Source organism: Schistocerca americana, chromosome 4 (assembly GCF_021461395.2).
Source record: "Schistocerca americana isolate TAMUIC-IGC-003095 chromosome 4, iqSchAmer2.1, whole genome shotgun sequence".
NCBI classification, from domain to species: Eukaryota; Metazoa; Arthropoda; class Insecta; order Orthoptera; family Acrididae; genus Schistocerca; species Schistocerca americana.
The window spans coordinates 121,433,845-121,505,933 of NC_060122.1; positions in this window are offsets into that span (position 1 = coordinate 121,433,845).

The following is a 72,089-nucleotide window of genomic DNA, read 5'->3' on the forward strand; positions in this document are numbered from 1 at the left end:
GCTTGCCTTCTTGCTATCGCGGATGACGCGACGGCATCGCGCACGGAACTACTTATAGCGGATACAGTTGGTCAAAGTAGGATGGTGGCGGAAAACGCGAAGAGCACGTCGCCGCTCACGTATTGCGTCACGGCATGCCTCGTTCCACCAAGGAACTGGGGGGCGCCGGAGCAACTCGTAAGTGTGTGGTATTGAACGTTCCGCAGCTGTAAGAATAACGTCTGTAATATGTGTGGCCTCATCGTCGACGCTAGGAAAGTTACGGTCATCGAATGTCACTAGAGACGAAAAGAGTGTTCAATCGGCTTGGGCAAACTTCCAGCGTCGCGGGCGCATATGTGGCAGTTGAGGCTGCAGTCTAAGGACACATGGAAAGTGATCGCTCGAGTGTGTATCATCAAGGGCGAACCATTCGAAGCGCCGAGCTAGCGGAACATTACCGACCGAAAGGTCCAAATGAGAGAAATTTGTCGTGGAGGCAGACAAAAATGTAGGGTCCCCAGTGTTGAGGCAAACTAGATCCGCTTGGTGGAAGACGTCTAGCAATAGTGAGCCACGCGGACAAGGTTGTGGAGATCCCCAAAGTGGGTGGTGGGCATTGAAGTCCCCAACCAGCAAATAGGGGGGTGGATGCTGACCAAGAAGATGAAGGAGATCAGCTCGTGCCATTGGTGTGGACGATGGAATGTATACAGTACAAAGAGAAAAAGTATATCCAGAAAGGGAAAGACGGACAGCGACAGCTTGGATGGAAGTGTTTAAGGGGATTGGGTCATAATGATCATAGGGAAGAATCATGAGTCCTTCATGTGCTGGAGTGCCTTCAACAGAGGGGAGATCAAATTGGATGGACTGAAAATGGGGGAGAACAAAGCGGTCATGGGGACGCAGCTTTGTTTCCTGAAGACAGAAGATGACCGGCGAGTAGGATCGTAAGAGGATTGACAATTCGTCCCGATTGGCTCGAGTGCCGCGGATGTTCCAGTGGATAATAGACATAGGGTGAACAGAAAATGGAGGAATGTGACCAAGGTTGCCGTCAACTGAACGACTCCTCAGAGCCTGCGACCGACAGCATGGAATGGCATTCAGCTGAAGGCAGAAGATCCTGATCCTAAGGTTGTTCAGGAGCAGCTCCTGCCACCAGCGATCGGCCGGTTGATCGGCCGCCAGCAGTGCGCCTCGGCGACACAGAAGACGGCCGAGGGCGATTACCGCCAGGTGGCGCTGTAGATAAGACACGCCTTGGAGGAGAAGGAGATGAACTGGGTTTCTTATTAGCCTTCTTGGAAACATGATGTTTAGATGAAGGAGGAACCGATGGTTGTGAAGTTGGGGTACGTAAAAATCGTCATGAGTATGGTCTTTTTTGGAAGCCTTGGTGTCTGACTTTTGGGCTCGAGATTTAGCAGAACACGATGAAGGGAGAGCCATAGAGTGGGCAGGCGAAAGTGATGGGGTTGAATGGGCGATCTTTGCGCTGGCCGATCTGACGACCGTGGCACTAAAGGTGAGGTCACAAGTCTGCGTGGCCGCCTCCGTTGTTGGCCGAGGAGAGGCAAGGACAGTGCTGTATTTTCCTGTCTGAGGCACAGTGGGCTGTCGACTGGCGAATAATTTTCGAGCAGCAAAGGTCGACACCTTTTCCTTCACTCTGATTTCCTGAATGAGCTTTTCGTCTTTAAAAATGGGGCAATCTCTAGAGGAAGCAGCGTGGTCACCCATACAGTTGATGCAACGAGGGGATGGAGGTGGACAAGCACCCTCATGGGCATCCTTGCCACACGTAACACGTTTGTCCGGATTGGAACAGGACTGGCTGGTGTGATTGAACCGCTGACACTGATAGCAACGCGTAGGGTTTGGGATGTAAGGGCGAACGGAAATTATCTCATAGCCTACTCTAAGTTTCGATGGGAGTTGAACTTTGTCAAATGTCAAGAAGACAGTGTGGGTTGGAATGATGTTCGTGTCAACCCTTTTCATGACTCTATGGACAGCCGTTACGCCCTGGTCAGACAGGTAGAGTTGAATTTCCTCGTCGGACAATCCGTCGAGGGAGCGTGTATAAACGACCCCACGTGATGAATTTAAAGTACGGTGCGGTTCCACCCGGACAGGGAAGGTGTGTAGCGGTGAAGAACGCAGCAATTTTTGTGCCTGGAGGGCACTGACTGTTTCTAACAACAAGGTGCCATTTCATAATCTGGAACAAGACTTTACAGGACCTGCAATTGCTTCGACACCTTTCTGAATAATGAAAGGGTTGACCGTGGAGAAGTCGTGACCTTCGTCAGACCGAGAAACAACAAGGAACTGTGGCAACGATGGAAGGACTGTGTGTGGCTGAGACTCACAGAACTTATGCTTGTGAGCAGACATAGTAGAAGAAGAGAAAACCATTGCGAAAGTATCCCCCATGATTACCGGCGTCTCTGATGGTGCGCTCTTTCCTTCTGGGGGCCCTCTCTGAGGGCACTCCTGCCTTACGTGATTGTTCACACCTCTCAAGAAACGGACGGAGGGACCAATCGGCACTTTCAGCTCGGGTAATCACCCCTCCCTCGGCCTGGCTGTTACCAGGGGGTACGTACGTGTCCTACCTGTCTACCTGGGGTGGGGAATTACACGTTACCCCGTCACCGGCTATGCATGGAAATGAGTGGGTCGGCCTTCAGACATGCACAGGGAGGAAAAAAAAGAAAGGGAAAAAACAAAGGGAAAGGAAGGAAGAGAGGTCTCAAACGCCGCAGCGGAGAAAAGGGCAAAGAGAAGAGGTAAGGAAAAGAGAAGGACAAAGGAAGGAAGAAGACTTGGAAGCGGAAAAAGCAAAGAATGTGTTACAGTTCCGAGCGTCCGTCTCCGGACGCAGGCACAAAACATACTCCCAGAGGGGGAGAAAGGGAAGAAAAGAGGCGGAGGTGGGGGGGGGGACGAAGATGGGGATGGGGAAGGATGCGGAATGGGAAGGTATGCAGCCCGGAAAGGAAGGAAGGCCACATTAGCTTGGGGTCCCGTGCTCGCTACGCACGTATCCACAAAAGAGTTGTGGACCCCCTGGGGGTCTTCTGGGTCTAATGAAGCATTATAGCTATGCAGTGTCCTTTATATTTTGTTGTTACTGTTCACTGTGCATGCCATTACGCCGTAATTTTAAAAACGTAGTCAGTTTCATTGGTCACTTCAGGAAGAAGGAGAGAGAACTATATTTTAATAGGTTATTGCAGTGGAGGGAGAACGTAACCTCTGTTGTCTATTGGCTCTTGTGTTATGTGCCATGACTGGCGGTCACCGTCTGCTGTTTACCAGCTGCTGGACGTCGGCCGCGCGGCGGAAGTTAAGGCCGGTTCCCACTAGGGCTGCCGCGCGTCAAAACCGCGCGTCAGCGGCGTGGTTGCCATGGAAACGGCGTCAGCGGCACGGCGCGGCGGGCTCTGCATCACGGTTTGACCATGTCGAACCGCTTCCGCTGCCGCGTGCCGCGCTCCAGGTGCGCTCCGCCAATCACAGAACGCGCTGAGCGTGACGTCAGGTACGGAACCCCGGGCCACGTGAACTTTCGCTGAACCACTGGCGCGGACGCGGCGGCAGTTATGAAATTCTTATCATCCGATTTCAAGGAAACTATTCGGTAGAAAAATTTGATTATTGGGCATGTTACAGCCTGATATCTTCTCTCGATAAAGAACCGAATTTTTTTTTGTTATTCGTGGTGGTTACTTGCTGTATCGCATTTACATAAACCTTTACACGAAAATTTAATGAGTGTGCAGAGGTAAAAACGCATTGCGTGGACTTTGCGTACGGTTAATTTTAGGTAATACATTACTGCGTATGAAATTTAGTCAACATATCGAAATTGTTTTTAAAGCTGAGAGCAGATCGATAGCTATCACCATTCTCGAGATAATGAATGATATGTCGGCGGACGGGCTGTGCCGTGACCGCGCGCAGGTTGCTCGTGACGCAACCGGTACTTCGTCCTGCTTGTCGTAAACCATGTGGTTGTATCAACCGAAAATTTCGTAAACGGTTCAAGAAATCGAAACGTGTTTTTTTGCAAACGATAACTTGTGAAAAGTCATGTATTTCGTCGCATGATAAATATCCTAAATCTGTTTATCTACCGAGATATGAGAGTAACTACAGTTTTTCAGAAGGGATAGATGAATCTTTTTTTAGGTGAATGACTGATTACTTACAGTGAATCGAGTTTTTGGCGGACATGTACGTTTCCCCTCACCTGGTCACATGCTGGAGGTTGAACTAAAACTTAGATTATGGAACATAAGCACATTTTCATGTTCGCTCTTTATTCTTCTGTCACTAGCAGTAGACGTTTTACCGAAAACTCTGATTTGAAGTCGTAACTACAGTGTGTTCACCTCATGTCCCTTCCTGTCTGGTTTGTTTATGTACATGTTGCCAAACTGCAGAATTATGTGCTGAAAACTAATGTTTGTTTATTTTTGTTCTCCTTATATCTGTATGTGTGTGTGGCTAGCCAGTGGTAGTTATAGAAAGTTGAAAGTGAATCCAGTAGTTGTCAGACAGTGGTTGAAAGATTTGGTGTTCAGCTGATTTCAGTTTTGGTTTAAATGTTTTGTGGAGGAGTGCATGGAAGAGTAAATTCACTGCTTACATTAATAGATAAAATAGGAGAATAGTATTTCAACAGATGATTATTATCAAAATAGTATCACCCAACCCCTTTGTCCTCACTCTTTGACGCCCCATAATACGTCCTGTCAACTAACCCCTATTGTGGTCAAAGTTGTGCCGTAATTTCCTCTTCCTCCTCTATTTAATTCCATACCTCTTCTTTAGTCACACGATCCTCGTATCTAATGTTCAGCATTCTTATGGATCACCACGTTTTGAAAGTGTCCATTGTCTTCTTCACAGAACTGTTCATCGTCGACGTTTCACTTACATACAAGGCTGCACTCCACACAAATACCTTTGTAAAATAGTATCCAACCATTAGAATTTATATTCGGCGTGAACAAATTTTCGTTTTCAGAACGCTTTTCTTGCTATTGACAGTCTTCAGTCAGGTTTGCGTCTGCACCAGGAAACGCCTCACAATTTAAAATCTGGTTTCGAAAACTGTTCCAAATATATATTATTCTTTCGTGATTCTTAAGCAAGGTGCTGGCGATGATTACATTATGCTCTGTGGGAAATTCTATCAGGTGGCTTCCACTTTCAACGCTTCCACCTAGCCTTTGTGTTCTTACTGTTTTTGTGTACCTGCTACCGTATCACATTTTAATTTTGTGTCTCGCTTAACTATCTGAATAATCTCCTTTGTCGTACATTGTTTCATTGTGTTAGGAGATAGTGAACAATTGTGAACAGTAGTCATGAAATTAGTTTATGGTGAAATGAGAAAACATGAATAATGAAATATGTGAAAGAGTATATTGTACAGAAAATGAAAAATTGGTATGTCTTCACCCAACTTCGTCTTTCCTTCATGTAGGTGTAAGATATAGTTAACCAAACGCACCGCGCGTTTCAGTGGGTCCTGCCCCGTACCTCAGTGGCTGTCCGTCATTGGCTACCGCTAACGTCTGCCGCTTCCAGATGGGAACGCCAATTCCGCGAGCCGCCGCGTCAACGCGGAAAACGCTTGCCGCTGCCGTTGCCGCACGCCGCGCTGCTGCGCTCTAGTGGGAACCGGCCTTTACTCGCCGGTAGTGCTCGTGCCTTGTGTTGACAGTGCGGTCTGTTGGGCTCTGATTGCTGGCAGCCAAGATGTGCAAGCCTCAGTCCATCCTCCCTGTTCATGTTGTTAGGGTGTTTGAGTATTTCTATGGCCTCTCTGATTTCGCGTTTCGTCATAACTGGTTGCTTGGCCAACACACAAGCTTCGATGAATTTTATTTCTTTTCCGGAGTCTTGCTGACGTTCTGCCTCTGCGGATTTGTTGTGTTGTCCTAGACGAATAAAGCGCTCGTGTTCCGTAATGCGCGTTGCTATTGGCCTACCAGTCTCGCCGATGTATGCCTCTCCACATCCGCATTCCACATTGTAAACGCCTGCAGTGTGTAATGCATCCACCTTGTCCTTAGTGGAGCCTAGCAAGTCCTCGATCTTACGACCACTATAGAAGACAGGCTGCACCCCAACGCGGCGAAGGTGTTTGCCTATTCGGTCAGTAACGTTTTTCACATAGGGTAAGCGCACTGTTGGGTGCAGTTTGTTTATTTCCTGCTTATCTTTCTCGCTTGTGTTCGTCGACAAGGCTGTGTTTATCGACTTATGGCTGTAGACATTGGCTAGAAACGTTGTGCGTAGCCTTTTGAGCTCAGGTGTGATGTTTTGAGCATCACTTGGGCGCTGCGCACGGATTGGCAAAGAAAGGATGACAGATTTCTCATGAGCTGCGCTATTAAAATGAAGTTCCCTCTCTTTCTTCCTTAAGTGACCAATTAAACGAACTATATTTTTAAAATGGCAGTGACCAGTAACAACAAGGTATAAAGGACACTGCATAGCTAGAACGCACCGTTAGACCCAGAAGAAGGCCGCTGAAACCGTGACCGAAACGTTGGTTTTTCTCCAAAACTTTTTACCCTGAAAACTTTTATGTCGACTGACTCTGGCCGCGGAAACCTACGCAGTTATAAAGAGAGTTCACACTCGCAACATCTATGTTGATTATACATCCAGGTGAACATACGGTGGATTAATTACATCTAACTAACGAAAAAAGTGAGGTCATCCACATGAGTGCTAAAAGCAATCCGTTAAACTTCGGTTACCCGATAAACCAGACTAATCTAAAGCCCGTAAATTCAACAAGTAGAAAATGTTGTGGGGAAGATTAATCAAAGACTACGTTTTATTGGTAGGACACTTACAAAATGTAACAGATCTCCAAAAGAGAACTGCCTACACTTTGCTTGTCCGTCATGTTTGTCCGGCCTCTCTTAGAGTACTGCTGCACTGTGTGGGGTCCTTATGAGCTAGGATTGTCGGAGTATATAAAAAAATTTCAAAGAGGGCCAGCACTTTTTGTATTACCGCGAAATAGGGGAGAGAATGTCACTGAACTGATACAGGATTTGGGATGAACATCATTAAAACAAAGGCGTTTTTCGTTGCGGCGGGATCTTCTCACGAAATTTCAAATACCAACTTTCTCTTCCGAATGCGAAAATATTTTGTTGGCGCCGACCTACATAGGGAGAAACGATCACCATGATAAAATCGGGGAAATCTGAACTCGTACGGAAGGTGTTCGTTCTTTCCGCGCTCTACGAGATTGGAATAATAGAGAATTAATTGTGAAGGTGGTTAAAAAAAATGGCTCTGAGCACTATGGGACTTAACATCTATGGTCATCAGTCCCCTAGAACTTAGAACTACTTAAACCTAACTAACCTAAGGACATCACACAACACCCAGTCATCACAAAGCAGAGAATAATCCCTGACCCCGCCGGGAATCGAACCCGGGAACCCGTGGGAAGCGAGAACGCTAACGCACGACCACGAGCTGCGGACGTGAAGGTGGTTCGATGAACCATCTGCCAGGCACTTAAATGAGATTTGCAGAGTATCCACGTAGATGCAGATGTACATCTACATCTACGTCTACATCTACATGATTACTCGGCAATTTACAGTTAAGTGCCGGGCAGAGGGTTCATCTGACCATCTATAAGCTACTTCTCTACCGTGCCACTCTCGAACAGCGCGTCGGGGAAACGAGAGCTTAAATCTTTCCGTGCGAGCTCTGATTTCCCTTATTTTATTTCGATGGTCATTTCGTCCTATATAGGTGAGTGCCAAAAAAATATTTTCACACTTTGAGTATACAGCTGATGAACGAAACTTCACGAGAAGATCCTGCCGCAACGAAAACTGCCTTTGTCTTAACGACTGCCACTCAAATTCACGTTTCACTCCCGTGAGCACTCTCTCCCCTATTTCACGAACATGCAAAACTAGCTGGTCTTCATTGAACTTTCTCGATGTCCTCCGTCAATGCTATCTGATGCGGATCCCACACCAAACATCAGTACTCCAGAAGAGGGCGGACATGAGTAGTGTTAGCAGTCGCTTTAGCATATCTCTTACATCTTGTGAGTGACTCTACCAGTAAATTGCAGTTTTTAGTTTGCTTTCCCCACGACATTATCTTTTTGATCATTGTAATTTAACTGGTTCGCAATTGTAATTCCTAAAGGCTTAGTTGAATTTACAACCTTTAGATATCTGTGATTTATCGTGTAACCGAAATTTAGCGGGTTCCTTTTGGTACTCACGTGTATGAATTCAAATTTTTAATTATTTAATGTCAGCTGCCACTTTTCGCATCATATAGATATCGTCTCTAAGTAATTAAGCAATTGCTTCTTGTCTTTTAATTACTTTCCTAAATGGAAAATGACAGCATCACCTGCAAAAAATCTAAGAGAGCTGCGAAGATCGTCTCCCAAATCGTTTGTAAGGATTCGAAAGAGCAGTGTACCTATAACATGCCAGATATCACTTCTGATATACTCAATGACTTCCTTTAATTATTGCAAACTGTGACCTTTGTGGCAGGAGATCAGGATTGTAGTCGCACAGCTGAGACGGTACTCCATAGGCACGCAATATGACTGGAAATCACTTCTGAGGAAGGGTCTCAAAAACCTTCCGGAAATCTAGAAATACGGAATAAATTTGAGAGCGCCTAAATTTAGCACCCATTACATTGTAGTTTTAAAGACTGTTTTTCACAGGAATGTTATTTTATGAATCCGTGCTGCTTTGTGTCAGTCGGAATTAAGCTGTAGTATCAGAGGTAACTCATAACGTTTGAAAAAAGTCGTTAGTGATATGGGTTTGTAATTCAGCGGATTACTCGTATTTCCTTTCATGTGTTATGGTGTGGATGGAGGTATTGCGTATGGAGCTATTGTATCAGCATACTCTTAAAGATACCTTAATGGTATACAATCTGAACCGGATACCTTCAATTTATTAAGTAATTTAAGCTGCTTCGCTACACCGAAGGTAACTGATTATATTTTATTTGTATCGGCAGGTGTTCTTGATTAGAATTATGGAATACTTACTTCATCCCCTTTGGTGAAGGAATTTCGGAAAACTCTGCTATGCCACTGTCGTCAGTAATACACTACTGGCCATTAAAATTGCTACACCAAGAAGGTGACGTGCTACAGACGCGAAATTTAACCGACAGGAAGAAAATGTTGTGATATGCAAATGATTAGCTTTACATAGCATTCTCACAAGGTTGGCGCCGGTGGCGACACCTACAACGTGCTGACAAGAGGAAAATTTCCAACCGATTTCTCATACACAAACGGCATTTGACCGGCGTTGCCTGCTGAAACGTTGTTGTGATGCCTCGTGTAAGGAGGGGAAATGCGTACCATCACGTTTCCGACTTTGATTAAGGTCGGAATGTAGCCCATCGCGATTGCGGTTTATCGTATAGCAACATTGCTGCTCGCATTGGTCGAGATACGTTGACTGTTAGCAGAATATGGAATCGGTGGGTTCAGGAGGGTAGTTCGGGAAGCTGTGCTGGATCCCAACGGCCTTGTATCACTAGCAGTCGAGATGACAGGCATCTTATCCGCATGGGTGTAACGGATCATGCAGCCAAGTCTCGATCTCTGAGTGAACAGATGGCGACGATTGCAAGACAACAACCATCTGCACGAACAGTTCGACGACGTTTGCAGCAGCATGGACTATCAGCTCGGAGACCATGGCTGCGGTTACCCTTGACGCTGCATCACAGTCAGGAGCGCCTGCGATGGTGTACTCAACGACGAACCTGGATGCACGAATGGCGAAACGTCATTTTTTCGGATGAATCCAGGTTCAGTTTACAACATCATGATGGTTGCATCCGTGTTTGGCAACATCGCGGTGAACGCACATTGGAAGCGTGTATTCGACATCGCCATACTGGTGTATCTACCGACGTGGTGATATGGGGTGCCATTGGTTACACGTCTCGGTCACCTCTTGTTCGCATTGACGGCACTTTGAACAGTGGACGTTACATTTCAGATTCGTTACGACCCGTAACTCTACCCTTCTTTCGATCTCTGCGAAACCCTACATTTCAGCAGAATAAGACACGACCGCATGTTGCAGGTCCTGTATGGGCCTTTCTGGATACAGAAAATATTCGACTGCTGCCCTGACCAGCGCATTCTCCAGATCGCTCACCGATTGAAAAAATCTGGTCAATGGTGGCCGGACAACTGGCTTGTCACAATACGCCAGTCACTACTCTTGGTGAACTGTGGTATCGTGTTGGAGCTGCATGGGTAGCTGTACCTGTACACGACATCCAAGCTCTGTTTGACTCAATGCCCAGGCGTATCAAGGCCGTTATTACGGCCAGAGGTCGTTGTTCTGGGTACTGATTTCTCAGGATCTATGCACCCAAACTGCGTGAAAATGTAATCACGTGTCATTTCTAGTATAATATATTTGTCCAATGAATACCCGTTTGTCATCAGCATTTCTTCTTGGTGTAGCAATTTTAATGGCCAGCAGTGTATAATCATCGTTACCGCGGAGTGAAAGTATTGATTGCATCTTGCCGCTGGTGTACTTTACATATCACCAGAAACTCTTTGGGTTTTTGGAAAAATTTCGAAACAGAGTTTCATTGTGGAAACCTTTAAAAGAATCTCGCATTGATGTTCGTACTAAATTTCCAAGTTCTGTAAAACTTCTCCAATCTTGGGGATTTTGCATTGTTTTAAATTTTTCATGCTTTTCTCGTTGCTTCTTAAAAGTTTCTTGTGTACCATGAGGGATCAGTACCATTTCTTATTCATTTACGTGGTATGTGTCTCTCAATTACTACGAATTAGCATAGAAGGGTCATTAACTGAGTTGGTTTTTTGAGTTCATCTGTATCACAATCACGTTGTCTGTATTCGGTTTCCTTCGCAGCATAATTTCTCTGTATTTGTTTTTACTTGGCAGTGGTGATATGAAGTACCTTGACGTCAGTCTTTACAGATTTCTAACGATCGAAGGTTGCTGGTATATAGTGCATCCATTGCAATTTTTATGTCCATGGCTGATGTGAAGTCATAGTCAGTAAAAGAAAAAAGTCAAATTCATCGTGAGCAAAACACAGAAAGAATGATAATAACGATAACTAGAATATTCAAATCCCCAGCGGCTGGGCGAGAGTCAGAGCAGCTCATGGAATGTACTGCAACTTCTCAGCCGTGGCAGATTGCTTACAAGGGTAAGGTCTGGCATGTGGGTCACCGATTGTGATCAAGCTCTGTAAGGTCGTTCTATACTGAAAATAAAGAGACATGTACTTCGGTTTTTGCTACACACTCCCTAGTTTTTGGAAAGAAATCGAGATCAAATTTTTTGACGGCAAATCGCATTTTCAATGCTGTGCATCGAAAGACAGTCTAAAAACAAACATTTTTATTAATAAATTATAGGGGTCCAAACGTAATAATATTTGAGTTATCGTTTCCGGTTTCATGCTATAGCTTGGGTACCCGTCATTCGACTCGTCCGGCAGAGCGAGGTCAGTGGTCGATACAGGGATCATCCATAAACGTCATATTATAAAAAAGCTGTAGTAAAAGATTTTAGATTCTATCTACAGCATGTCACAGTAAAATGGGAGTTAGAGACGTATTGTAAATGATTCGGAAAATACTTGTTACACACACATTGCTCTACTCGGTGACTGCGTATTCTTTTCAAGGAAAGTGGGATGTGCAAAGTGGAGAGGGCTAATTGATTAGGGGGCTGTATGAATAAATGTAAACTTTTGCACATACGCCAAGCCATTAATAGCGATTTAACTCCATTTTGTGAGTGGCTGTGGCTGTCATAAGACTTGTCTGCCCAGTGAAGAAGTCTGTTTAGTTTTATGACTTCAGATATTTAGTCAAGGTTGATTTGAAGTGAAGAAGGTAAGTAACTCACAACTGATCATTGTAAGGTTTGTATAACTGACCTGGTATCCGCTAGAGATTTCCCGTAATTTGTTAGAAATGAAAGACGTGAAGTAAGTTGAGGCATAATACTTGATCCTTCCTAAGCTACAGTGGTGATTGGTGCTGCCACCTGTTAGTGTATTGGCAAACTAAGCTACGATAGCATTTAAATGTACTTCGGGATTATATGAATAACTGAAAACAGGTCTTTAAGAATTGCCAGTGGAAAACTAATTGAATACGAGGAAAAGGAAGTAAAGTGCATTTACAAAATATTTTATGTCTTTTAACACTATTATAATTATTACTTCATCTGCCTCCAATGGAGAGAACCGATAAAAGGAAAGGAGGCAGAATAGAATGTGACGAGGCGTTCAGTGAAGCAGGCTGTTGAATCAGTGATGAAAGGGACATCAGTATTAGAAGCCACTAAAACTTGTGGAGGGCCATTTACGAATTAGTACTGACGTTAACAAAAAAAAAAGGACATAACGTTATGGGAATTAGTAGCGTTTTACCATTACATATAACAGTCTTCAGACTTAATGTCCAGAGTAACATCAAACACACATCGAAAGACAGAGCTGGAAAAGACTGGTGTGTTTTATTCTTCAACAGAAACCATCTTTCTTGAGAAAACTTGAGCAACTCTCGAAAGCAGCAGCAGCCGCTCTAAGCAGAGAAACTCTTAAACGCAGTTCGAACTTTTGAACCAGCTTCTTAAAAACGTCTCCCTCCTTGACAGATCAACTCATATGTATATATGTGGACGAAACAGGATTGCCTATCTGAAGGTTATTGCCGACAAGTGGAACAAAAGAGATCCTTTCTTTGACCAGCGATGAAAGAGATGAGAACGTTGCGGCTACCGCTTGTTGTAACACACTAGGCACATATCTACCACCACTTGTCTTGAAGGGCCAAAGACACAAGTCGGATGTGACTGTGAACTTGCCCAATGGATCTATTTCATGCATTAGTGAAAAATGGTTCAAATGGCTCTGAGCACTATGGGACTCAACTGCTGAGGTCATTAGTCCCCTAGAACTTAGAACTAGCTAAACCTAACTAACCTAAGGACATCACAAACATCCGTGCCCGAGGCAGGATTCGAACCTGCGACCGTAGCGGTCTTGCTGTTCCAGACTGCAGCGCCTTTAACCGCACGGCTACTTCGGCCGGCCGCATTAGTGAAACTGAATGGATGAATGAGTAAATATTTCTGAAATGGCTTAGGTGTCTTCAAGAAAATACAGCGTCGAGAAAAGTATTACTTATTTTGAATGGGCATATGTCTCATTTTTCACTTGCAGGATTGGAATTTTGCCAGGATAATGTGATCGAAACTGCACTATGCATGTACTACAGCCATTGTGGAGATGTCTCTTTAGGACTCTCAAGACACAGTACTTTGAGATGGCAACGAAATGGAAGCAAAGAAATCCCAACGCCGAAATGGGCAAATTTCATTTCAACGACAGTTTCAGAGAAGCGTGGATGTCAACTGCGTCAGTCCGCTAGGTCCGCTTAGCTGTAAGTGGATTTTCGTTTACGGGGAATTACCCATTTAACCCAGATGCGATTGAGGATTGGCGGTTTGCTCCTTGTGAAGCCCTACGGGTTTTACCACTGAAACTGTTGTGGTTGGTAGGAGAGCCGACACCGTGTTACTAGAGCAAGCCGAAAGGCACGCGTTTTAGCTCACGCAGGCTGGCGTGAGGTCTGGAACAGGACGAGGAAATTAGAATTTAGAAAAACGGACGTAGCTGGTGGAATACTTAACTTTAATCCGTTATTGGTGAACGTCGGCCTTGCCGGTACATGAATCACAATATCAGTGGTAACTGATAATGGCGCCTTGCTAGGTCGTAGTAAATGACGTAGCTGAAGGCTATGCTAACTATCGTCTCGGCAAATGAGAGCGTATTTTGTCAGTGAACCATCGCTAGCAAAGTCGGTTGTACAACTGGGGCGAGTGTTAGGAAGTCTCTCTAGACCTGCCGTGTGGCGGCGCTCGGTCTGCGATCACTGATAGTGGCGACACGCGGGTCCGACGTATACTAACGGACCGCGGCCGATTAAAAAGGCTACCACCTAGCAAGTGTGGTGTCTGGCGGTGACACCACAGAAACAACCACAGAAAATTGTGTAACAAGCTGTAATCCGTCAAAAGCTCCCCAAGAAGTCTTCACTAGTGATGCCCTACCGTCTCCGCAGAAGCAATTTGAAAGAAAAACCTCCAAAGTTTTACCGAAAACTCGTCACACTACGTGTCCAGGACACATTGCTGTAATAAGGGCAAAGAAAGGTTACTGATGCTGAAAGAAGCAAAAAGATGAGCGTCTGAGCTTAACTGTGACGAAAGAAACAGCAGCGATGGCACAAGGAGTGCCAATGTAGGCCTCTTCAAGAAGACTGCTACCAAAGTTAAGAGAAAAGGACACCGATTCAGAATGTTGTTTCGTCGATGATGGGCCTCTACATGATTCTGAAGAAGAGGGGATAGAATACAAATGTGGATATTCCAGGGAAAATGGTGAAGTTTTGGTGATGAAGATAATAGTGAGTGGACACAACGCAAAAAGTTTACCTTCTGGTGTCACAATTAATGTGTCGGTGCAAGAGGTAGCAAACAATTTCTCTGTGGACGCAGCAAGTGATTTGTACGAGAACACGAACTTTTCGCGAAGGTTAATTTTTATTGATGTGAAATTATAATTGTGTCATTAGACCTAACCAGTTGTTGTTGTTGTGGTCTTCAGTCCATAGACTGGTCTGATGTAGCTCTCCATGCTATTCTATCATGTGCAAGCTTCTTCATTTCCGATTAACTGCTGCAGCCTACCTCCTTCTGAATCTGTTTCGTGTATTCGTCTCCTGGTTTAATTTTACGATTTTTACCCTCTGCACTTCCCTCCAATACTAAACTGATGATCCATTAATGCCTCAGAACATGTCATACCAACCGATCCCTTCTTGTGGTCAAGTTGTGCCACAAATTCCTCTTCTCCCCAATTCTATTCAGTACCTCCTCATTAGTTATGTGATCTATCCATCTAATCTTCAGCAATCTTCTGTAGCACCACATTTCGAAAGCTTCTATTCTATTCTTGTTTAAACTACGTATCGTCCATGTTTCACTTCCATTCGTGGCTATACTCCACACAAATACTTCCAGAAAAGACTTCTGACTCTTAAACCGATACTCGATGTTAACAAATTTCTCTTCATGAGATACTCTTTCCTTGCCATTGCCAGTCTACGTTTTATATCTTCTCTACTTCGACCATCATCAGTTGTATTGCTCCCCAAATAGCAAAACTCATCTCCAAGTGTCTCATTCCCTAATCTAATTCCCACAGAATAACCTGATTTAATTTTACTACATTCCAGTATACTCGTTTTGTTTTGTTGATGTTCATTTTACAACCTCCTTTCAAAACACAGTCCATTCCGTTCAATTGCTCTTCCATGTCCTTCGCTGTCTCTGACACAATTGCAATGTCCTCGGCAAACCTCAAAGTTTTTGTTTCTTCTCGATGGATTTTAATTCCTACTCAAATTTTTTTGTGTTTTCTTTACTGCTTGCTTAATATAGAGATTGAACCAGTATTATATGGAAATTAGCATTATTTCCAACTATATATCCATGTAATTTAATTGAATATTTGCCCACAATTAATCTTATTAATATAGCCCTGGTCACTATAAGACTAGCCCCTCTTAATTTACGCAATCGATAGGGTAAAACGAATAAGAGCGTACCACACATGTTTCATAATTTTGTACCACCACCTTCATAGACAGGACAGTTATACCCATAGAAGTATTACTAAACGCCTAAAAGAATAATTTACTTAACAATTTCCCGTAAAAATTTCATGTACGTTAAAATTATTCATATAGTCCCTCTGTATCCTATATATACTGCAGTTTTAAGCCGGCCAGTGTGGCCGAGCGGTTCTAGGCGCTTCAGTCTGGAACCGCGCCACCGCTACGGTCGCAGGTTCGAATCCTGCCTCGGGCATGGATGTGTGTGATGTCCTTAGGTTAGTTAGGTTTAAGTAGTTCTAAGTTCTAGGGGACTGATGACCTCAGATGTTAAGTCCCATAGTGCTCACAGCCAGTTTTTGGAGTTTTAACGGAACATTTGATAATGGTAAGGTGTAGTACCTAAACAGCAATAATAGTTGTAGTGTAGGCTATCTCTCGGTGGAATTCTGTGTTATGCATCAGATTCCATTGCCCTCCTCGGAGAGTAACCATTCTTTGTAGGCATATTAAATTTCAAAATCGGATGGGTGTGGACTGTGGCTTTAACAGAAAGTTTGGTAGCAGCGTTTTTTACGGTATATACGGCGTGATCCCTATTAACGTTTAAAAATATGCAAAATGACGTAGACGCCGCTGAGACAAGCAGACTAATATAAGATGCTCGGAGCCACAAATATCGGGAAATACGCCAGTAGTGGTTGACAAATATTGAGGATGTGACGTCATCAGATGACGTATCTCGCCGCATGTGCAGCGGTTGGGCTTGTCGATGCCTCCCCCAGTGGTAGGAGGCAGTTTTACACGTCACCTGCGTTCAAGTAGACGGTGCATTTTCCTAACACCTCTTGTAAATGTGAGCTGTTGTGAACATAGAAGTCACAAAATTATTTTCGTCGCTGTAGCAGAGCGAAAGCTGTTCTTATGTGGTGTTTCTTCCTTTACGTTCTGTCTTTTTTTATTTACAGACATCTTTTTTATTTACAGACATTGTTTAGTAAAGAAAACGTATGTCATTTACGGTTAACGACACCATTGGACATTTACTTGTGACGCAATACAGTGGTTTTCTATTACACTGTATTTTGCAGTGAACCAGTGGAGACCGCGATAGATCTTAACGTTCACACACAGTTGCCTAACGCAATGAGCAAAATACTGCCTGCCAGACACAGGACTCGAGCCGTGAGCTCCATATGCTGAAGTTGCGCACATAGGCCCGGAGCCACACCGACGTGAATACCTGACTGGGGTTCGGACGATGAGGCGCAACACGTCGACAGGCTCAGCCGCTGCACGTGCGGCGACGAGCGGGTGACATCAAATTCTGAACGTTTGTCGTCCACTTTTGGCGCATTTCCCGACCTTTGCGTCTCAGTGTGTCCTGTATTAAAGCACTTGTCTGAAAGTTATCTACGTCGCTTCAGAGGATTTTAAACGTTAATAAGAATCTGTCGCCCAGCTCAAAGTCCCAAGCGACTGCAAAAAAGCACAGGTGACTCCTGTATATAAGAAGGGCAAAAGAACGGAGACGCAAAATTCAAGAGAGTATCGTTGATTTCTGTTTGCTGCACAATCTTTGAACATAATCTAAGTTCGAATACAATAAACCTTCTTCAGACTTAGAAGCTTATCTCCACCAGTCAGAATGGTTTTAGAAAGCATCGCTCGTGTGGACCTCAGCTTGCCATTTTCTCACATGACATACTGAGAACTATGGATGACGGGCAACAGGCAGATGCCATACGTCTAGATTTCCTGGAAGCATTTGACACGGTGGCCTGCATATGGAAAAAGCTCACAGATATGTCAGTGGTTCGAAGACTTCGTCAATAACAGGAACCAGTATGCTGTACTCGACGGCGAGTGTTCAAATGGTTCAAATGGCTCTGAGCACTATGGGACTTAACATCTATGGTCATCAGTCCCCTAGAACTTAGAACTACTTAAACCTAACTAACCTAAGGACATCACACAACACCCAGCCATCACGAGGCAGAGAAAATCCCTGACCCCGCCGGGAATCGAACCCGGGAACCCGGGCGTGGGAAGCGAGAACGCTACCGCACGACCACGAGATGCGGGCGGGCGAGTGTTCATCAGAGACAAGGGTATCGTAAGGAGTGCCACAGGGAAGTGCAATAGGACCGCTTTTGTTCTCTGTACACACAAATGATTTAGCGGACAGGGTGGACATCAGTCTGCGCTTGTTTGCTAATGATGCCGTGGGGTACGGTAAGGTGCAGAAGTTGAGTGACTCTAGGAGGATACAAGACGACAACATCTCTAGTTGGTGTGATGAATGGCAGCTAGCCCTAAATGCGGAAAATTTTAAGTTAGTGCGGATAAGTAAGAAGAACAATACAGTATTACTAGTGTCCTGCTTCACACAGTCAAGTCGTTTAAATATCTGGGCGTGACGTTGCGAAGAGATATGAAATGGAACGAGCATCTGATAACTGTGGTAGGGAAGGCGAATGGCCGACTTCGGTTTATTGGGAGAATTTTAGGAAAGAGTGGTTCACCTGAGGAGATCGCATATAAGAAATACACTAGTTCGACCTATTCTTGAATAATGCTCGAATGTTTGGTATCCGTACCAGGTTGGATTGAAGGAAGACATCGAAGCAGTTCAGAGGCGGGATGCTAGGTTTGTTACCGCTAGGTTCGAACAACACGTGTTACGGAGATGCTTCGGTAACTCAGATGAGAATCCCTGTAGGGAAGGGGCAATGTTTTCGAGAAACACTATTGAGAAAATAGAACCGTCATTTGAAGCTGGCTGCCGAACGATTCTATTGCAGGCAACATAGTTGCGCGTAAGAATCTCGAACATAAGATACGACAAATTAGGGCTCATTCGGAGGCATATATACAATCGTTTTTCCCTCGCTCTGTTCAGAGGCGGGATGCTAGGTTTGTTACCGCTAGGTTCGACCAACACGTGTTACGGAGATGCTTCGGTAACTGAAATGAGAATCCCTGTAGGGAAGGGGACAATGTTTTCGAGAAACACTATTGAGAAAATAGAACCGTCATTTTAAGCTGGCTGCTCGCTCTGTTTGCGAATGGAACAGAAAAGGAAATGGCAAGTAGTGGTACAGAGTAACCTCTGTCACGCACTTTATGGTGGCTTGCTGAGTATGTATGTCGATGTAGATGTAGAATAACAATCTGTGTAGATCTAGATGTGGATGAAGATGTAGAATAGCAATCACCCTCTATATCCTAGGTTCATTCGTCATGGTGGAAAACACAATTAAACTGTAAGTAAAATCGCTAAGGTCCGATTCACAACATAAAGTAGAAAAACGGCCGGATAACAGTGGCTATTACTAGCTGAAATTTATTTCAGAACTCAATTAGTCTTTCTCCTCTCGCATTCCTACTACCACACCCGTATTCTCCCGCAACCCGTCTTGTACTCCTTTCTCTACAACCACATTCCAACGCCCGATGACTATTAGATTTTCATCTCCCTTTACTCACCGAATTACCTGTCCAATATCCTCAAACACTACCTGTCTCTCTGCATCCTCGCCTTGCGACGCTGGTACGTATACCTCAACTGTCGTTGTTGGTGTTGCTTTGCTGTCGATTCTGATGACAATAACCCTGTCACTGAACTGTTCACAGCAACTCATTATTTGTGTTACCTTCCTATTCATAATGAATTCTACCCCCGTTATACCATTTTCAGCTGCAGTTGATACTACCTGTTGCGGATTGGCAAGACAGCCAACCCACTATGAGAGGAAGCCGAAAGGCACGCGTTTAAGCTCACGCAGGCTGGCGTGAGGTCTAGAACAGGTCAAGGAAATTAAACTAGCAAAAAAAGGACGTAGCTGGGGAATACTTAACTTTAATCCATAAATGGTGAACATCGCTCTTGACGGTACATGTTTTACAGCATCAATAGTAACTGGTAATGACGCCTTGCTAGGTCGTAGCAAATGACGTAGCTGAAGGCTATGCTAACTATCGTCTCGGCAAATGAGAGCGTAATTTGTCAGTGAACCATCGCTAGCAAAGACGGCTGTACAACTGGGGCGAGTGCTAGGAAGTCTCTCTAGACCTGCCGTGTGGCGGCGCTCGGTCTGCAATCACTGACAGTGGCGACACGCGAGTCCGACGTATACTAACGGACCGCGGCCGATTTAAAGGCTACCACATAGCAAGTGTGGTGTCTGGCGGTGACACCACCCTACCCTATACCCTTCAGGTCAGAAATCCTTCTCTTCCTTCCATTTCAGTTCACTGGCCCCCACTATATCTAGATTGAGCCTCTGCCTTTCCATTTTCAGACTTTCTAACTTCCCTACGATGTTCAAACTTCCGACATTCGACACCCGACTCGTAGAACATTATCCTTTCGTTGGTTATTAAACCTTTTTCTCATGGTCACTTCCCCTTGACAGCCCCTTCCCGGAGATCTGAATGGGGGACTATTCTGGAATCTTTATCTAATGGAGAGATCATCACGATACTTTTTCAGTCACAGGCCATGTGTCCTGGGATGCACATTATCTGTCTGTAATGCAGTGTTTTCCACTGCCTTCTTCATCCTCATGCCATTGTTCATTGCTGGTTCTACCACCTTTAAAGGGCAAGGGAGTGCTCTTAGCCTCTGTCCTCTCCTTCGCCCTGTCTGACAAGGCCGTTGGCTTAATGTTGCCGACGAGTCTTCGGCCACCATTGCTGATGATTTTTGTTCAAACTTTAAACGGTGGCGGGGTTCGAACCCGGGACCGAGAACGTTTCTATTACTAATTAAATACGCTACCCCTAGAGAGATAGTAGTGCGTGTGACAGTGAGGACGCACCGTACGAAAAGCAGCGGCTTGAGGTGGGCACATCGCGCGTCAGCACTGGCCCTTGGTAAGCAGCATTAGTTTCATTTTCTGCAGTGTGTGTTGGTTACTCAGTCAAGTATTCAGTCGAGTCATGTATTCTTGAAAAGTGAACATAGTCGAAATAATGTAAATAGCGATTTGTGTTTGTACATTGAATTATTTGTGCCATTGTTTTTAACACTGTGACGTCGCATATTAACAGCGCAGGGATTATGAGGGCTTGGCACTTAAGAGGTGTGTAGCTGTCGTTAAGTAATGCATTGAGTAATTTATTGAACATTCAAGAGTCTTGTACGTATTCTGAAATTCTGGTTGGGGATCATGCGCTGTAGTGGGAGAGAAAACATCGTGATATCATTAAATTACTGTAATTCCGCCAGTAGGACTAGACTCTCGTTTTAACGCACATTTAGGTGTCACACATACATTAATGATATGGGGTGATATAGTTTTTTATGTAGCGAGAGTTTATTTGTTTAAATATCGTGTAGTGGTAGGTTAATTGTACTTACAAGTCTTCTTAGACTTTTTATTCTGCCTGAGGAATGCTCGATAATACCTGCTGTTGCTGGTCTTCCATGATGATCCACTCTTTATGGTGAACAGAACGAGAAAGATGTCACCCAAACAGTTCCTCAAGTAATAAAAGAAAGAGGGGGAGTTTGATTCTTACTGGTCCAGTGAGAGAGGGGCGAGGCGAGGTTTTTCTTGGGTCGTAGAATCCTGCAAGCATGTTTCAGGTCATAGCACTGTCTCAGCAACTTCCAAGATACCAGTTACGAGCAATGGAGAGATGTGATCATTCATCAGCGAGCTTGCGTAAGGTAAAAACAGGGATGCAATTGTCGTCAAATTTTTAGCCAATAAGCCTATGTCGGACAAAGTGTAGTCTACATTTAAGGGAATACAGTACTTTCGTCTCTAGAATAGTACTGCGCCTTTCCAGCCCACATTAGAAGGAAACTGCTAAGTGTGCCCTCCAGGCTAACCCCAGCGAGGTGAAATGACATGTGCATGGGGCTAGGCCTCCTGTCGGGTAGGCTAGTGGCTTGCTGCAAGTCTTCATAGTTGACGCCACTTGGCTGACTTGCATGTCAATGAAGGCGAAATGATGATGAAGAAAACAACACCCAGTCCCTGAGCGGAGAAAATCTCTGACCTGGCCGGGAAACAAACCTGGCTCCTTGCATGGCAGTACGCTACATTAACATTCATCTTTCGAGTGGACCCTACCGTGGTGATGGACAGACACAATTCGCCTCGAGGAATGTATACACTAATATTTTCTATAATTTTTACCAGAACATTTAATAACTTGCAGAATCATGTCATGCTTTTTAATGAATATGTTAGTGTCTTCCACCTTACTAGGCAAGTTTTTCAAAATTTTCCACCATTATCAGAATAATCTGCGATGTTGTAACATTATGTTATTCAGCTACATTATAATCACATACTGCGTTGTCAAATTGTCTTACATCAAAAACTACGTTGATACCTGCTTCCATTTTGCATAATATACAATGATCTCATATTGATGAAGTTGTAACACTAACTATCTTTTTCTTAAGCAGAATTTCTCTGCTGATGCTGAATACAGAGCACATACTTTGAACGGAGAGCAGCACCACGTAACTGACAAATACTTCAGATTTTTCGGATACTGCTGAAAGGGGGTGCAGTATGACCAGCTGAGAAGATCATGAAGTTGACGTAACATGTTATTGATGTGACACTGTTGACATGACGCCATGTTGACATGACGTGACATTGATGTGATGCGATGCTGTCATGATGCGATATACATATGACGTTGAATGCACTGAGACAAAACTAGGGTGATTAGAATAATAATAAAATTATTTTGTTACTGTTATTATTATTTGTAAAAAAAAAATTACACCATGATTCCATACAGATCGAACGGATTCCCTATGCTGCACAGAACTCGAATTATGTACCCCACCCATTTCGTCTAGTTGTAAAATATCAGAAGGGTCAAGATGGGCTTGAATCTAATTGGTACAGGGGATGGTGGTGGATTGAGGGGTGGGAGAGGGGTGCGTGAGCAGATGTGTAACCTGATACACAAGGACAAGGACATCAAGAACTGCCAGTGCCTCAGTGTGTGTAGACAGTCGTACTGATTATGGTTCGGAGGAGCCCTGACAGCGACGCCACCATGTTGAATAATGCTTTTCGTGCACCCACAGGACATGGTGTTATGACTCGAACTGTGCGCAGTAGGCTGCATGACGCGCAACTTCACTCCCGACGTCCATGGCGAGGTCTGTCTTTGAAACCACGACATGATGCAGCGTGGTACAGATGCTCCCACCAATATGCCGAATGGACCGCTCAAGATTGGCATGACGTTCTCTTCACCGATGAGTGTCGCATATGCCTTCAACCAGACAATCGTCGGAGACGCGTTTGGAGGCAACCCGGTCCGGCTGAACGCCTTAGACACACTGTCCAGCGAGTGCGGAAATGTGGAGGTCCCCTGCTGTTTTGGGGTGGAATTATGTGGGCCGACATACGCCGCTAGTGGTCATGGAAGGCACCGTAATGGCTGTACGATACGTGAATGCCATCCTCCGACCGACAGTGCAACCATATCGGCAGCATATTGGCGAGGCGTGTGTCTTCATGGACGTCAATTCACGCCCCCATCGTGCACATCTTTCCTTCAGGATAACGACATAGCTCGACTAGAGTGGCCAGTATGTTCTACCGACATGAACCCTCTCGAATACGTCTGGGATAGATTGAAAATGGCTGTTTATGGACGATGTGACCCACCAACCACTCTGAGGGATCTACGCCTAATCGCCCAAGCATGCAACAGAGTGCTTGGGTGGTCACTACGTAGAACTCGGGCCATCAGCACCCGTGAGTCGTGACGAAACCACCTATACCTGACACTCTGCTGTACACGCGTAAAAGCTACTTGAGTGCAAAAAATGGTTCAAGTGGCTCTGAGCAGTATGGGACTTAACTTCTGAGGTCATCAGTCCCCTAGAACTTAGAACTACTTAAACCTAACTAGCCTAAGGGCATCACACACATCCATGCCCGAGGCAGAATTCGAACCTGCCATCGGTCGCGCGGTTCCAGACTATAGCGCCTAGAACCGCTCAGGCACTCCAGCCGGCTACTCGAGTGCACAGTGGCGCTCTTTTCTGCTGCCACTCTGCTAGCCCAGCTGTCGTGCGACACTTTGGGAAAAAATGATGTGTTCATGCTGAAATGAAATGTCGTGTGACTAAAGCCTCCCGTCGGGTAGACCGGTCGCCTGGTGCAGGTCTTTTGAGTTGACGCCACTTCAGTGATGAGGTGTTGATGGGGATGAAGTGATGATGATTAGGACAACACAACACCCAGTCCCTGAGAGGAGGAAACCTCCAACCCAGCCGGGAATCGAAACTGAGCCCCTTAGCATGACAGTCCTTCGCGCTGACCACTCAGCTACCTGGGCGGATCAATACTGCTGGTTAATATATGTGTTATTGCCAAGGACATTTTCTTGACACTCTCGAGCCAAGCTAGGTCCTCATCATTGCATCCTGCCCGGCTCTCTCCTCAGAACCGTGGGAGTCTGGGACTGGACTCTTGTAAATAGTTACGTTTTGCTGTGATAATACTCACAAGGCGTAAATGTATCACGTTGGTTAAACGAGTTAATCACTTCTGGGAATGTAACTGCTACAATTACTCAGAGAAACAACTACAAGTAAAAGCAGAATTTAAAAGCTGTAGGATTTTAACTGTAGCGCATTACAGCCACAGATTCACACAATTTTATAAATGACAGAATACACTCTTTCAGATTCTAAATGTTGATAGAGAATATTTCTCAGTATTATCCATTTATATGCTGGAAGATGGTAGAATTCAGCAGAAAGATAAATTTTATTAAGAGTTTAAAGCAGGGATTTATTAATAAAATCCACCAGTTGCTTTTACTAGGCTATTCAAATGCGACGTCCAACCCCCCCCCCCCCCCCCCCCCCTTAACCAGAGATATCAGTTAAGTCCTGTGAGTAATAACTCAAATAAGGAGCCAGGTGGAATTAGAGAAATAACGACGCTAGGAGCTACTGTAGCATTGGGCTGTGAGACTAACAAATATTCCAATGGGAACTGAGTATCTCGTACGATCAATTTAAACCGCAGAAGACATATCTGAAGATGTAATCTTCACTGAATCAGATACGTTGCACAAAAGTTTATAAAAGGAAGTCGTTCTCTGAAAAGAAAGAATCAGGAGAGTTGGGACTAGTATGTCAGCAATATGGATCCTGATTCTCATGTAAGCCAAAAGAGAGTTTACTTAATGACGAGCTGTGCGACCAAACGAAATCGAGATACAGTACACCTGAACGTAATAACCGAGTCCGAATGTGTAAACTATTTTAAATCCTTGTGTATAAAACTGAAGAATTAAGTTAAATGGAAGTAAATAACAGTGACATCGGGGAATCCCACCTCAGTAGGGGAACTAAAGCAAACAATTAAAGACAAGAAAAATAAGAACCAACAAAGTACCGAAAATATCGATATCGAGCTAATAAAGCAGGCATCACACAGACTGTTACTGAGGTTTCTAAACCCTATGAAAACCTGTCAGCATACAGGGTATATACTGGGAAAGTGTAATTAATATTTACACTTTATACGAAATGTGATATGTTGCTGTGTACAAATTACAGACGAATAAATCTCCTTAACTGATTTTACAGAATATATACCAAAATCCATACGTATTATAAAAATGTGTGTACATATGTGTGTGTGTGTGTGTGTATTAGTGTATTGACCCATATCTCCTCCTAAAACGGCCGTACGATTTCAACCATACTCGGTAAACATCTATCTTAATGTGAGGGAACAATTACTGTGGGGCTAAGAACCACCTACCTATTATAAGTCAGGAGATACGACGTCATAAACAATGAAATAACTAAAATACTGCCGCATCATGCATGATGCTTATATTTATTACCGTTACGCTACTATATTCGCAATAAATTGAGCAGACAGTATCCACATATGCCGCTAAATGCACCTACAAAACTATATCAAGGTATCACACATAGCTCAGGAGATATGACGTCGTAAATATGGAGATTCATGAAAAACTCCCGCATTGTGCATGTCGTTTGAAATTATTACTTATTTGCTACTGTGTCTATGAGCAACATGTTTCGCAGACAGTATTCACATACGCCACTCAGTGTACCTACGTAAGTATATTGTTGTACGACGCATAATTCTAGAAATATGACGTCATAGACACTGAGATGCGTGAAAAAGTGCTGCATCATGCATAAAGATTTAATACATACAATACTCTAAGCTAATAAGACACTCCTACAGTAATGCTATCGTAAGGAAATCCTGGCGGCGCTTTTGACAGCTTTCAAATGCGAAAAACAAACGCCTGTAGGCGAAAACATTAGCCATCTTTCTAGTTATCAAGAGACATTGCCAAAGAGACGTTTACAAAATGGTGTAGCGGCTGCGCCCAGCGTAAGTCAACTGTCCGGGATATGTACTTATACATTTGCACATTACGCTTTATTTCTTAGTACGACTGTTTTATAATTTCAAAGGTATTTTCACGAACACATGGAAATGAAAATTTTCGGTATTACGTTACAAACACATTTCATTTCGTTTTTTGATTCAGTTTCTAATAGAAAATTGGCAAACTGAATACCCGGCCAGTGCCAGGATTGTCAGGTAGTTATTAATAAAAGATTATTTCCTATCATCGATGCACAGATTTGAGATGTCCAGTGCCAGAAAGAGAAGATCGTGGTCAGACAGTATATTTATTCTCACACAAATAACTGAAAAAAGAACTTGCTACATGCCCATTAACTACAGGAAGTCATTTCACAGGGTGAAATGCAATTTATTGTGGGATCACAGGAACCCAGCGTGCATAATCTCAGTTGTCCAAACACTAAGATAAAGTTTCAGCGAGTGAAACGTGAACCGTATGTCCTGGTGTTAGACCACGCTGTCATTTTTCACTTGCACTTTTTAAGTTTATATCGACGCATGTACAAATTTTGGCCCAAAACAGCAAACAACACTTTTATAATTAATAAAGTAAATTTTTGAAGTATCCTGTTGTCTGAAATCTGGTAATAATAGGTGACAATGAAAATGAAATGGAGACATTAGTTAAATAAACTAAGCGGGGCTGTGCTGCTATATATGTCATGACAAGTGAAACTTGTCTAGGAAATTATATTAAGTGTACAAAATCAGAAGTTGTGGAAATGAAGCCTAAAATATAAGCGAATTTCAGCAGAACAATCCGACTAATATGAAATTGCAACATTCGAAAGGAAGCGCTACCAAAACTACGCAGAGTTAGAGCTCTACCGTTACTGTTGTACGCACAGGACAGCTGGTCTCTGCCTTATGACGAAATAAGACAAAATGAATAATCGAAATGTAGTGGGACGCTCACTCCTGTGACATAAAAAGGACGCTGATATTAAACGCGTGTCAGTTACAGACGTTATCAGAAACAGAGAATAGAAGGATTATATTCAACGTATGGAATACAATAGAATCACTAAAACTGCACTGAAATGTAATCTCAGAGTCAATTAAAATATTGTACATCTTTTTAAACGGTATCGTGTGCAATCCTGAGCCTAAACAGGCCATTATTTCTGATCGTTGTTCTCGGTGATGGAGTGAAATAAAACATTTCTTGTCTGCGACCACAGTATTTGATTATTATTGAGACAGCTAGGTTTGTATTGTACAGATAACTAGGGGCCCATCCAGCCTCACTCAAGGAAGGACAGTGTTTCTTATGTATAAATTGTGTAAAAATTCATCTTAACACCATTCAGATCCCGCTAAAACCGATTTGTAACATGTTTCGGTTATTACCGGATATCACCGGCAGACTATATAACCATATTAGGTGCGTGCTCATGTAGTATGGATTTCACAAAATATTTTTTATTCAGCACACCCGGTTTCAACAGTCTCACCTGTCATCTTCAGTTCTTAAACATTTTTTTGCAGAACAATATGTTCATTTTGTGCTGACCTCATGCACAAGATGTCAACTGGATAAAACCCACCATATTATAAACTTTTGTCATCTCTAAAATATTTAAAAACACACGGCATCTTGTCCAACAGGCCATGTCCATATACAAATTGCTCACAGATGCTCGTTACATGATACAAATACGTACACAATAGCGCATCTGTTTACATATGCTGCACACATATTAAGCACGTTTACGTATATGGTCATGGCCCTTTGGACGAGATGCTGTGTGTTTTTAAATATTTTAGCGATGACAAACGTTTATAATGTGTTGAGGTTTATGCAGATGACGTCTCGTACATGAAGTAAGGGCAAAATGAACACGTTTTTCTACAAAAAAAAAAAAAAGTTTAAGGCCTGAAGATGGCAGTTAAGACTGTTGAAACCGGTTGTCTTGAATAAAACGTATTTTGTGCTATCTTGGCTTTTGAATGGTTTCGAACAACTGAAACAGATCGCCATTCAATATTCTCATAAAGAGAAAATTCAATAGTTTGGATCTATTTTTCTACATAGCCATAAAAGTAGCGTGTACACTGTATTCTTAGTCAGCGCGAAAAAATGACCCCCGCTGTGTCTGTTGACTGAGACAATCACACGTGTACCCTTCTTTATTGAAACATGAAAGTAATTCTATCTGTACACGTATGTAATCCGTTTAATGACAAGGAGAATATTCACTTGACCATCAGTTGGTCGTCTTTTGTGATAAGTCAAGAAAGTGAATGGAATCATCAGAACATACACCACACATACAGCAATTTACGAAATACATACGAGATTGAAAACAAATGCACCAAATATGTAGGAACTAAGGAGCTGTTAACATGTGTCAGATATTGGCTTTTCCTCCAACCGTTTATAGCGAAGTTATATTACATTACTGGTAAAAATGTTCCATCAGTTATCACAACTATGGATTTATCATCCCTTCAGCTGTCTCTGTAGAAATCAGTTCGCGTTAGTTTAAGTGCTTAAATCTAGCAATGTGTTTGTGTACCTGATCAAGTTCATGCCATATTGCCTCCTAACAGGACGAGAACTGGAGTTGAATTACTTGCTGTTAACTGTAGCTCTGCATCAGGAATGCTGTTCTAGTAACAGAGAAGAAACAAAAGCTGGCGTTGCAGTGGTTCACGCAAACTCCTGACAATGTAATATTTCACGCCCTGGAAGAGCCCGAGTAACATCACACAAAGAACATCAGTTTCTACGTGTTCAGAGTAATTGTGAGAGGTCTCGATCTGCTCATGAAATTCGTGAGGAAGTAAACAGTAACATCTCCAGTCTCTGTCTCAACTGTGCAACATCTCCCTGAACAAGGTTCAAAGGATGTATAGCGGCCAAAAAAACCTTCATTAAGCAAACAAAATAAGTGAAACAATTGCAATGGGCACAACAACCGAAAAACTGGGGCGTAAAGCAACAGTCCATTGTGTTATTCATGGACGAACTAAGTTTGAAGTACTTAGAAGTCATCGTCGAGTGTTTGTTCGTTGATTTCGTGGAGAGCGGATGAAGAGTGAATGTGTGACACCAACGGTGAAGCACGTGGAGTGTCGGTCTTGGTATGGAGTTGTTTTGCAGGTGATAAAGTTGGAAATCTAGGGAGAATTACTAAAGCATTAAAGAAACACTGATCAACAATGCAGTTCCGTCAGGCAAGACCTATCAGTTGTGGGTTTGTTCCGCAGTAGAACAATGATTGCAAACATACTTCTAAACTGTGCAAAGCTTGTGTCAATAGAAATGAGAAGTGTAGGGAACTGAAAAATATGATGTGGACAAGTCAGTCATATGACTTACAGGGTGTTTCAAAAATGACCGGTATATTTGAAACGGCAATAAAAACTAAACGAGCAGCGATAGAAATACACCGTTTGTTGCAATATGCTTGGGACAACAGTACATTTTCAGGCAGACAAACTTTCGAAATTACAGTAGTTACAATTTTCAACAACAGATGGCGCTGCGGTCTGGGAAACTCTATAGTACGATATTTTCCACATATCCACCAAGCGTAGCAATAATATGGCGTAGTCTCTGAATGAAATTACCCGAAACCTTTGACAACGTGTCTGGCGGAATGGCTTCACATGCAGATGAGATGTACTGCTTCAGCTGTTCAATTGTTTCTGGATTCTGGCGGTACACCTGGTGTTTCAAGTGTCCCCACAGAAAGAAGTCACAGGGGTTCATGTCTGGCGAATAGGGAGGCCAATCCACGCCGCCTCCTGTATGTTTCGGATAGCCCAAAGCAATCACACGATCATCGAAATATTCATTCAGGAAATTAAAGACGTCGGCCGTGCGATGTGGCCGGGCACCATCTTGCATAAACCACGAGGTGTTCGCAGTGTCGTCTAAGGCAGTTTGTACCGCCACAAATTCACGAAGAATGTCCAGATAGCGTGATGCAGTAATCGTTTCGGATCTGAAAAATGGGCCAATGATTCCTTTGGAAGAAATGGCGGCCCAGACCAGTACTTTTTGAGGATGCAGGGACGATGGGACTGCAACATGGGGCTTTTCGGTTCCCCATATGCGCCATTTCTGTTTATTGACGAAGCCGTCCAGGTAAAAATAAGCTTCGTCAGTAGACCAAATGCTGCCCACATGCATATCGTCGTCATCAATCCTGTGCACTATATCGTTAGCGAATGTCTCTCGTGCAGCAATGGTAGAGGTGCTGAGGGGTTGCCGCGTTTGAATTTTGTATGGATAGAGGTGTAAACTCTGGCGCATGAGACGATACGTGGACGTTGGCGTCATTTGGACCGCAGCTGCAACATGGCGAACGGAAACCCGAGGCCGCTGTTGGATCACCTGCTGCACTAGCTGCGCATTGCCCTCTGTGGTTGCCATACGCAGTCGCCCTACCTTTCCAGCACGTTCATCCGTCACGTTCCCAGTCCGATGAAATTTTTCAAACAGATCCTTTATTGTATCGCTTTTCGGTCCTTTGGTTACATTAAACCTCCGTTGAAAACTTCGTCTTGTTGCAACAACACTGTGTTCTAGGCGGTGGAATTCCAACGCCAGAAAAATCCTCTGTTCTAAGGAATAAACCATGTTATCCACAGTACACTTGCACGTTGTGAACAGCACACGCTTACAGCAGAAAGACGACGTACGGAATGGCGCACCCACAGACTGCGTTGTCGTCTATATCTTTCACATCACTTGCAGCGCCATCTGTTGTTGAAAATTGTAACTACTGTAATTTCGAAAGTTTGTCCACCTGAAAATGTACTGTTGTCCCAAGCATATTGCAACAAACGGTGTATTTCTATCGCTGCTCGTTTAGTTTTTATTGCCGTTTCAAATATACCGGTCATTTTTGAAACACCCTGTAAATTCCATTGAATAATGCGATTAACTTGACAGTGAGGTCGAAAAACTCAAGTCATCTAATGTTAAAGGGCTATAACGTAACGTCCTGGCAGATTAAAACCGTGTGCCGGACCGACACTCGAACTCGGGACCTTGGCTTTTCGCGGGCATGTGCTCTACCAACTGAGCTACCCAAGTACGACTAACGGCCCGTCCTCACAGCTTCATTTCGGCCAGTACCTCGTAGCTCAGTTGGTAGAGCACATGCCCACGAAAGGCCAAGGTCCCGAGTTCGAGTCTCGGTCCGGCACACAGTTTTAATCTGCCAGGAAGTTTCATATCAGCGCACACTCCGCTGCAGAGTGAAAATCTCATTCTGGCTATAAAGTAATTTACAGACATAAAAACACTACACAATCTTTTCTCTCAAATGTCAAGAATTTGTGCAGGTGTACTGAGGGCAAAAGGTGGATACCACGAAAAGGCCATTGGTAGTGAGAGAAAATATTTATTTAGTATGTACGGTGTGCTTGTACACCGAAATAAACTATATAGATTTTTCCATGGGAGACAGAAAACTTTTGACCGGTATTGTACACTACTGAGAATTAATTTCTTATATAGAGAAAAAAGAGTTTTGTTCCGCAGCTGCTAAGCTGGACGTCTCTTTGAGCTTTGTAATAAAAGATAGGTTTCCATGGCACAAACAGAAATTGGCCGAGAGCAAACTGAAAATCACCCCTCTCCCTCTCTTCTGCCAGGTTATCATTTACAGTCTCTGGCGCCTGTAAAGAAACATCGTCGAACCGTTTTCAACTGGACAAGCAGTTTCTAAAATTAAAAAAAAAAAAAAAGCACAAAGGACGCCTTTCGTCTCTTCAGAAGACAATGTGTCTAACAACCCCTTTGAAGTTCTGAACGGTTTTGTGCTCCGCGTTTCCGCACCACTTGCTACCGGGGTAGCTTTTCGAAAAATCGGGCGCAGGACCGGAAGATGAATACGCCGGGATTAATAACAGGGGCGGAGTGATTCATAGCGCGAACAGGTGTAGCGGCGGCAGCGCCGCCGGTGACAAACGACGGAAGGAGCGTGACGTCACAGGCACCTGTCGCAGCGGCCCGCCGGCCGCGTGGCATGGGCTGTGGGCTGTGGGGCCCTGCCTGCTACACTGCTCGCTGGAGAGCGCCGCTGCCCGCCGGTCGATGCGGAGGCGGACGAATAATTACGGAATAACGCCCCCCTCCCCGCGGGCTGCCGCCCCGTAATGCGCTACGTGACTGAATTAAGCGATGATGCAATCGTAATTAAGTTACAATGCACATGAATCGCTGCTGGAAACACTGCGCTGACGCGTTATTAACGGTGCGAATGAAGCTCCAGCCACCAAATTGACGTAATTTCTCCGTTTTTAGCGTCGGAAACGCTCTTCGAATGCACTCGGAGCAATCCCGGCACATTCGAATGGATGGATTTGTGTTTCCTGTACTACTGAAAACTTCCCATAGACTACTCGAATAAAATATTTAAATGTGTACCCATTCTTCCACAGTTGCTACTTCAAATATGTTTATTTTGTACGAGTAGATTATGGTCTAATGTTATTCCTATTTCGAAACAATATACACTAAGCGCCAAAAAAACTGGTATAGGCACGCCCATTCAAATACAGGAATATGTAAACAGGCAGAATAAGGCGCTGCGGTTGGCAACGCCTAAATATAAGACAAGTGTCTGACGCAGTTGTCAGATCGGTTACTGCTGCCACAATGGCAGATTACCAAGATTTGAGTTTGAACGTGGTGTAATAGTTGGCGCACGAGCGATGGGCCACAGTATCTCCGAGATAGCGACGATGTGGATATTTTCCCGTACGACCATTTCACGGGTGTAGCGTGAACATCAGGAATCCGGTAGAACATCAAATCTCCGACATCGCTGGGTGATTAATTTTCTGTGTCTGCCATATACCAGGTGATCAAAAAGTCAGTATAAATTTGAAAACTGAATAAATCACGGAATAATGTAGTTAGAGAGGTACACATTGACACACATGCCTGGAATGACATGGGGTTTTATTAGAAACAAAAAAAAAAAAAAAAAAGCGACAGATGGCGCTTCATCTGACAGAATAGCAATAATTAGCATAACAAAGTAAGACAAAGCAAGGATGATGTTCTTTACAGGAAATGCTCAATATGTCCACCATCATTCCTCAACAATAGCTGTAGTCGAATAATAATGTTGTGAACAGCACTGTAAAGCATGTCCAGAGTTATGGTGAGGCATTGGTGTCGGATGTTGTCTTTCAGCATCCCTAGAGATGTCGGTCAATCACGATACACTTGCGACTTCAGGTAACCCCAAAGCCAATAATCGCACGGACTGATGTCTGGGGACCTGGGCGGCCAAGCATGACGAAAGTGGCGGCTGAGCACAAGATCATCACCAAACGACGCGCGCAAGAGATCTTTCACGCGTCTAGTAACATGGGGTGAACTTTGTTTTTTTTTTTTTTTTTTTTGTTCTAATAAAACCCCACGTCATTCCAAGCATTGTGTCAAGTTTTACCTCTCTATCTACATTATTCCGTGGTTTATTAAGTTTTCAAATTTATACTGACATTTTGATCACCCGATACACACATATATTGTGTATCTTGAATGAATGTAGTAAATGAGAGGGCTGGTATAGTGGGTAATAACAAGCACATTTCACATAGCAACCCATGTCCGCACAACATGCCACCCGAGGCGTCGTGCTAGCAGGTCTGCAGGGCAACGTTTTCAAGTTTCATTGTATTTGTGGCATCAAGGTAAAGGAGAAGTTGGTGTGACGTTTCATAACCTTTATTTGAAAACAATTACAAAAAGCGTTCGACATTACGCCCTCCTCCTTGAGTGTAAGTCGTGCAACAACGCTGGATCGACTGACGCACTGTTCCAAGCATTCCTGGCAAAGTGTAAATTGCACCGGAGGCTATCATAATGCACGCTATCAGCTGTTCATCAGTCTCAATGAGTCTTTCATAGGTAACAGATTTCAGTTCTTGAGTGTATTTCGTTCAGTCGTTGCAGCTACAAAAAATACGCGTTTCTTCACCAGACGCGTCTCGCCTTATTGAGGTAAAGCATCAACAGTGATCTGTAGCTAAGTTTACATTTTGATTTGCTTTAAGATCGAAAAACATTCCTTTAAAAATATGCTGGTTTTTTCTTACGGTGATTTCCGCTTAACTTCTCGCCTATATCGCATACCGTCTGCTAGCACGTCGTTGATGTTTTTATTTCTTTAGCCACTGATAGTTGTGGTCTAGTTTTTAGTTTCTCTGCAGCGCTAAGCATTTTTTATATTTTACACTTTTTCGCATACTACTGTGTTCTGTTTTCTTTCGTACTTCTAAGTATGTATTGTAGTTTGTGTTTTGTAGTGTTGCCAGATAACTTTGTCACCTATTTGTCTTTCACCTATACTCGATGTTTTAGTTTATTATATGTTTGTAATTCTGTTTAATTATGTTACAGTGTATTTATACACTGTGTAAGAGTAGAGAAGGATTAGTGATGGAGGGCTTTTTTTCTTTCTTTTTTTTTTATGGTGGGGAGGGAGAAGCCATAATGAGTGGACAAAGTGCATAATAGTGTGAGGGAGTGTGAGTAGGAGGAAAAGGAGAGGAGCAAGAGTGAAATGAAATTGGGAGTGTGGTTTGGTGGGAGAATGGGAAAGGGTGAAGAATGGAAAATGCCCTTTTTTCATGTGATTTCATCAATTGTTTTATAGAGTGTCTAGTTTCCCATATTTACTTGGTCATTGAGCAACTATTTATTCTGTGTTAATGCTTTGTGTATGTGGAAATTTTCTTCGAGAGGAAGGAGATGTCTGTCTTTACAGATTCTTATAATGTTCACATCTGTTTTCAGTGTTGCTTGGACTATGGTGTTCTTGGCCTTTCCTTACTCTTACACAGTATATAAATACACATATAGAATTACACATATAGACTAAACTAAAAAGAAAACGAGAATAGGCAAAAGCCAAACTAGTGGCAAGGTTATGTTGACAATACTACAAAACACAAACCGCAATATATACTTAGAAGTATGAAAATAAACAGTGCTGTGTGAACAAGTGTGCTGTGTAAAAAGTAAGAAATGCATATTGCCGCAGAGAAACTAAAAACTAGACCACAACTGTCAGTCTCTAAAGAAGAAAAAGGTCAACTATTTGCTAGCAGACGGCATTTCGCGATGTATTCGAGAAATTAAACGGAAATCAACATGAGTAAAACCCAATATATTGTTAACGAATTGCAAATAACTTAATTACAGACAACTTATGATGGTTTACCTCAAAGATGCGAGACGCGACCGGTGGAAAAGACAAGCATTTTTTTGTAGTTGCAACGACATAACGAAAATACCCTCAAGAACTGTAAAGCAACTAAGGACAATACGATCACACTAAAGAAGAATTTAACAGATTTCAGAAGGAAAAACCAATGGGCATCAAGTGGGGGGGGGGGGGGGGGGGGGGGAACGGGCGGACTATGCCACTGGCCAAGCGCTACCTATCCATTTCTCACCAACGATTTCATCCAAACAGATGCACAGTGCACCGAACAGATTATTGTCTACCTCCGTCACTGACAGCGAAGTGATCTTGGTGATCACGAACAAAGGCAGCGTGCGGATTTTCCCGTGCCCACACGTGTTTATTGCGCCTGTTGAACATACCTTCTACTGTAAAGGATACCTTTGCAGTAACCACTGGCAGAATTCAGTTTGATGTGGAAAATCGTCTGGGTAAATGGCGTGAACCTCTTGAAGGCCACACACGCCAAGTTGTGGAACGGCTTCCACCCATTTCCCGTGCAACCAACCGCGTGCTTGTTTAAGGTTATTTTTTTCACCTGTGCTTAACGCTTCCCCTTCGAACCCTAGTGTACTCACTGCACGTTGACGATCGCGTCCATTAGGACTTCGCAACTGTAACACAAAAGGAGTACACCAGTTTTCGAAGTAGGCCTTAAACGCACATGTGCCATTACGAGAACGTACCAGTAACTTACATTAAGCGAACCTGTCTCTCGTAGGGAGCTGTGGATAGCAGCAAATGTACTTGGATCTTGCATTCGACGATTCGGAAACCGCCGAACGTACAAATACTGCGCGGCGTGGGCGTATCCATTCGCCAACCGTTAAGCGCTGTGCATTCCGCCCTTACTTCCCTGCATTTCCTGTCCGCCCCACACTGTAACAAAGGCACGGGTGTCCCAGTTTGATCACAAACTGACACAGGGCGAACCAGACTCCGAAGTACGCAGAGGTGCTGCCCTCTATGCAACACCAGCCACACGCGTCCACGTCCCAGGAATACGCGGAAAACTCGTGGCCTGTCCCTCCTGGAATATCCGCAACTCTGACGGTTCGGATGGCACGTTGTATGCCTACCTTCTCGGAAGCGCGCGACGCTATTCAACGAAGCCTAGCATCGTACGCTGAGGGATAATGACAAGCATTCCTATACCTCTCCTCTCATTTTCTACATTCATTTCAGATACAGAACAGAATTCTGCTAGTCTCGTAACTTAACTTATATTTTTTTCCTTACCTTAAGTTTCATTACCTGTTTGGAAGCCAAGTCGAGCGCGTACCTATGCCATTAATCAGTATTCAGAAATTGTTCTGCCTGTCGTTCCTATATCCCTGAAGCTATCGGACAGTGACTGCATTCACTTCTGTGACACAAAGCCTTTCTCATTTCCTAGGTTCCGATTCAACTTGCGTACTTATGGCATCTTGAAGATAGCTACCGTCTCTGGCTAGGAACATCTCAAACTTGAGCAGAGATTGAATATACGAGGGCTATCCACAAAGTACATTACGTTTTGGAATTAAAAATAAATAAAATATTGGAAATTTTTTTATTATATACAGATGAAAGCCACACTTAAATACTACTTTTCTACATAGTTGCCATTTAAATTAAAGCACTTATAGCAGCGATGGACGAGCTTGGAAATTCCTTCGTCGTAAAATTAGGCCGCCTGCGACTTCAACCACGTGGTTACCTCTTCTTTTAGGAGAGAAAAGGTGTGATTTTTGTGGATTTCTTGGAAAGAGGTACTACAATAAACTCTCAAAGGTATTGCCAAACTCTGCACAACCTCAGAAGAGCAATACAAAACAAGCGCAGGGGAAAGTGGGGCTCAAAGATCTTGCTGATTCACGACAACGCCCGGGCCCACACGGCAAATGCCACTCGTGATGTTCTCGAATCTTTTAAGTGGGAGTTGTTTCCTCATCCGCCGTACAGTCCCGACCTGGCACCGAGCAACTTCCACTTTTTCCCAACAATGAAGATGTGGTTGGCTATGCAGCGTTTTGATGACGACGCACAGCTTCAAGAAGGGATAACCACGTGGTTGAAGGCGCAGGCGGCCGAATTTTATGACGAAGGAATTTCCAAGCTCGTCCATCGCTACGACAAGTGCCTTAATTTAAATGGCAACTATGTAGAAAAGTAGTATTTAAGTGTGGCTTTCATCTGTATATAATAAAAGAAATTTCCAATACTTTATTTATTTTTAATTCCAAAACGTAATGTACAGGGTGATTCAAAAAGAATACCACAACTTTAGGAATTTAAAACTCTGCAACGACAAAAGGCAGAGCTAAGCACTATCTGTCGGCGAATTAAGGGAGCTATAAAGTTTCATTTAGTTGTACATTTGTTCGCTTGAGGCGCTGTTGACTAGGCGTCAGCGTCAGTTGATGCTAAGATGGCGACCGCTCAACAGAAAGCTTTTTGTGTTATTGAGTACGGCAGAAGTGAATCGACGACAGTTGTTCAGCGTGCATTTCGAACGAAGTATGGTGTTAAACCTCCTGATAGGTGGTGTATTAAACGTTGGTATAAACAGTTTACGTCAACTACCCGAGGCGATTGATCGGCCGCCAGGCAGCCCGTGACAGAGCACTTCATCACTGGCCTCCAAGAAGCCCTGATCTTACCCCCTGCGATTTTTTCTTATGGGGGTATGTTAAGGACATGGTGTTTCGGCCACCTCTCCCAGCCACCATTGATAATTTGAAACGGGAAATAACAGCAGCTATCCAAACTGTTACGCCTGATATGCTACAGAGAGTGTGGAACGAGTTGGAGTATCGGATTGATATTGCTCGAGTGCCTGGAGGGGGCCATATTGAACATCTCTGAACTTGTTTTTGAGTGAAAAAAAACCTTTTTAAATACTCTTTGTAATGATGTATAACAGAAGGTTATATTATGTTTCTTTCATTAAATACACATTTTTAAAGTTGTGGTATTCTTTTTGAATCACCCTGTACTTTGTGGATAGCCCTCGTAGTATGTAACAAATGCACTTACAATCATAATGTCGAATGGTATGATTACAGGGGAGTACTAACTACGCGTATCAATGTTTGCCCTTTCTTTCTTTGGATTCTATGTCTTCAGGTGTAAAATTCTGACACTAGGCCACCCGGGCCAGAGGGCAATGAGGTACCAAGAGCACACCCGCAGCGGTCACTCGTTCAGGATGCAAACAGCGGTGTCTTTTCGTAACGGGGCCATGAGCTGACAACAGGACGAAACCGTCAGAACGGGATTTTTGTAGGCAGATGGCCAGGGGCCGCACGTCGGTCCCTCCTGGCCTAGGACAACGTGGTAGAACACAGTTACGGTGGTAAAAATGCTGACACCCCCCCCCCACACTATTTTCCGCCATCCCAGCTTGCGAAAAACATAGAACGATCGCAGTTGGACGAGAAAAACACGCCGATGGCGTGAGGGAATTCTTCGCGTGCAGTAGTAAACGCTCCCGATGCAGATAACGTCTTTAGAAACGTCAGCGTCTGTGCCGTTGTTGCAGGGCAGGTTAATTTCCCAACTGATGCTAAAAGAGCAAAAACAGATTTTTCCCCTTCGCTTTCCCACGGCGACGAGATCGCGCTGGCAGGAAGGACACGCCTTGCCATTGTTAGGCGCGTTGTGACGCCTGTCCTCAGTTCCACTTCCTGAGCAGAAACTGGCGTAAGAAATTAACTGCGGGAGGAGATTTTACGGAAACGAAGGAGGGAGCAGGAGAGTGTTTATACCATTGTGCCATTGGCCAGTGTTGCCGGCAAAGTGGGACATTGAATAGAAAATTTTAGGCTCACGAAAAAGCTGTAGTCCAGGGCGGAGGAGTACGCTTTTTAGAGACTGTCAGACTGCGGTTTCAGAATCGTGTAGACGAGCAAGTGCAGTCAGATTCTGGATTTGGAATCCAGCACACGAATAAGTAGTAAGTACATGTATGCGGGTTCAGGCTATCGGATAAGCAAGTCCTTCCCAGAAGAGAGTGGAGTGGGACTGCCGTCACCTTGCAGTACCGTGAGAAATGAGGAAGCCGTTCTCCTCTCCAGGAGCAGCTAGGCCACTCATAGAAAATTTGCAATGGAATATCTTATTGGGTAATAGTAATCATTTAACAGAGGGAGTAGCCAAACGCTCGTCTCAAGAAGATCCAAACATGGAGCCCTGAACGTTGGCTGGTGAGAAAACTTGACTACAGAGAGCGGACGTCAGTCCGGATTGTTAAGAACTGTATCCTCCTGTAAGTTAACAGTTCAAATCTCTCGCTGACTCGGATGCTTGTTTGCTTCTTTACTGCTGCCGCACCATTGGTCAGAAGATTGTAAAATTGTCTCGTTGGCACACAGAACGCTGTGCAGGCTCAGAAGCCGCATATTCTGGAGAGCGAGGGGGATTAATTTCTGCCTCGGTAGGCGGCGGGTAAGCAACTCTCCTCAGTGGGCGACGCGAATGGACGTCTTCCGGGCCAGCAGCAGGTCATGGCACGCGCTGTCTTCTGCTCAACAACCTTCAGAATCTGGTGAAACTTCCTGGCAGATTAAAACTGTGTGCCAGACCGAGACTCGAGCTCGGGAACTTTGCCTGTCACGGGCAAGCGCTCTACCAACTGAGCTACCTAAGATTCTGTGAAGTTTGGAAGGTAGGAGAGGAGGTACTGGCGGAATTAAAGCTGTGAGGACGGGACGTGAGTCGTGCTTGGATAGCTTAGATGGTAGAGCACTTGTCCGTGATAGGCAAAGGTCTCGAGTTCGAGTCTCGGTCCGGCACAGTTTTAATCTGCCAGGAAGTGTCGCATCAGCGCACATTCCGCTGCAGAGTGAAAATCTCATTCTAGAATCTGGTGAGCTTGTACAGCCTCAGGCCAACAGCTGACAAGACTTAGAGACTATTTCTAGGTGCAATTACGGGAGAGTAACTGATGCGAATCTTGTCACTTCATGGATATTGTAGGCTCATTCATGATTCATTCTTTGATGTGGTATGCATATTTTTGCTAGCCATTCTTTTGGCATAATGACGCAGTCACTGAGAACGCACTGTGAGTTTGCGCTCTCAGATAATTTATTAGATGATAACCTGACATATTTCATTACCTTCCGGTCTTTGTTACCCAAGACATTCGAATTTCTCACGTCTGTTGATTATTCATTGTGTGTTCTTGGCGTTTCTGAACTTCAGTTACATCTTGAAATCGAATTTCTATTCAAGTACTTTATTAGCAGACCTTTTGTCATAACTGTTGTTGCATATGGAATCAAGTACATCAGCCTATGAAAATTTACAAATTACAAACGGTTACTAGTTTCTGCTTCTTTGCTAAATTTGTAACTTATTTATCACGTAACTGGATCAACTTTTCTAACATCTGACAACACTTTTGCCAGCCGCTGTGGCCGAGCGGTTTCAGGTGCTTCAGTCTGGAACCGCTATACTGCTACGGTCGCAGATTCGAATCCTGCCTCGGATGTGTGTGATGTCCTTAGCTTAGTTAGGTTTAAGTGGTTCAAAGTTCTAGGGGACTGATGACCTCAGATGTTAAGTCCCATAGTGCTCAGAGCCATCTGAACTATTTTTGACAACACTTTACGGAATATTATTTCTTGTTACGTCATTAAGACTACAGCACCATTGTATATATTTGGATTTGGAACGGATTGTACCACAGGTTACATAGTTTGAATCATTGATTTGAATCATTGACCATATGGATACACACGTTAGTTAAATTCTGTCAATATATTAACAAAAAATACATAGTACACTACGATTCATAGATTTTTTTACACTTATAATTAAAATAGAACTTTGCCTGCTGGCGACAATGGAAAACGCTGTGTCAGCGTAGACGGTTTTACATACACTGGTGTCCAGGTATAGTCATACAAAATGTCAATAGATGTCCGTACAATCGTGTTCTGCACGGAAGATGTCATTTTGTTCAATGAATAACCACGTCAACGATGACGTCAGAACACCTATCGAAGGGGGTAGTGTTTGCCGGGTAGTCCGACATCCACAATCGCTGTGTGCAAGGTCACAGACGGTGCAGTATGGCACAGAGAAGACGTGGTACATTACCACAAATCATAGTTGAACACAGTACGAAGCTATTCATCAGCACCGAGTGAGATGGTGCCGTGGTTATCACACTGGACTCGCATTCGGGGGGATGACGGTTCAAACCCACGGCGGCCATCCTGATTTAGGTTCTCCGTGATTTCCCCGAATCACTTCAGGCAAATTCGGAGATGGTCCCTTTGCAAGGGCACGGGCGAATTCCTGCCCCATCCTTCCCTAATCCAACAGGACCGATGACCTCGCTATTTGGTCCCCGCCCCTCAACCAACCAACCAACCATTCATCCGCACTTTACACTTCTCGATTACGGAAACACTACAAACGCAGCCGTTCGTGTTATGATATTAACTCCAGCGTATATATGGGATGGTAAGTCTTCGGTCCGTCTATTGCCAGTCTCTAATCAAAGGTGGGTTATGGGACAGAAAGTTGCAAGGAGTTCTTACTTATTTTCGGATGGTAGGTGTACATGTGGAGACGTTATAATGTTCTTTGTTCACAACATGGCGATCCTCCCTTGTCATGTTCTGGCATGGTCGACCGGAACCTTGACAGCGGGATGGCTACCCTCACCTTCTTGCAGAGTCCAACGCCGACCCACTGTCACGTCCCAAAAATTTGGATACTGCACGATTCGACCGACAACGAGCTCCTTCCAAATTCCGGCAAGTGCTGATAACTCTGTCTTACGCGACTATCCGTCATCTCCTTGTCATTCGCAGAGATCACTCTACAGGGTGACTTTCTCCACCGTGTACAAACTGTAGGGATTGATCCATGAGAAAATAGGAATAAAAAATGGTCTAATGAACTTATGTCCTGCAATGTATTATTTCGATGCTAGAGACCATTTACTCGGTCACACTTTGTTACAGGAACTGCGGTCTAATACAAACTGTACCATGTAGCCAGAGTTACAGTATGTATAGTTTCCTCCTACAGTATGATAGTGTTGATCATACTTCAAACTCTAACGCCTTCTGCTGCCATAATAATTAATAATGTTGTGTCCGATTTACTTGTCTTGCTGACTCAGCTTCTTGTGGATGTGATACAGCGTTGTACCGACATGGTGTTTACTTACGGACAGGCAAATGGCAATGCCGGCGGCCAGCGAGATTGTATCAGGAGACCTGTCCTCGCCGACAACGACCACAGCATTCAATGTTTGCAACGGTGTTTCGCCGTCTATCTGACACAGGGTCGTTTCAGGAAGAATTAAGCCATGAAGGACGTACCCGAAATCTTCAGACACCAGATTTCGAGGAAAATGTGATTAACCTTGTGGGAGGCGACCGTCGTTTCAGTAACAGGTGATTGGCCCGCCAGTACAGGGTACGGCAGACGAGTGTGTGGAACATTCTCCATGACAATTGTTACTACCCCTAACAGCGTTGCTTGGCTTACTAGCGACAGGCTTTCCATATCGGAAGTAGTTTTGTCACTGCTTTCTTCACCGGACAACAACGATTCCTGGATTTGTGCCATCTACCCTACTCACAGGATGAGTCGACCTTCACGCGGAGTGGTATCTCCAGCTTTCGTAACAGTCGTCTGTGGGATATTATGCAAAAGGGCCGTGGCATGGGGACAGCGAAACATCAGTATCGGTGCAGCTGAAAAGTGTGGGCCCTGAGGCACTATGGGACTTAACATCTGAGGTCATCAGTCCCTTAGAACTGAAACACGTATGTAACATAGCAGCGATGGCGAGGCATTGTAGCATCTGTGACCAGAGAGTTTGCGCTTGACCGCGCGAGTGTTGCGAGCGGTTCTCAGTCTGTCGTTTAGTCGTTGCGAGTCTGTAGCTCTGGCTAGTTGTCGCTATGCAGAGCAGTACTCTAGTAGTAGTCGTGCAGTGCAGTACGCTAGTAGTCGTCATGCAGAGCGGTCGGTCAGTAGTAGCAGCCCAGTGCGGTTGTGTGATGTAGGCGGTCGGCAACACTGGTCAAGATGCTGAATGAGGTACACTGTTAATTAATATAATCATTAGACAATGTAAAACTTATTTATTGTAATCAATCTCTAACAAGTCCCCCAATAATAATTTTGATTTCAAAAGCATTTTTCAAAAATTTTATTTTTTATTGAACTAAAGATTTCGTTGCACTTCCCATTTCATTCCACTTCTTTTGAAGAAAAATTTCAGTAAATTCACAAAAAAAAGGAATATTATTATTTGCAATGCAGTTCCTCCAAGCCGTGCGCAGAAATAAGAGCAGAAATTTGACATCCAGTTATTCTGAGGTAAGACTTTAATTCTGATTGATTTACACAGGGCCAAAGACCGATATTTCGGTTTAATTGAATTTTCTTATCACTGAATGGACTTTAATTTTTCGTGAGGAATTTATATTTGAGTCAGATTGCGAATTTCACATTTTTGTTGCCATTGTCAGTGCATTTCATTGTGGGCAGGTTACGCATAGAGCAATGTCCATTAGTATTCTTAAATAATATTGTCATTCATGTAAATTTTTGTGGGGAGGTTACACTTGGCGACACCCAGTACAGGATCGTATTTCATTGAGAGTCTTTTGAGCAACAGTCAGATATCTGCTCTTATTTGCTTAGATATAATTAGGATTTGGCGCAACGCTTTTACTAATCTTGTGACTTTCCTTCTACAGGTCAACGGCAATTTGTTGCTTTGTTGTATTTGTGTGTTGCTTTTGCATTGTGCTCATTTGTTTTGTGAATAATTGTGACTATTGCAAAAATGCCGCGAAAGACTGTGAATAGTGTATCGCGAGGTATTATGAACGAAATTACCGACTTAAACAGCGTGACCGATAGTAATTGTGACAATCCTGCGTTCACTGACAATCAGTGCATTCCAACCAATAATGATGACTTTTATCTTAATGATGAACAAACGAACTCAATTGTCTCTTCTGTTAATTTGACGACAATTGATGACGCTGGACGCTCTATTGTAATGAGCGCTACCCAGCTTAACACAACCGGTTTGGAAAATTCAAGTAACATACAAACAAATTTTTCGAATGAAAATGGTCAGTGTAGTGAAAGTACGACGGATCCATTTAATTCAGAAATAATGACCGACAGTATACATTCGACTGACAAACCTTTTTGTAATTCTCAAAATGACCAAATGGTTACAGAAAGTGAAACAATTCCAGATCCACCATTAAATAGCACAGAGAATAGAAATGCTGACTTTGAGTCGAATCCAATTATGGCATTGTTGCGACAAATGAGTAAACAACTTAATGAAATTAGGGAAGATAACGAACACTTAAATGAAAAACTTGACAATAATGACAAAAAACAAGACAAACTTAGTGAACAGGTCAAGCAAGATAATGAAAATCTCAAACAACACTTAAATGAAAAATTAGACGACAATTCCAGACAGCTTAGTGAACAAATTAGAGCCGTTGCCGCGCAGTGTCATGACACTAAGGAACAGTTGCGCACGGAAATTGAGGCTTGTTCACAAAAAAATAGCGAAGAAATTAAGTCTGTTGCGCAAGAATTAAGGGAAATGCAGACAGCCGCAACAGAAACACTCAGAGACGAAATTAGCGAAGTCGCTAAACAATGCTCTGAAAAAGCTACACAATTACGGGACGAGTTTAAAGCAATAACGGTAGAACTTTCGCGCACAATGGACGCAAAGATAGACGCGAAATTCGAACAGCAGAACACTCAGATTAACGAGCGCTTTAATCAGCACATACAGAACAGTGATACGCGTTTCCGCAAATTTATTCAAGATCAAAATAAAGTCAAACGTCAGGTTATGGAAACAATCACTGCACAAAGACAAGAGGACAAACGGGAAATGTTCGCGAAAGCGAAGACGTATGTAGACAATAATATTACTACAGTGTCCGGCAAAATTAATACCATAGAACAGGTGAACGTGGAATTACGGGATGAAATTTCTGATCTTAAATCAAAAACAGATACACACACAGTAAATATTCAAACAGTGACAGACAAATTCGAACAATTAGATCTAACACAGGATTGCGATGTCATCAAAGCTGATGTTAAAAAACTGAGCGAAACTACGCGTAAGTTGCAAAAACAGATTAATGCGTCTGATTCTAAAACCGATGATCAGGTTAAGATACTGACTGAAAAATGTGATGAATTGGCCAGTCGGATTGATGTTATCGAAAATACTAATGACAATAAATCAGACGATACTGCACCGGTTTCATTTATCCAAACACCTGAATTTCAAAATTTACAGCAGACAATTAATGAGATCGATTCATATAACAACACGTTACGTAGGAAGTTATCAAATTTACAACAAGAAGTAACAGAGATGAAAAACATTTCAGTTAATAACAGATCACAGCAGACGCCACTTTGCGAACATTTGTCTGACTCACACAGCGTGTATAATGTGAACAGTTTACAGAGACTACGAGACGTAAAATACGAAAAGCCACGTGACTTAAAAACTGAAAAGCTATGCAACTTGAAATCCGAAATGACACAGACGAACAGATTCACACACAAACCCGAACGTGTTTTCAAATTCAATGACGAGAACGTAGATTACGAGCAATTTTTATCCGCCAGAAAATGTAAAGAGTTTAATAATGACAGAACACAGGTACACGCTTTGAGCTGTATACGACAATTTGTTTTTGTATTTTCACCGCTATTACCTGTAATGAAGAAACTAGCTTTGAACCTGAGGCGACAATTAGCTATAGTATTTTCATCAGCATTGCCTGTAATGAGGAAACTTGAATTAACATGGATACAACTATTTGCTTTTGAATTTTTACCGCAATTGCCTGCAACGCAAAAGCTAAAATTTATTTGCAGTACGTAATAGACCTCAGGGGATTCATTACACTTTAATGAATATGTGCGAGCATAGGGCCCCGAGCTGTAGTAGTGCTGTTTCATCTTTAGTTTTCTGCACTGCTGCCTTCTCTTCTACTATCCTTTATATCTATCAAAATAGCTCTTTAACTATTGCTCTACCTAGAATTAAGAAAAACGGCTAAAGAAAACCCGATGTGACAAATTTTTACTGAAAGTGACAACATTCTTTAGGCACTCCAGAACCAGCGTAATTTTAATAACAAATAAAATTTTAATCATCAGTATGCACAAAATTTCAGCAGTCGCAACCACATTTTGGTAACAATACACGTTTTTCACCACAACAGCATGAAAGCCAACCGCTTAGCATACCTAACCAGCAATGAAGTCTACAAGGTCAACCAGGCTTTAATGTTTCGCCGCGTGCACGTATAGTCCCCGGTCCAACAAATAATAACGCATGGCAGCAAAGAAATAACTACATAACTACGTACAGACAACACACCATTTCAACTCGTATCGCAATGCGCCGTATAGAAATTACTATCATGACAGACGTAAAAATAACGAGCACAATTTTCAGCGTACATTTAATAACAGTCGATCTTATGAGCAGCAACAACATCAGCAACAACAAATAATCATGAATGAAACAGACAATAGGTGTCATCCATAGCGTAACATGTCAGTAAGAAATAACAGAACAGTTCATATAGTGGATATGCCTCAGCATTCTCCCGTAAATAATAGCACGTACGACAGAATTTTAACCAGATACAGCACAGATTGCATATTACAGTAACGCAAACATTACTTTTGATACGCAGAATTTTGCTCACGAGAATGTTATTTGAAACATGCTCTGTTGAATGCACCACTTTTATCGCACCCAGACCTTACTAGAAATTTTTGCATTGCCACCGACAGTTCCAACACCGCCTTAGGCGTACATATTTTCCAGGAAATTGAAGAAGATGGTTCAATAGTAATCAAAAACATCGCATTTGCAAGCCGCATTCTGTCACCTGCTGAGCGAAATTACTCCGTTACAGAACTTGAAACATTATGTGTTGTATGGGCTTTTACGAGATTTCGGCACTTTCTTTATGGCAGACATACCACCGTTTACACAGACCACAAAGCGATACAATTTTTACTTTCGGCCAAATTCACGCATGATAGATTAAGCAGATGGAAACTTTATTTACAGGAATTTAATTTTACAATAGTTCACATTCCTGGCACACAAAATGTTATAGCAGACGCACTATCGCGTTCTCTCGGCAACAATCAGCAAGACGTAGCAACCAACTTCTGCAAAACAAATTTCAGTGTCATGTACATTCAGCAAGTTGCATTTGAAAACTTTATTTCATCGTCATTACAGGACATAGCAAAGGAGCAAAATAAAGACAATGTGTGGAAAGAAATTAAACACCTTTGGCAAGATAGAAAAAATGTTACGATTAGAAACCATTACACTGTACGCAATGACGTTCTGTTTCGCCGTTCTCATCCTGACAGCAACAATTGGTTATTATGCATTCCTGACGAACTGGTCAACAAATTAATTTGGTACACTCATTTAAGCTACGCACATTACGGAGCACGAAAATGTTTTCTTATACTGAGACAGAACTGTTATTTTACTAACATGGAAAAACGTATACGACGAGTTTTAGCGTCTTGTTAAATTTGCCAGAAAGCTAAATCAGACACCACTTCACATATTCCTCCTTTATATCCCATTATACCTGTTAAATTAAGACATATGGCCGCAGTAGATATTTTTGGTCCGATTCCGAGAACTAACAGAGGTTTTTGCTACACTTTTGTCGCTGTTGAGCTCACTTCAAAATTTGTTACTTTCACTCCGTTACGCAAAGCTACTGCTAAAACAGTTTCGAAAGCATTTGTAAAACATTTTCTATCTCATGTAGGGCATGTAATGAAAGTAATTTCTGATAATGGATCACAATTTCGTAGTAGCGTATGGACACGCATGTTACGAGCTAGAAACATTTCTCCGATCTATATATCCAAGTACCACGCTTCTTCAAACCCCTGTGAAAGATTAATGAAGGAAATTGGTAAACTGTGTAGAATATACTGCCACAAAAGACATATTGATTGGGATACACACATACTCTCATTCCAAGATGTAATTAATTCCATTCCAAATGAATCCACTATGCTATCTCCGACTGTTATACTGAAAAACGTTGAACCACCGAACAAAATTAAAGAATTAGTAAAATTACCCAAATGTAGGCGACTAAGACACCACGAAATAATTGACATTGCGCTGAAGAACATCAAACGTGCCGCAGAGCGCCGGAGAAGACAGCAAAAACAGGTTTGTACACGCCGCGACTTTCACGTTGGACAGAAGATATTAGTACGTACACACTATTTATCCAGCAAATTAAAAGGTAAGTGCAGTAAATTTGAACTTCTATACGCAGGTCCGTATCGGATTCGCAGCATCCCTCACCCTAATGTTGTACACGTCGAAACTTTGAGAACTAGAAAATCGAAAGGCAATCACCATATCTCAAACATTAAACCGTTTATTGAGTGAAACCACTGTATGATTCAACACACTATGATGCCATTTACTAACGCAATTATTTCACGTGACTAATTACTGATGATTATCGTATTTTTTCTTGGCAAGTGCCCGGCAAGGTAAGGTTAGCAGGTCGCTTTTCTTGTCGTTACACATCAGACCGTGCATATTTTTCCAGATGAACTTACGTATTTTATGACTAATTATGCAATGTTAGCTAATGACATGTTAATTTCATTACATTTTTTTCCATTAAAGTCTTTAATTCTCGCCTCTATACAAGCTGAACACAACGAACGTCACATTTTGTCCTTTTATGTAAGATTGTTCTCAGTTTTGTTTGTATGCACTGTGCAATAGTTAAGATATAACACACACCAGTCGACTTTGACTTTTTTTTTTTTGCCTTATGACATCTCAACATCGTGACTGTTTTACATTTTTTTGCTGCTGCATTGTGATATTCTCTGTACATTTTGGCTTTGAACACTGTCAATGTCTTTGACATATTACGTTTTCTGTCATGTTATGCTGTATGGTTAATTATGTCACCATAAACAGTCATTATTTAGTGGGTATATGATTTATATGCAAGACATTAATCTTTGTTCATCAATTACAGAAAGGAATGATGATTCTAAGAAATAAATTTAACATAAATGGGAATTTCACCTACGGAATAAACGAAAGGAGATGCAATAACTTTATGGGGAAGAGTAAATGGATCAGGATTGGCAGGCATTAACAAGAATATACTATACTCATCACAGAATAGCAGTCTTAACTAATTTTTTCTTTCAGAATACAAGGTGATTGATGCAGGCTGTCAGACTGAACTACACATCTTAGTTTTAGTGATGAAATATGCTAGAGATAAGGAATAGTTGTATAATGAGTAATGAAGTGATTTTTTGCAGATGATAATGAATACTGATGAATAATGATGGTATTATGAATAATGAAGTTTTTCTTTACAGGTGATGATAATAATGAAGTTATGATAATGTGGATAATGAAGTGATTGATAATGAAGTTTTTTCTTTACAGATGAGGATAATGTTGAAATTATGTATTTATGCTACGTAATTATTTAAGTATTTGTTGCAGTTTGTTTTGACAGCAGGTGTTATATTGCATAGTAGGATGACAGAAAGTTTTGGAAAGGACAGCTATGGAACACATTTTATACACATTTCACTACCTGTTAATTCGAAGTTCACTACTTTTCAGCATAGTGTGCGTTTCTTCTTTCAGGTTAATAATCCATTTTGTAATTTTTCCAGGAGAAGTTTTTCATGATACTTACTAAACCTGTTACTTATTATACCCGTTCTAGTACTTGCATTTTTTTTTGTATTTTTACCCATTCGTGTTTATCATTTATAAATGTGATCACACATACTGCCTTGTTACATAATCTTGCTACAGCTGACTCATGACGAATGACGTTACCTATCCTCATTTGCAGCAATAGGTCAAAAGCAAATAGTGTTATGCCTCACCAATTAATTATCGATCCCAACGCAATGCATTGCTAAAAGAGGTATTACCAGTCCCACATAATGTCACTAGTTTATGATAATTCTGAATAATACTGATCAACTCTGAATAGTATGTCACTTGAGTAATGACTTCCTAATGAGACAAAAAAAAATATATATATAAAATAATGCTTTGTCACTAGCTAATAACTGCCACTGTTTATTGTAATGAGACTACTTATAATGCCCATGATTATTAATGCTTTGATTGTAACTAGCTGATTTTTAATAATGACTTTGTAATGATCGGAATATTACTGAATGAGGAACACTGTTTATTGTAATGAGACTACTTATAATGCCCATGATTATTAATGATTTGACTGTAAGTAACTGATTTTAATAATGACTTTGTAATGATCTGAATACTACTGAAGGAGGAACACTGTTTATGGTAATGAGACTACTTATAATGCCTGTGATTATTAATGCTATGACTGTAATTAACTGATTTTTAATAATGACTTCGTTATGATCTGAATAATACTGAATGATGAACTATGTTTTATTCTATTCAATACTTGGTGGCCACTGAGTGCCAATAATTAATGTCACTCGATGAATTGTTATTAATTATGCCATTAATTAACTCTTGTTTTCAATGTTCATACTTTGTAATTGGAAATGAATGTGACTGTTTAATAATGCTTTGTAATTAGGAGAAGACTAATGATTCTTACTATATTAGAATGACAAATGATTAATTAACGACAAATGATTAATTAACTGTAATTAGACAAATGATTAATTAACGACAAATGATTAATTAACTGTAATTAGACAAATGATTAATTAACTGTAATTAGACAAATGATTAATTAACGACAAATGATTAATTAACTGTAATTAGGAAAAGGTTAATGATTATTATTGGAATGACAAATGATTAATTAACTGTAATTAGGAAAAGGCTAATGATTATTATTGGAATGACAAATGATTAATTAACTGTAATTAGGAGAAGGTTAATGATTCTTAATTATACTCTGTAACTGAAAAGAATGCGATTATTTCATAATATTTTGTAACCAGGAAAAGAAGGCTACTGATCCTATGTAAAACAATTAATGAACATTTTTCTGTAATACTACATACTTGGTACAGAAATGTTCAATAACTGGGCTATGAATGCCACAAACTATTAATTAAGTCTGTAATTGTCAATATTATGTGACTTGATGTCCTTCACCTCATAAGCTGACTACCCTAAATTACTGCAATGTCCATTTGTCCTGTTTATCCTAGTGATCATGGAGCACTATATTTGGTTTTTGCACTAATTCTACGTTAGTGTGCCTTGTAAGAGCGTGGTGTTGACACGACATGCTGTCCACCACCGTGAGCAATGAAGACGTTATCATGGTCCCACTGTTTAGTGTACCTAATGTACTGCCAAAATGAAAACATGGAACATTACTACGACAGTTCAGTGTCTTGGCTACACTGATAAATTCTGATGGGAAAAGATCTTCAAGTTGTGTCACTTGGTGTTGTACTTCTGTGGAAAGATATGGACTTTCAGAACAGCTGTGTGCAATCTAAAGTGCTACAACCATGATGCAATCCTTCCCTTTCCTATCCTAATTCTTGTCACATAATGAAAATCATTTTTTTTTTGGTAACATCATTTCTGTTCGTAGGTTATACATTTTTTTCGATTCCTGAACTCCAGTGTGAGTACACTTATGTCACTGGTCGACATGATGTTTGCCATTATGTTTATTTGTTGTGAAAATGCTAAAGACATTTTTCAGTGCATGTGCACTTTGGACATGATTTTCTTGCCATTATGTTTATTTATTGCGAAAATGCTAAAGACATTTTTCGATTTGTTCTGAAGTACAGTATATGTACACTCTTGTCTTTTATATTGTATATACATTTTTTTATTTTCTGAACTACAGTGCATGTGCACTCATGTCACTTGTCAACATACTATTTTTTGCCAGTCTGTTTATTTGTTCTGAATATGCTAAAGAATATTTTCAGTGCCTGTGCACTTTGTTATCTGTCAAAAAATTTGTATATACATTTTTTTGATTTGCTACTATGTTTTGTATTCACATTTTGTCTTTGTCTGATATATTTTGTACTTAGTGCGTGTGCACAACATTTAAATATTCTGTAAGTTGTAGGATTTTGTTAATTAAAGAAAAATTTTGCCGCGCTTGGCAAGTCCAAATGACTCACCATCGCTGCCAAATTTTTGCCCCCCCAGTGGAGGGTTATGAAACACGTATGTAACATAGCAGCGATGGCGAGGCATAGGCATTGTAGCATCTGTGACCAGAGAGTTTGCGCTTGACCGCGCGAGTGTTGCGAGCGGTTCTCAGTCTGTCGTTTAGTCGTTGCGAGTCTGTAGCTCTGGCTAGTTGTCGCTATGCAGAGCAGTACTCTAGTAGTAGTCGTGCAGTGCAGTACGCTAGTAGTCGTCATGCAGAGCGGTCGGTCAGTAGTAGCAGCCCAGTGCGGTTGTGTGATGTAGGCGGTCGGCAACACTGGTCAAGATGCTGAATGAGGTACACTGTTAATTAATATAATCATTAGACAATGTAAAACTTATTTATTGTAATCAATCTCTAACAAGTCCCCCAATAATAATTTTGATTTCAAAAGCATTTTTCAAAAATTTTATTTTTTATTGAACTAAAGATTTCGTTGCACTTCCCATTTCATTCCACTTCTTTTGAAGAAAAATTTCAGTAAATTCACAAAAATAAAAGGAATATTATTATTTGCAATGCAGTTCCTCCAAGCCGTGCGCAGAAATTAGAGCAGAAATTTGACATCCAGTTATTCTGAGGTAAGACTTTAATTTTGATTGATTTACACAGGGCCAAAGACCGATATTTCGGTTTAATTGAATTTTCTTATCACTGAATGGACTTTAATTTTTCGTGAGGAATTTATATTTGAGTCAGATTGCGAATTTCACATTTTTGTTGCCATTGTCAGTACATTTCATTGTGGGCAGGTTACGCATAGAGCAATGTCCATTAGCATTCTTAAATAATATTGTCATTCATGTAAATTTTTGTGGGGAGGTTACAGAACTTAAGAGCTACTTAATCCTAACTAACCTAAGGTCCTCACAAACATCCATGCCCGAGGCAGGATTTGAACCTGCGACCGTAGCGGTCGCGTGGTTCCAGACTGTAGCGCCTAGAACCGCTCGGCCACTCCGGCCAGCCGAGGGTAATTGGCGACCGTATTATGGGACCAGTCTTCCTTTCCCGTAGCCAAACAGGCCGGGGCTATCGGTATTTCTTGTACTTGGCTTGGCGGCTGGAAGAAGTGCCATCCATGGTTCGAAGGGTTATGCGGCTGCTTCCTGATGGTGCTCCAGCCCTCTTCGCCTTTTACGTCCGGATGTAACACCATCGTGTCTTGCCTGGTCACTGAATCGGAGAGGGGGTCCAGTTGCATGGCCGTGTCGCTCGCTGGATCTCCACCCGTTCGATTTCTGGTTATGTGATCATCTCAAAAGTGTCGTGTATGCAGAGCCCATTACAGATGTGGAGACAATGGAGCAGCGTATTCATGCTACCTTTGACACTGTTCGGATGCAGCCTGGCCGATGTGACCTTGTGATACAGAACATGCTACGGCGCGTACACGCATGCGTTGAGGCACACGGAAAGCATTTTCAGTGCATACTGTGTGGCTGCGTGGTACAGCGCGTATTAGACCACAGCCTCTGTAACAATTTATTATTGAATATATGGTCTCTAGCATGAAAACAGCGGATTTGGAAATTTGTGGTAAGTTCTTGTGAACCAAACCGCTGCGGTCATCGGTTCCTAAGCTTACACACTACCTAATCTAATTTAAACTGCCTTACGCTAAGAACAACACATACACCCATACCCGAGGAAGGACTCGAACCTCCGACGGAGGGAGCCGCACGGACCGTGCAAGGTGCCTCGAACCGTGCGGCTAACCTGCGCGGTACTATGGATTTCCGGACATAAGTTCACTAGATCTTTTTTCTTTCGTATCCTTTCATCGATCAATCGCTAGCGTTTGTACACGGTGCGCGCCCTCTAAACACGAACAAAATTAATGCACTGTGGTGGCCGTTCTACCCGTCAAGGACCACTGCAGTGCAATTACCTGTCTGAAATTACATTGACATCCGACCATGTATTCTGCCTCCTTCACTCTTTTTGTCAGACTGTTTAACTCGTGGAGGGATCGTAACGGGGTCAGAGATTTTATCTGCCTCATGACGACTGGGTGTTGTGTGACGTCCTCAGGTTAGTTAGGTTTAAGTAGTTCTAAGTTCTAGGGGACTGATGACCATAGATGTTAAGTCCCATAGTGCTCATAGCCGTTTGAACCATTTTTAGGGATCGTAAGAATCAAATAACAGAGATTATGGCGCATACAATCAGGTTTTGCTCTCTCAAATATGCCAATTAAGTAGGACTGGAAATCGATAATATTGAGCCGGCCGCGGTGGTCTAGCGGTTCTGGCGCTGCAGTCCGGAACCGCGGGACTGCTACGGTCGTAGGTTCGAATCCTGCCTCGTGCATGGGTGTGTGTGATGTCCTTAGGTTAGTTAGGTTTACGTAGTTCTAAGTTCTAGGGGACTTATGACCTAAGATGTTGAGTCCCATAGTGCTCAGAGCCATTTTTTTTTTTTTTATAATATTGGTTGCACTGCACAGAGGCTTCTGAAGTTTGTAAGCAGGAGCAGGTGTGTTACGTGAAGAGAGAAGTTCTTGTTACTACCCGGTGCCAACAGCTACGGTATCTGGCTGCCAAACCACTGGGACTCCAAGCGACTAAATGCTCAACTCTCCTGACATCCTGTCGAATTAATAGCTATTATGTGTCAACAGTTTGAGCTGACAAGTACTCCAGACCGTTGAGAGAACGCGAGGGAAACCGCAGAGACGCAGTTATCTCAGTGGCGATTAATGAAGCGAGCGCCTGCTGTGAAAACAGCCAGCGAGGTGGGGCGGTATTTCAGCGGAGCGGTGGCGTGCCGCGCATCCGGTAGCTGGCGTCGCGACGCCGTCTGCGGCTGTGGCGGCGCCGCCTCCAGTAATGGCGGCCATCCGTCTCGTGACCGACGCCGGCGGCGGCGGCGGCGTCGGTGGCGGTCCGCCAGCAGATGCGTCACGCCCCGCAACCGCCCCCACTGTGCGTCGGGGTCTGCCGTTGTCTCAAAAGCGGAGATGAGAGATAGTCTCATCGCTCTGCGGAGACTTAGGGCTTGTTTGTTCTGCTCTGTCGTGTGGATTCAGATGGTCGGAAAGGGCGGAGCACAGGTCGATACAATGTTTCTTGAGTCTCTATGAGACCACTTGAGACAAATGAGCACAAGGCTCTGGCAGGGGTCCAATCAACTGTTTCCCGACACATTAGCTAATTTACTATCTCCTATTTACCGAGAAAATCTCGCGCACCGAATTGTCACACGTTCCTGGGGAACAGTGCAGGTCTTTTCTGCTGTGGTGTTGTGCTGTAGAGCTGAAGCACATTGTAGGAGTGGGAATTGGTGGGGGCAGGTAGGAGAATAAATCTGTCAAGATAACAATGGCATTAAAAAAAAACAACTGAATGATAATTTCATTTTCTAAGAGCTGATGGTACGATTCGAGTGTGGCGCAGACCACAAGAAGTCATGGACCCAAATTGTCAACTAGGCGCTGTGCAAGTTGGTGGTGGCTCCGTAATGGTGAGGGCTACATTATACATGAAATGGACCCGGCTTTCTGGTCAACTGATCCGAACTTTAGCACGAACTCCTTTGCACACAAGAAAAGGACATTTTAATACGAAAAACCACAATGAACAAAATATTTCCGCAGATTAAAATTCAAGCAACAAAAGAATCTTTTTACAACAATTGTAACTGTCAGTTCGTAAGATACTATGACTCTGCTTTTAATGGGCTGCAGCATTCCCGTTTGTAAATGAAATCCGACCTGTAACAGAACAACTTACTTTACACAGGGCTTCCCAGGGGGAATGGTCAATATACAGCGTTATAAACAATCATTCGAAGCCAAAAAGTCCAGTAAACATGGGCACTAAAATCCATACCTCAAGAGTGATAAGAGCTTCTTCGTCTCCAGTATTGGTAAAAAAATCTCTTCTATATCAGCCTCTTTGCTTTCCATATTTTTAGAGCAGGTAGTACACACCAAAACAAGATATAACTGCGCTAAACATGAGCTTAAAATTGTTAGCACTTGTTCAATACAGGAGATGTGTTTCACAGTAGCGAAGATGATCAAGTGCTCATAGCTCTTAAGGCATTCGCTTTAGAATCCATGTTTACGGTACATTTTTCTTCTCGTTTTGCTTGTTTTGGTACATACTACCATCTCTAAAATATGGGAAGCAAAGAGCTTGCAGGAGAAGAGATTTATTTCTCGTTTCTGCGAACACGTGCATCAAATTTCCTCTATGAGATACACTGACTTAACGTGTTGGCTGAAAACTCCATTGAAAAACCAAATAATCTCGCCAATGATGACAGATTATTTTCTTTCGCTTTGAAAAGTAATGAGACTAACTCCAATCTTCTCGCGAATGAGGTTCTTATGTGCCCACATACACGGACTAACAAAAAGATCGACCGAGTGGAAAACTAGTTCGTAAGAGTCACTGATTAACACTGAATAACTTTGCATAAGCCTGTAATACAGAAAAAGTAAATACAAAGCTGTCAGTCTTACATAAAAGGGCCCTTCAATAGACTACGTGATTTTGTATATAAAAACCCGGAGAAACAGTCGTATACACACCTTAACGCGAATAGTTTATAAAGCGCGGGAAAGCAATGGGAGAGGAAGAGACTAATTGCAGACCCAGCTGAATGAACGGATATTAATTCCCAAATGTTCTGACCAATTTGTGGAACTGAACAAAGAAATTAACAGCCCTCACATGAAAAAGAGAAAGAAAGAGAGAGATCAGGTACGGTGTAAACACACAAAGGCTTTGCTAACAAGCAGATACACGGAACAGTCACATTAATGTCACCACCGCCTGTTCGACGCCAACGTGCAACAACCACTCACAGACGGCGGGTAGCAGCACTAGTAGTGTGTGTGTGTATGGGGGGGGGGGGGGGCGGGGGTGTAGACACTGATCAGCCAGAACACTATGCTCATACACCTACTATCGATAAAACCCGTCCACGCAATAGCAGCGTCACATGGCGAGGAATGACTGGTATTCAGGCACAAACACAGTGTATGTAGAATTAATGAGAATGCTGTCCGTCTGTAGAATGGGGAAGACGCTCGATCTATATCAGTTCGACCGAGGGAGATTGTGATGGCCCGGAGGCTCGGGACGAGCACTTCGGAAACTGCCCGACTTGTCGGGTGTTCGAGCTGTGGTGATTGTCTCTGACACGTGGCGAAACCAATGTGAACCGTGACGAAATGTCACGGTTGGTTCTCTGCGTCTCCTTCTTGTCCGTAGTGCGTTCCTTTTGAAATTACCACTTAGAGCTCTGTTTCCTTACCCTAGCCAGAGGGCGCTGTGGCGCTGCTGCGGCCGGCTGCCTGCCAGGTTTGCGAGAGAGCGTCGGCCGGGAGGAGGGATTCTGATTGCGGACGTCTGGGAGGGTACAGGAGGCCACGCCGTTTTGTTGATGGTTTGGCGTGACTCGTGTCAGGTGTAATGCAGCATTAAGGCCGCGATAGCAGCCAATGTTACTGTCTTGGTCGCAGATGGATCAGAGGGGATGAGGCCTGATTGTCAATTGAAACTCCTATCCTATGGACGTCGTCGGACTTAAAGAAGGACGTTTTGACCATTATTTTGTGTTATTTGCAAGCAACTGAGCATTCCGGCGTCTACAGTAAGCCGGCGAAGATTATTTGTTCCGTCGGTTTGTAGATAACTGGACAAGGAGCAGTTTACTTAACGTACACCTTATGCTGGTGTTCTGCGTGTGCTGTTTGCGAGTGTAAACTTGACTCTCGACTATCTCTGTTGATTTTGAGCGCATCGTCAAATACTGGATCCATGTTGTGACTTTCAATTAATTAGCTGGATTCTTCCCTTTCCTCGTCAGAGTCGCGTGTTAAATGGCAAAGTAGAATTGTAGACCTTAACTTGCTACCTCATTTGCGTCGCTTCATTGAAAGAGCGTAACCTGTTAATTGTGGTAAACAAAGGTATTTAAATATGCTTTTTAAAATATTATCTGAAATTTGTCAATGGTTTATGTCGCGATACTTGATTCTGGGGTATGAACGGAAGTGTTGGCACGTCTGCCGTGTAAGGGAATTCTGCTAGTTTTGTTTGTTTTGGAAACTTAAGTTTAGTCCTGCCTTGAGTTAAGGCTATATTCGGGTTTTGGCATTTGTACTGCAAGCTGCAGTATCACCCTGTTGTTTCATGGTTGTTTTGTTCTCAAACTAGGTGTTTGCGCTAAACATCCTTTGGGCTGGGCGTTTCGCTCTTCAACATTATACTTGGTTTTCAGCTGAGTGTTCCATCGTACGCCACATCGGTAATGGTCAACCTGTCATCAGTTTCAATGCTGTAGTTAATTGTAAATTAATACTGGTTCCATTATCTTCTGACCAGGGTTCTATTTCGACGCTTGTCTTTAAATATGCCGCTAACCTGTTTGGCGTATGTTGTGGCTAGCTTAAATTAATCACTGCACAATAGCCCAACACAGTTTGTCGACCGTCAGAAGCCATGAATGTGTTATTTATTCCTTTATGCTAGTCAATCTATAATCATGCTAGTCTTAATTTTGCTACTCCAGGTAGCCATTAAGTTGCCATTTTTGGGCTCCTTTGAGTATAGATTTGTCATTTCCAATTCATTGTTATTCCACCAGGTCTAAATGTTTCTTTTATTACTCTTGAGCTGTACTTAATGCCATATTGTAAAGAGAGGAACTTACTGGAGGTTAACTGTCGCTGTAAGGTTTTGTGGACGGTGCACTTTCCTGTTATTCATCCTAATGTTCTAATCAAACTTGCTAATTATTTTCCCTTTAAATGGAGTGTGCCTGCTTGATGTTATAAGTGACTGTTACATAATAAGTTCTTTAACGCGCCTACGCGCATATTTATATTTAGGGTAGAAATTAAATTGTGTTCGCCTGTTGAACTTTAACTAAAGTGCAGAAAACTGAATTAGGTGTTTATTATTGTTCTAGTGCTATTATCTGTCAAGTGTAACACACGACATTTTCTTGGTCTGTTATCAAATGTTACAATAAATGCAAATTGCAGTGAAGCGATGAGCTATTTCAGTTGTTCCCGTAATTTCCTATATCGGCATTGGTTAATCTAAACTGACAATATTTAATTGTTTAAATATTTTAGGGAGGTGCGTGAATCCCACAAGGTGGAACCATGCCCAGGCGTCGTGGGCTTGGTCGTCCACCTCTCATTTCAGATGTAGGACGTCGTAGGCAGGGCAGACTGGTGAAACAGGACAAGCGGCGAACTGTGGCGGAACTAACATCAGAGTTTAAATGCTGGGCAGAGGACAAGTGTGTCTGAACACAGAGTGCGCTGAACACTCCTAATCGATGGGACTGCACAGCTGTCGGCCCATGCGTGTGCCAATATAACCATGACATCGGCAACTATGACCGGAGTGGGCACGTGATCATCGGCACTGGACGTTGGTGCAGTGGCAGAGCTTTGCATGGTCTAATGAATCCCTATACCTTCATCATGGTGGTGGAAGGGTGCGACTTCGTCGTCCTCCAGGGAAGCAGCTCTCTGACACCTGTGCGGCGGGACGGAGTTAAGCTGGCGGCGGCTCTACGGAACGTTCACGTGGGTATCCATGGTTCCAGTAGATCCGGTGCAAGGTGCCATGACGGCTGACGAGTATCGTACACTGGTTGCAGACTGCGTACAACCCTTCATGGCGATCCTGTTTCCTGATCGCGGTGGCAGTTTTCAACAAGATAATGCGCCATGTCAGAAGGCCAGGAGTGTGATGGAGTACCGTAGTTCAAGGAACGCAGTGGAGAGTTCACGTTGGTGTGCTGGTTCCCCAGCTCGCCAGACCACAGCTCATCGTCCCACTCCCCGGAATTTACGGGAGTTGGGCGACTTGATCTCCCACCAACGAGCTACCAAGGCCTCATTGCTTCCATGCCACAACGCGCCGTTGATGTTATCCGTGCCAAAAGTGGGCACACCGCTTATTGGGCGGGTTGTCATAATTCTCTGGCTGATCGGTGTATAAAGTGCGTCCAGGGGACGCGGAAAACAGTGCAGTCGTTGATGTAAACGGAGTAGTTCGGCTGATGTTAAAAAAGGGCGTGATCACTGACTTTTGGCTAAGCTTGTAAACTGCCTGCGTGCCCCCGTGGTTAAAGTATACCGTGCATGGCAAAATGAAGCTGTCAAAAACTGGCGCCGAGGAAACTGATGCACCATAGGCCGTAGATGATGGGGGTGAATGAATTCTGGTGAGATGAGTAGACGTGCAACTGCTGAGCAGCTGACCGCCTAGATGAATCATGGGGCTCCCGATAGTGTATCCACAACGACCGTTTCCACGTATGGGCCTCCGCAGCAGAGGCCTGATTGATGTACCCATCCTGACTGCTGTTCATTGGCGACGACGGCTGAAATTTGCTCGCTAATACCGCAACTGAACGCACACTGAGTGACAAAAGCTGTCCTTTTCTGATGAATCACGTTTGGGCTTCATTGGACAGATGGCCGTTGGCGTGTACGGCGTGAAACGTCAGAAAGCAAACATCGTACAACAGTCGTCGGAAACTTATAGTCTGGGCAACGTTTTCGTGACATTCCCACGTCATTATGGAAGGCACAGTGAATCAAAGCAAGCATGCATCTATCCTTGGGGACCATGTCCATCCCTTCACGCAATTCGTTTTACATCCGAACAATGGCACTACCAGCAGGAAAATGCAAATTGTGACACAGCTCGCAGCGCACGTGCGTGGTCCGCAGAGCACATGATTTATTTACCGTACTGCCCTGGCTACCAGTCTCGCCTGATTTTAACTCAGTCGAGAATCTGTGGGATCACGTCGGTCGGGCTGCTGGCGACATGTATCCTCAAAACTACCGCAGCTGGCAACGATAATGGAGTTGACATGGCTCCAAATCCCTATCGCTACCTCCCATGACCTGACTGACTCTCTTGCTGCACAAGAAATGATGATGATGATTTTGTTTGGTTTGTGTGGCGCTCAGCTGCGCTGTTATCAGTGCCCGTACAAATTCCCAACCCTTGCTCAGTCCAGTTTCACCACTTTCATGAATGATGATGAGATGAGGAGGACAACAAAAACACCCGGTCATCTCGAGGCAGGTGAAAAATCCCCGCCGGGAATCGAACCCGGGATCCCGTGCTCGGGAAGCGAGAATGCGACCGCGAGACCACGAGCTGCGGACGCGACAAGAGATGGTTATTAGGGCCCTTGAAAGGTGGTCACATTAATGTGAATGGACATCACACATCGCCACAATACTTGAAAATGCCGCTTCAGTGTGCCTATTACATTATGAAAAAGCAAACGTCTGTAATGACTACAATGTTGTGCCAAACTTAAGAATGAAAGCAAATTTTGCATGATATGTCACTGCCGAGTGACACTGTGAGACGAAACATAAACCATATATAGATGGAACTATTACAGTATAGCACAGAGGGTAATTGATAAAATTACCTAGTCAGATGAACAGGAATCGCGTTTTATTCAAAGACAATAATTACACCAAACTAACAGTGGTTCCTGATGGATCTTTGGGCACTGCAAAAGACTGGACGTGGTTCTTAGTAGGGTGTGAGATCACCACAGGCGACAACGCACACTCTTCAACGTGCTGCAAGCTGGGCGCAAAGCTGGTAAGGAGTGTGAGTTACGTAAAACTCGAGGTGGCACACTGACAGGAGTCCTCGTGGCAGGGCATCCTATTCTTACACCAGCGTGGCTGATAACTCTTGTATGCTAGTTGGTGCATGTCGACGTACTGCGGACTAATCCACCCTTGAAAAGACGCACACATCAAGGAGTAGAGTGACATAATATCGTTGGCCGGAGAGTGTAGCATGTTCAAAGATCTGAAGGTCAGTACGTCCATGCAACATTATGTCTCCCCTCACCGTAACACTGGGATCACCGAAGAAATTATGTTCGACCTCGCTGGACCTGCGCTCGTATGGCGAAAGGTAGGTACAGGTAGTGCACTGAGATACATCGTCCGATATTTTCGCTTTGGTGGTCCACATGTAACTATGTCGGGAGGTGTAACGTTTCATGGGCGTACAGACCACCAAATCCTTGAAGGCAGTAATCTCACCACTTAATGATATTGTATCCCTGTACTCATTCCCCATGTGTATCATTCTGAGGAGTGCGTTCAGCCCTCACTTCATTTTCGTGGATCAGAACACCCGAACGCAATGACAATCACAGCCACATGTACCAACGTCATGCAGCAGTCGTCAACCGCGCTGGTGGAGGAGTGAAACGCCCTACACCACGAATTCTTTAACATCGTTGTGGCCAGCATCGGAGCATATTGCAGAGCATTCATTGCCGTCCGTGATGATCACATACCCTGTTAAGAACCATATGTCACTTTTTCTAATGTCTCGGGGACCATGGTAAATATGGTGCTGTCTTCAGCGTAGTTATTGGCTTTAAATAAAATTTCAATTCTATTCTTAACAATGCGTATTTCTTACAGTTACCTTCTGCATTATAGGTAGCAGTTCTTTCTATGTACGATCTAAGTTTCATCGATATATACTACTTGGCAGTCACACATCATGAGAAAGTTACCTTTTTTCATAAGTTTTGCACACCGTTGTTGTTCGGCATGTCGACGTAGGGAAATTAGAAGTGTTAACGGCATCGAGCAGAAATGTAGTGTCCTCTGTGTCCGTTAGAGATGCATGACCTCGCTAACCGATCCTCGACGATAAGCAATCTATTGGCTAGTTAATCTCAGGTGACATACTGAAGACCTTCCTTTGCAACTGCCAACCAAAGATAAAGACGGAAGAACACTGTAGTTTCTTTGAGACATGTAAGTGCCTATTGATACAGGTATGGACACGCAGTAAGGTCTACGTCCACAGCAGACACCTCCCAAAATGCAAACCGAAGCAACGATTTCTGTAACTAATTTCAACAGCATATCCGCACTATACTACAAACGAACTACAAATTCACTAAGTGAACTAAAGGAACATCAACATTTCGCATTAAGCACGGGCGGATGTCTCACTTAGCAAGGTCAGTGTTCGACGAAGCAGACGCGTGATTCACTTGTGGACCTAAGTACAAGGCACAGTGAACACGACACCAGCTCCACCAGGCGTAACCTCAGTAGGCACTTTCAACGACCCTATGCCCTCTTTTCTACACGTAATTATAGTGTTCTCTTATCGTCTTTTATGACGAGAGTGAGATCGCGCCTGTTGAGTTGCGTGACCTGCTAAAACATTGTCTGCCTATTGTAATGTATAACGTCGGAGTCGCTACTAAAATAGAAAATATTAAAACTTTTAACAATATTTTACAGTAACCCTAACTGTCTCGCTAATGTTAACCACGTGTGAACCTGGCTGAATATTAATAAGTACGCTGAAGCGCCAAAGAAACTTGTATAGGCATACGTATTCAAATACAGAGATATATCAACAGGGAGACTACAGCTATGCTGTCGGCATGCCAGCATAAGACAACAATTATCTGTTGCAGTTGTGAGATCGGTTACTGCTGCTACTATGGCAGGTTATCAAGATTTAAGTGAGTTTGAACGTGGTGTTATAGCCATGGACCACAGCATCTCCGAGATAGCGATGAAGTGGGGATTTTCCTGTACGATCATTTCACGATCATTTCAATATCAGGAATCCGGTTGTAGGGAAGCAGCCTACTCTCGCCGTAATAAATTCACATCAGTCTTTCCATTGTGTGCCAGCCAGTCCGCTGTAACTAGCTCTGACGTCATAAATGTTGCGCAATACTGTAAAAATCAAGTAAATAACCTAAAATGTTTCTAGTATGTCAGGAGTAATACTAAATTAATATGTGTTGAATATCAGTTCGATAACTTTAGCCATTTTCAAAATTTGGACGTTTTCCTGTAAAAATCATTGGCGCTACAGAAAAGAGCTAGAGACTTCAAAATTTATATTTAGATTCATCTTTCATAATAATTTAATAAAAACAGTACTCTGGATCTCAAAAATTAAGATTTTAGTGGAAATTCAAGATTTTCTGGTTTTCGTCTCAAAACTTAAGGAAGCAAGATTGATTAAGTAGGCTAATAAATAAGGCTAGGATGTTTATATTTAAGTAGAATGGAGATCCGCTATCACCATAAGGATGTGAGAAGTTTCATTTGAATACCTATAAAACTATAGCGATAGCGTATCTCCAAAGAGCCAGTTCAGAGCTTATCAACTGCGTGCAGAGTAATTAAATTAATTCTCTCGCCCAAAATATTTAACTTAGCCACGTCAAAATTTTATTATCAATACATACCTGCATGCTGAATGCACATTTAAATTAAGAGCTTCATTGGCAATAAGCAAAAGAAGCTATGATTTATTCGGTAACTTAATGTGGTGCATTACTAGCCCAGTGGCTAGTCGGGAGAGCCGATTTGATCAGGCGTTCCCTTAGCCGTCCGCACCGCGGCTTTATATATAAGAACGCTGCGCGAGGAAGCAAGGCCCCAGTTCTCTCCAGACGCTGAATAGCACGTCATCTGTGTCCCGGAGTCGCGTCGCGTCGGTATCATTGCTACAAACAGCCTCGGATGCCGTGTTAAGTTACTCGAGATCGCGTAACCATGAAATCATTTGCGAGTGATGTGTTAATTCTGGGTTGACTTTAATTATCGATCTTCAGTTTGCGTATTGTCGTATTTTCACGTGCCGTTGCGGTACAAACATTCTACCTTTATTTAGTGTGGCGTTTGATGAAACTAATCATCAAATTATGGCGAGCATTCATTTAAATATTCAATTTGGACACTTATAGTTGCATCAGCGCATTAGACTCTGAACTGCTCTGTTAGTTAGGTTGTGTGGATTGTTTTGTTTTTCATCTGTGACTTTCAGAATATACACCACTATTTTAGAAAATCGTTTTTGATTATAAATCTCGGACAAACTCCTAATTCCTCAGAGCTATAAGCTGTAACTAAAAGTGTATTCTCAGATGAAGGGGGCACTAGGAATTCTAATCACAGGCTTCACGTTTTACTAATCACTTTCTGGTTGCCAATATTGTAGTTAAGAGAGCCAGTGTTGAGAACGACGAAAGACAGCATAAATAACATTCTAAATAATAGGAACATTTTAACAACGATAATTCCACCCGCCGCCGCACATATGGTAAATCGGCCGGAAAATGCAGTGTTTCAACATGCAAAGAAATTTTATATAAAAATTAATTCTATCCGCCGCCCCACATATGGTGCATCGGCGGGGAAGTAAACTGAGTAAAAGTGAAAGTGATTTTTAACTATTCGGATTCGCGAGTGAAATGCGACACGCAACTGAGCATAGAACAGTGAATGTGTTACGTGCGTATGTGGACGACGCAATTGGATTAACAACGCCTCTGGATTGACGGACTGGCACTCAAGTCTAGCGGCGCTGCCGGCATCGAGAGAAGCCAGTTTCGCCTCACCGCAGTCATCCGCTGGAGCAGCCGGAGCAGTGCCTGCAGTTGCGGGCCACGCAAACACACAATAGCCGTCGGCAGTTCACCACTGCGGCGCATCAGTAATCCCGGTACGCCGCGCAGACAACGCCATATGTCGTGCAGAAGGAACTAAGTTAAGTGAAAAGCTGTTAAAAATTTTACTAACCTGTACTAAAAGACTGTCGGCGATAGAACCGCCAAAAGAAACTGAGGTTCAACTATTATCAGAACCTATGTCTGTTGAGGGAACGGTAAATCCAGACAACGGTTCAAGTGTAAATATGCATGAAAGTAGTAATGTTAAAGTGAAATATGAAGTATTGTCTCCTGACAGTAGTGTGGGAAGGGGCAATGATTCAATAATAGAGACCCCTGTAGTAAAGCAGAAAGCAGAAATTGTTAATTTATTGGATGATAGTTTCTCTGTTGAATTAAAAATGAATCAGTCAACAGAGGTGGTAGAGTTTAAGAAGGAGAAGTTAGATCTGACTAATCAATCAGAAGTATCATTTAGTTTTGATGATTCTGGTGTTGGAGCTAGTTTCTCGTCACCTGAGTGTGATAAAAAGCCAGCTAGTGAGCAACCCAAAGATACGGGGGCTATTGATTTAAATGTTATATTACAAGCAATAGCTGCCAGTAATGCAAAAATGTCAGCCAGTAATGCTCAAATGACAGCTGATTTAAAATCTGATATAATTGAGGTAAATAACAGGATTGTGGCCAGCCAAACAAATTTCAATAAACGGTTTGAGACAATGGACAATAAATTAGAATCAAATAATGCTGAATTAAAGTCTGAAATAAGTGAACAGGTCAAAAACAATAATGCTGAATTAAAGTCTGAGATTGTGGCCAGCCAAACAAGTTTTAATAAACGATTGGAGGTAATGGACGATACTTTCAAGGCTGGTTGCAATAAGTTGAAAGAGGATCTAGACAGGTTGAATTATAAAATTGATTACAAACATGAGGATATTAAGAAAAAGGTTGCTCAACAGTTTTCTGAAATGTATAAAACAGTAAAATCCGAAGTTGCTGAGGTTCGCAAAGACTTTCAAATGGAAGATGCGAAGCTGGAGCACAAGTTAACAGAAAAGATCGAGGCAGAATCTGAACTGTGCTCAGATAGATTTAAAGATGTTAATATAAAAGTAAACATATATCAAGCAGAAGTAGACGCAATCAAAACTGATACTACTCATATTGTGCAAAGAGTAGATAATGGTGAAATGAAAGTAGAAAATATTAGTACTAACATTGCTAACATTGAGAGTAAAGTAGCTTCAGTAACTTCTGGTAATGGTAGTGTACAACAAGTTGTAGCTACAAACGCCGCTTTTATCGGGTGTCGGCAGTTCTTGCGGTTCGATCCAAATAAAAATATCCACCCGCTAGATTTCTGGAACGATTTTGAAGATGTGATTCCCCCAACTTGGTCTGAACGAGAGAAAATCTCATTTATTAGAAGCCATTTAGCAGGTGACGCCATGCGTTGGTCAGCTGATGTTATGTTGAAGTGTAAAACATTAGCGGAGTTTAAAACAGCTTTCATTAATGAGTATTGGTCTAGCAATAAGCAAAATGAAGTGTTGAGAGAATTTTGGAGTGGAAAACGCTTCAATGCAGGCAAGGAATCAATTAAAGAGTTTGCTAGGTCATGGATCTCACGTTTGTCACATTTGGCGGAAAAGCTAAAACCGGAAATGATTATACTAGGTCTTGAAGCCTAACTGCCCTGGTATTGGCAAACTAGAATTATATCTGCCCCTAGAGACAATCTGGATCGTTTCATTGAATATTTGGAACGTGTAGAACGTGTTGCTGCCAATGAGGAGCAAGCACGTAATAACAGAAATGCTAATAACAATAGTAGTAATTTTAGGAACGAGCAAAATGGCAATGTAAACATCAGAACAGTAGGTGTTCGCCATCCTAAGAGAGGTAGGAATTGGAGAAATGATTATCACAACCAACAATGGCATCCAAGTGATAATAATTTTGTTCCAAACAGAATTATGCATGTAAACAACAGTACGGAAAGTAATGCTGTGCCAGTTAACTATAATGAAAATAAAGGAAACAGTAGTAGGACGAGGCAGGAAAACTAGTTTCCGTCTATGAGGACACTGGCGCTCACCAGGCGGTTACTTTTCCTAAGCCAGTAGTTACGGGAATTGGTAAGACAAATCAGAATACTCAAACTGAACAGGTGGATGAAGTGTCGGTAGCATCTAAGGATACAACAGAAATATTAGATCACTCACAGTATTTGATAGATACCGTGTTAGAGACGCTTTCTAAGTGGGAAGAGAAAGGGAAGGCGCAGCAGTGTAACAGTAGGGAATAGCTACAAACTACTGAATTGTCAGGTGAAGAAGCAGAAGAAATTCATGCTTATATTTACGATGAGGATGATGTGCTCTTATCTAAAGTGCCTGTGCAGGATGTTGATAATGTACTAATAGATTTAGGACAGGAGGTAAGTGAGAATGTAGAGGGTAGCCTGTTGGGGGTCGATGAACCCAGTAGATGTGACCAGTTGTCACTTGAGAAGGAAACCGACGATAATGGTGAAAGTGGTTTAGCTGTAACTAGTATTATGCCCGGTCTGGAGGCGCAGAATCGCTCAGACTACAGTAATTTGGGTCATGTTCAGCAAGCTAAATGTAATGAAGTCGTGCGGTGTTTCGATTTGAAATTAATAGACCGACTGGAAAAGGCAGCTGAAAATGTAATTAAGGAAACCCCTACACACTGTGACCTAAACGTAATGAAGACAGATGTCGATCACTTTAGTTGGAGACAAATCCAAAAGGAGCTATTGGATTAGTTTGAGGAACCACCTGTACAACCTAGAATAAGCCACCCTATAATAATAGTGAATATGTTGGGTATCAATGTACGTTGTCTCTTAGACAGTGGAAGTGAAGTTAGTGCGATATCACCAGTCCTTCTTTAATGCATTACCTGGTAGAGACAAGCTTACAGTAATGAGGGTATCAGGACTAAGAATAATTGGTGCTACTGGCAAGGTGTCAAAAACGGTAAAGCAAGAAGCTTTGCTGCCCTTTAACATTAATGGTAATTTAATTGATCATCCATGCTTAATTGTAAACAATCTCAGTATTGAGGTTTTAATTGGCATAGATTTCTTGTCAAAATATCAGTGTTGTTGACTTTGAAAGAAGCCAGTTAAAAATGGTCTTGCCAATAATCGGAGTAATTACAGTACCTTTTAGTGATAAACATGTAGTAACTAATGATGAAACTTGGGAGCTGCCTATACGAGTTCTGAAAAATAGGAGATATTGGGACGAAGGTGTTAATCTTAGTACAAGTAAGCTAAACACAGAAGAAGAAGAAGCAATTATTTTGGACAAAATAGAAGCTAAATTGCAGGAAATCGATAAAATTTCAGCTAATCAGAAGGAAGAAATGAGACAGGTTCTAAAAAGGCATCATAAGGTATTTTCAGATCGACGTGGCGTGGTCAAAGGTTATGAATGAATGCTGTAGGGAGGAGGTTGTTCTGTAACCTCTACACAGTGTGGCAGCTGTGCAGTCCCAGCTGTGTGAGATCTTCTTTCCCGTTTCAGGTCTCACTCACTCTTCAACTTTCCTATCTACTAAAATTTCAATCTCTTCTTTCCCATATGAAAATTTTCTGAAACCAATGAATGCTGTAGGGAGGAGGTTGTTCTGTAACCTCTACACAGTGTGGCAGCTGTGCAGTCCCAGCTGTGTGAGATCTTCTTTCCTTTTCAGGTCTCACTCACTCTTCATCTTTTCTATCCACATAAAATTTCGACCTCTTCTTTCCAGCAAATTAAATTTTCCGGTATGACTATCAAGCAAGCATTAAGCTAATGAATGCTGTAGAGAGGAGGATGTTCTGTAACCTCTACACAGTGTGGCAGCTGTACAGTCCCAGCTGTGTGAGATCTTCTTTCCCATTTCAGGTCTCACTCAATCTTCATCTTTCCTGTCCCCAAAAATTTCGACCTCTTCTTCCCAACGCATTAAATTTTCCTTTATGGTTATCAAACCGATAAGAAACGAGTGAATGCTGTAGGGAGGAGGTTGTTCTGTAACCTCTACACAGTGTGGCAGCTGTGCAGACCCAGCTGTGTGAGATCTTCTTTCCTTTTCAGGTCTCACTCATTCTTCATCTTTCCTATCTACAAAAAATTTTGACCCCTTCTTTCTAATACAAAAATTTTCCGCCATGGCTATCAAGCCACGAGTTCTGGAACCATTCTATCCACCGATTAGTGAAGAAAAATACCTAATGTGACAAACAATAGAGAAGTATGACATAATTAAGATATAAATGTATTTGAGTAACGATTATATATAGAACCCAGATAATATAGTTAGTACAAAGTGTTGTGTTATTGGAAATGGTCCACCAACAATATTTAAAAAAGATATACAAATTCGTGTACAAGCAGGATCTGAAGTGGCAGTGAAACCTAGTGTATGCATTAGAGCTAACTAATAAATAGTAACAGAGATTTCTTAGTGTTATGAAAAATATGCAGACAAGTTGTAAGAATAAACTCACCTTGTGTAGCAAGGAATGGCATTGTAATAGAATTGAGCAGTGTTTGTGGTTGAGACGTGAAGGACACGTCCCTGAAGTATTTATAAGGTTGGAGCTGGCCATTGTTTTGGTGTAGTGTGTGACAGGACACACCTACACGTATTCAGGTTATGAGTTGGAGGCGTGAATGCGACCATAGGTACCCTTATGTTAGATGAGACAGAGCAGCTCATGGTGTCCTATAGGTTTAAGGAATTTTGCATTACGCTCGTCCATAATTACTTGATGCACTTTAGTGGTAGGTCGAGAGAGACTGCCTGTGGTTTCAGCGTCCGATCTAGTGGAAATGGATTGCCACGTGAGCAAACTGATCAGCTGCAATACACTATAGATATGGAATAAATGTGCTATCCTATGCTTTAAATTTCAATATAGTTAGTATTACTTAAGTTCATACACTAGCAAAGTAAATAAGTAACATAATGACAGACGTGAAACATTATTGATAGCTCAGCATAAATACACTTCAAAGTCAGTAAGTACCTAATTGCAGTGAAATTTTTTTAAGTGCTTTATTTGAAAACTACCTTGAGCAGTTAAACAGAGAACCGACTCGTGGCGATAACATATAGACCTTCTGGTGACAAACAGACCCGAACTATTTGAAAAAGTTAACGCAGAACAGGGAATCAGCGATCATAAAGCGGTTACGGCATCGATGATTTCAGCCGTAAATAGGAATATTAAAAAGGGTAGGAAGAGTTTTCTGTTTAGAAAAAGTGACAAAAAGCAGATTTCAGAGTACCTATTGGCTCAACACAAAAGTTTTGTCTCAAGTACAGATAGTGTTGAGGATCAGTGGACAAAGTTCAAAACCGTCGTACATAATGCGTTAGATGAGTATGTGCCAAGCAAGATCGTAAGAGATGGAAAAGAGCCACCGTGGTACAATAACCGAGTTAGAAAACTGCTGCGGAAGCAAAGGGAACTTCACAGCAAACATAAACATAGTCAAAGCCTTGCAGACGAACAAAAATTACTCGAAGCGAAATGTAATGTGAGGAGGGCTATGCGAGAGGCGTTCAATGAATTCGAAAGTAAAGTTCTATGTACTGACTTGTCAGAAAATCCTAAGAAATTTTGGTCTTATGTCAAAGCGGGAGGTGGATCAAAACAAAATGTCCAGACACTCTGTGACCAAAATGGTACTGAAACAGAGGATGACAGACTAAAGGCCGAAATACTAAATGTCTTTTTCCAAAGTTGTTTCACAGAGGAAGACTGCACTGTTGTTCCTTCTCTAGATTGTCGCACAGATGACGAAATGGTAGATATCGAAATAGACGACAGAGGGATAGAGAAACAATTAAAATCGCTCAAAAGAGGAAAGGCCTCTGGACCTGATGGGATACCAGTTCAATTTTACACAGAGTACGCGAAGGAACTTGCCCCCCTTCTTGCAGCGGTGTACCGTAGGTCTCTAGA